The 72,089-nt window shown below is 35.7% G+C and overlaps 1 protein-coding gene across 3 annotated transcripts; it reads right to left on the reverse strand.

Annotated features, from left to right (window-relative positions):
* Positions 1–13,990: 13,990 nt before the first annotated feature.
* LOC127737538 (prostaglandin E2 receptor EP4 subtype-like) lies at positions 13,991–31,761 on the reverse strand. Of its 3 annotated transcripts, none has more exons than XM_052248360.1 (3): positions 31,681–31,761; positions 29,551–30,504; positions 13,991–15,442 (listed from the first exon to the last, which is right to left on the reverse strand). In XM_052248360.1, the coding sequence occupies exons 2-3, from the start codon at positions 30,406–30,408 to the stop codon at positions 14,987–14,989; spliced, it is 1,314 nt and encodes a 437-aa protein (XP_052104320.1). In that variant the 5' UTR covers positions 30,409–30,504; positions 31,681–31,761; the 3' UTR covers positions 13,991–14,986. The 3 variants fall into 3 exon arrangements, with proteins under 3 accessions (XP_052104320.1, XP_052104331.1, XP_052104316.1); XM_052248371.1 differs by lacking the exon at positions 31,681–31,761 and adding an exon at positions 31,366–31,626; XM_052248356.1 differs by lacking the exon at positions 31,681–31,761 and adding an exon at positions 31,234–31,270.
* Between the last annotated feature and the right edge of the window lie 40,328 nt (positions 31,762–72,089).

The raw sequence follows: 72,089 nt of genomic DNA on the forward strand, positions 1-72,089 counted from the left end.
TTAACTATCGAATCGTCTGTACGTCTGACTTTGATTAACTATCGAAGGGTTTATACGTCTGACTTTGATTAACTATCGAAGGGTCCATACGTCTGACGTTGATTAACTATCAAAGGGTCTGTACGTCTGACTATGATTAACTATCGAATCGTCTGTACGACTGACTTTGATTAACTATCGAAGGGTTTATACGTCTGACTTTGATTAACTATCGAAGGGCCTATACGTCTGACGTTGATTAACTATCGAAGGGTCTGTACGTCTGACTTTGATTAACTATCGAATCGTCTGTACGTCTGACGTTGATTAACTATCGAAGGGTTTATACGTCTGACTTTGATTAACTATCGAAGGGTTTATACGTCTGACTTTGATTAACTATCGAAGGGTTTATACGTCTGACTTTCATTAACTATCGAAGGTTCCATACGTTTGACTTTGATTAACTATAGAAGGGTCTTTACGTCTGACTTTGAATAACTATCGAAGGGTCCGTACGTCTGACTTTAATTAAATATCAAAGGGTCTGTACGTCTGACTTTGATTAACTATCAAATGGTCTATACGTCTGACGTTGATTAACGATCGAAGGATCTATACGTCTGACTTTGATTAACGATCGGAGGGTCTGTACGTCTGACTTTGATTAACTATCGAAGGGTCTATACGTCTGACTTTGATTAACTATCGAAGGGTCCATACGTCTGACTTTGACAAACTATCGAAGGGTCTGTACGTCTGAATTTGATTTACTGTCGAAGGGTCTGTACGTCTGACTTTGATTTACTGTCAAAGGGTCTATACGTCTGACTTTGATTGACCATCAAAGGGTCTATACGTCTGACTTTGATTGACCATCGAAGGGTCCATACGTCTAACTTTGACTTACTATCGAATGGTCTGTACGTCTGACTTTGATTTACTGTCGAAGGGTCTGTACGTCTGACTTTGATTAACTATAGAAGGGTCTGTACGTCTGACGTTGATTAACTATCGAAAGGTCTATACCTCTGACTTTGATTTACTATTGGAGGGTCTATACGTCTGACTTTGATTACCTATCGAAGGGTTTATACGTCTGACGTTGATTAACTATCGAAGGGTCTGTACGTCTGACTTTGATTAACTATCGAATCGTCTGTACGTCTGACTTTGATTAACTATCGAAGGGTTTATACGTCTGACTTTGATTAACTATCGAAGGGTCTATACGTCTGACGTTGGTTAACTATCAAAGGGTCTGTACGTCTGACTTTGATTAACTATCGAATCGTCTGTACGTCTGACTTTGATTAACTATCGAAGTGTTTATACGTCTGACGTTGATTAACTATCGAAGGGTCTGGACGTCTGACTTTGATTAACTATCGAATCGTCTGTACGTCTGACGTTGATTAACTATTGAAGGGTTTATACGTCTGACTTTGATTAACTATCGAAGGGTTTATACGTCTGACTTTGATTAACTATCGAAGGTGCCATACGTTTGACTGATTAACTATCGAAGGGTTTGTACGTCTGACTTTGATTAACTATCGAAGGGTCCTTACATCTTACTTTGATTAACTATCGAAGGGTCTGTACGTCTGACTTTGATTAACTATCAAAGGGTCTATACGTCTGACGTTGATTAACGATCGAAGGATCTATACGTCTGACTTTGATTAACGATCGAAGGGTCTGTACGTCTGAATTTGATTAACGATCGAATGATCATTACGTCTGACTTTGTTTAACTATCGAAGGGTCTATACGTCTGACTTTGATTAACTATAGAAGGGTCCATACGTCTGACTTTGACTAACTATTGAAGGGTCTGTACGTCTGAATTTGATTTACTGTCGAAGGGTCTGTACGTCTGACTTTGATTAACTGTCGAAGGGTCTATACGTCTGACTTTGATTAACCATCGAAGGGTCCATACGTCTGACTTTGACTAACTATCGAATGGTCTGTACGTCTGACTTTGATTTACTGTCGAAGGGTCTGTACGTCTGACTTTGATTAACTATCGAAAAGTTTCTACTTCTGACTTTGATTAACTATCGAAGGGTTTATATGTCTGACTTTGATTAACTATCGAAAGGTCCATACGTCTGACTTTGATTAACTATCGAAGGGTCCGTACGTCTGACTTTGATTAACTATCGAAGGGTCCGTACGTCTGACTTTGATTAACTATCGAAGGGTCTATACGTCTGACGTTGATTAACGATCGAATGATCTATACGTCTGACTTTGATTAACGATCGAAGGGTCTGTAGTCTGACTTTGATTAACGATCGAAGGGTCTTTACGTCTGACTTTGATTAACGATCGAAGGGTCATTACGTCTGACTTTGATTAACTATCGAAGGGTCTATACGTCGGACTTTGACTAACTATCGAAGGGTCTGTATGTCTGACTTTGATTTACTGTCGAAGGGTCTGTACGTCTGACTTTGATTTACTGTCGAATGGTCTATAGGTCTGACTTTGATTAACTATCGAAGGGTCTATACGTCTGACGTTGATTTAATGTCGAAGGGTTTATACGTCTGACGTTGTTTAACTATTGACGGATCTATACGTCTGTTGTTGATTAACTATCGAAGGATCTATACGTCTGGCGTTGATTTACTGTCGAAGGGTCTATATGTCTGACTTTGATTAACTATCGAAGGGTCCATACGTCTGACTTTGGTTATTGATTGAAGGGTCTATACGTCTGACTTTGATTAACTATCGAAGGGTCCATACGTCTGACTTTGATTAACTATCGAAAGGTCTGTACGTCTGACTTTGATTTACCGAAAGGTCTGTACGTCTGACTTTGATTAACTATCGAAAGGTCTATACGTCAGACGTTGATTTTCTATCGAAAGGTCTGTACGTCTGATTTTGATTAACTATCGAATGGCCTATACTTCTGACTTTGATTAACTATCGAAGGGTCCGTACGTCTGAATTTGATTTACTGTCGAAGGTTCTGTACGTCTGACTTTGATTTACTGTCGAAGGGTCTATACGTCTGACTTTGATTAACCATCGAAGGGTCCATACGTCTGACTTTGACTAACTATCGAATGGTCTGTACGTCTGACTTTGATTTACTGTCGAAGGGTCTGTACGTTTGACTTTGATTAACTATCGAAGGGTTTATACGTCTGACTTTGATTAACTATCGAAGGGTTTATACGTCTGACTTTGATTAACTATCGAAAGGTCCATACGTCTGACTTTGATTAACTATCGAAGGGTCCGTACGTCTGACTTTGATTAACTATCGAAGGGTCTGTACGTCTGACTTTGATTTACTGTCGAAGGGTCTATATGTCTGACTTTGATTTATTATCGAATGGTCTGTACGTCTGACTTTGATTAAACATCGAATGGTCTATACATCTGATTTTGATTTACTGTCGAAGGGTCTATACGTCTGACTTTGATTTAATATCGAGGGGTCCATACGTCGGACTTTGATTTACTGTCGAAGGGTCTATATGTCTGACTTTGATTAATTATCGATGGGACTGTACGTCTGACTTTGATTTACTGTCGAAGGGTCCATATGTCTGACTTTGATTAATATCTAATAGTCCATACGTCTCACTCTGATCAACGATCGAAGGATCTATACGTCTCACTTAGATTTACTATCGCAGAATCGAAACGTCTAACTTTGATTGATAACCGAAGGGTCTATAAGTCTGATATCGATTTAATATCACGGGATACATTCGTATTACTCTGATTTGCTATCGGCGAGTCGATAGTTTTGGATTTTCACCATCGCTGGGTCTATTTTTGATTCACTATCGCGGGATTGATAGACCCACTTTGATTTTCTATCGGCGAGTCGATACGTTATATTTTGATTTGCTATCATGGAGTCGATGCGTTATACTTTTACTACTATCGCAGGGCAGATAAGTCTCTATTTGATTTGATATCGCAGGGTCTATACGTTTTACTTTCATATACAATCGCGGATTCAATGATGTCTTAAAAGCATATAAGCACATTAACAGACAATCATATAACCTAGAAACAGTTAACTGTTTTGAAAGATTTCGACTTTAGGCCACGGAAAGCGATACCAATGTAATGTATGCGGCTCACTGTGAAATATTAAATTGATTAATTTACAATTTCATGGTTTTGAAGGCATATCGTCTCATAGATCTCAGGATATAACACAAAAAGTTGATCGACAGTAAGCGTTTCGTTTTGAATCAAAAACCACACTGTTCACATGACATGTTAATAATAAGGATTTCAATGAACTGTTTGACAAATATCGAGAAACTTTTTTTTTAATTACAAAAAAAAAAACAAAAAAAAAAACGGTGTCAGAAGATAACTTATCTTGCACAGATTTCAAAAATGTTGAGTTTCTAGCTCTATTCTTTGAAAAAGAACAGCTACTTCTTGTTTCAAAAAGTCAATTCCTTGCCAACTCACAGCTTACTTTTAACTGATTTAGCAAATATAGGGTTTGTATATATTTCCCTTTGAAATAAGGGAGATAAATGATTACTTCCGTTCGTTCAAATGCCATTTACGGTGTCATAATTGTGATAGCTCACATTACACTGATTTGATAAGAAAATATATGGTTTCTATATACTTTTGCTTGAAATAAGGAAGAAAATGTGCTACCTCCAGTCTACAAAACTTCCGGTTCATATGTTTTGTTACTTTCCACTGATTCTTAATTAAATGGTTTCTAGGTACTTTTACATAAGATAAGTGCAAAAATTGCCACTCCCAGTTTACCTACTGTCACTTCCGGTTGACCTTCTCAAGGTCATATATGATCCAACATAAGATAGAAGACCCTTTAGCTTTATCATGTACCAGTATAAAGTTCGAGCAAAGGTCAAAATCTAGAACGCAAAATTTACTTTTGAGCTCCAACTCAAGGTTAAAGGTCAACTTGACGTTCTAGATTTTTACCATGATCTCAATTTCGAGGTCAAATATCAAGGATGTTACATCCAAACCCCCAAATCTCTTCTATGTAAGATAAAGATTAAGAAGATGTCCTACCAAACACTTTATTTTGAATATTTAAGGGGAGAAAACTAAATAATAAAGTCACCAGAGCACTTCGACCCAAATGTATTTGCTTGGCGCCAAGTCATTACCTACAATTTGACTTTCGCCCTCACCGTTCAATGATTTTCGACACTGTCTAAATAATCATGCCAGTTGGGTCAAAGCATAATGACTACAATTAGGTATCTATCACTAACGGTTTATGAGTTACACTGACATATATCGTTTATTTTGAACACACAAAGGAAAATAACTTTTATTACATATAACCGTTTCGCTTCAATCCAAATTGAACAGATCATTCTGAGGAAGTAATGACCATTCTGGAGGAAAAAAATAAGCAATATCTTTTATTGTCTAACGAGAAGCGATATCAAGAAAAACAGTATACGGGGAGAACATTCCCATATGAAAATGTGTTCGGTTAAACAGGGTGAATTTCAAAATCGCAAAAACTGTTCGACATCATATATCTTATCGACAGTTAACAAAACAGATGCGGCGGAAGAACAGAATCAGAATGTCTTTCCAAGGAAATGTGGAAAGTCCTAATTAAAAGTTGTATCAGAAAAAGGTACCTTATTACAGCTGACGTTTAGCTAATGAGTATACGGTGTAAAAAGCGGGTTTGTTTGTCTGTCTGATGAGTATATGATGAGTATATGGTGTAACAAGCTGGTTTGTTTGTCTGTCTGATGAGTATACGCAGTAACATGCTGGTTTGTTTGTCTGTCTGATGAGTATATGGTTTAATTAGCTGGTTTGTGTGTCTGTCTGATGAGTATACGGTGTAACAAGCTGGTTTGTTTGTCTGTCTGATGAGTATATGGTTTAATTAGCTGGTTTGTGTGTCTGTCTGATGAGTATACGGTGTAACAAGCTGGTTTGTTTGTCTGTCTGATGAGTATACGGTTTAACAAGCTGGTTTGTTTGTCTGTCTGATGAGTATATGGTTTAACAAGCTGGTTTGTTTGTCTGTCTGATGAGTATATGGTGTAACAAGCTGGTTTGTTTCCTATCTGATGAGTATACGGTGTAACAAGCTGGTGTGTTTCCTGTCTGTTGAGTAAACGGTGTAACAAGCTGGTTTGTTTGTCTGTCTGTTGAGTATACGGTTAAACAAGCTGGTTTGTTTGTCTGTCTGATGAGTATATGGTGTAACAAGCTGTTTTGTGTGTCTGTCTGATTAGTATATGGTCTAACAAGCTGGTTTGTGTGTCTGTCTGATGAGTTTACGGTGTAACAAGCTAGTTTGTTTGTCTGTCTGATGAGTATACGGTGTTACTAGCTGGTTTGTTTGTCTGTCTGATGAGTATACGGTGTAACAAGCGGGTTTGTGTGTCTGTCTGATGAGTATACGGTGTAACAAGCTAGTTTGTTTGTCTGTCTGCTGAGTATACGGTGTAGTAAGCTAGTTTGTTTGATGTGTGATGAGTATACGGTGTAACAAGCTGGTTTGTTTGTCTGTCTGATGAGTATACGGTGTAACAAGCTGGTTTGTGTGTCTGTCTGATGAGTATACGGTTTAACAAGCTGGTTTGTTTGTCTGTGTGATGAGTATACGGTGTAACAAGCTAGTTTGTTTGTCTCTGTGATGAGTATACGGTGTAACAAGCTGGTATGTATGTCTGTCTGTTTAGTATACGGTGTAACAAGCTAGTACGTGTGTCTGTCTGACGAGTATATGATGTAACAAGCTGGTTTGTTTCCTGTCTGATAAGTATACGATGTAACAAGCTGGTGTGTTTCCTGTCTGATTAGAAAACGGTGTAACAAGCTGGTGTGTTTCCTGTCTGATGAGTAAACGGTGTAACAAGCTGGTTTGTTTGTTTGTCTGATGAGTATACGGTTTAACAAGCTGGTTTGTTTGTCTGTCTGATGAGTATACGGTGTAACAAGCTGGTTTGTGTGTCTGTCTGATGAGTATACGGTGTAACAAGCTAGTTTGTTTGTCTGTCTGATGAGTATACGGTGTAGTAAGCTAGTTTGTTTGTCTGTGTGATGAGTATACGGTGTAACAAGCTGGTTTGTTTGTCTGTCTGATGAGTATACGGTGTAACAAGCTGGTTTGTGTGTCTGTCTGATGAGTATACGGTGTAACAAGCTGGTTTGTTTGTCTGTGTGATGAGTATACGGTGTAACAAGCTAGTTTGTTTGTCTTTGTGATGAGTATACGGTGTAACAAGCTGGTATGTATGTCTGTCTGATTAGTATACGGTGTATCAAGCTAGTTTGTGTGTCTGTCTGACGAGTATATGATGTAACAAGCTGGTTTGTTTCCTGTCTGATGAGTATACGATGTAACAAGCTGGTGTGTTTCCTGTCTGATGAGTATACGGTGTAACAAGCTGGTGTGTTTCCTGTCTGATGAGTAAACGGTGTAACAAGCTGGTTTGTTTGTTTGTATGATGAGTATACGGTTTAACAAGCTGGTTTGTTTGTCTGTCTGATGAGTATATGGTGTAACAAGCTGGTTTGTGTGTCTGTCTGATTAGTATATGGTCTAACAAGCTGGTTTGTGTGTCTGTCTGATGAGTATACGGTGTAACAAGCTGGTTTGTTTGTCTGTGTGATGAGTATACGGTGTAACAAGCTAGTTTGTTTGTCTTTGTGATGAGTATACGGTGTAACAAGCTGGTATGTGTGTCTGTCTGATGAGTATACGGTGTAACAAGCTAGTTTGTTTGTCTGTCTGATGAGTATACGGTGTAACAAGCTAGTTTGTTTGTCTGTCTGATTAGTATATGGTGTAACAAGCGGGTTTGTTTGTCTGTCTGACTAGTATACGGTGCACAAGCGGGTTTGTGAGTCTGTTTGATGATAATACGGTGTAACAAGCGGGTGTGTTTTTCTGACGAGTATATGGTGTAACAAACTGGTTTGTGGGTCTGTCTGTTGAGTATACGGTGTAGTAAGCTGGTTTGTTTGTCTGTCTGATGAGTATACGGTGTAACAAGCTAGTTTGCCTGTCTGTCTGATGAGTATACGGTGTAACAAGCTGGTTTGTTTGTCTGTCTGATGAGTATACGGTGTAACAAGCGGGTAACAAGCTGGTTTGTTTGTCTGTTTGATGAGTATATGGTGTAACAAGCTGGTTTGTGTGTCTGTCTGACGAGTAGATGATGTAATAAGCGGGTTTGTTTGTCTGTCTGATGAGTATACGGTGTAACAAGCTAGTTTGTTTGTCTGTTTGATGAGTATACGGTGTAACAAGCGGGTTTGTTTCCTGTCTGATGAGTATACGGTGTAACAGGCTAGTTTGTTTGTCTGTGTGATGAGTATACGGTGTAACAAGCTAGTTTGTTTGTCTGTTTGATGAGTATATGGTGTAACAAGCTGGTTTGTGTGTCTGTCTGACGAGTAGATGATGTAACAAGCTGGTTTGTGTGTCTGTCTGATGAGTATATGGTGTAACAAGCTGGTTTGGTTGTCTGTGTGATGAGTATACGGTGTAACAAGCTTGTTTGTTTGCCTGAATGATGAGTATACGGTGTAACAAGCTAGTCTGTTTGTCTGTCTGATGAGTATACGGTGTAACAAGCTGGTTTGTGTGTCTGTCTGATGAGTATACGGTGTAACAAGCTAGTTTGTTTGTCTGTTTGATGAGTATATGGTGTAACAAGCTGGTTTGTGTGTCTGTCTGACGAGTAGATGATGTAATAAGCGGGTTTGTTTGTCTGTCTGATGAGTATACGGTGTAACAAGCTAGTCTGTTTGTCTGTCTGATGAGTATACGGTGTAATAAGCGGGTTTGTTTGTCTGTCTGATGAGTATACGGTGTAACAAGCTAGTCTGTTTGTCTGTCTGATGAGTATACGGTGTAACAAGCTGGTTTGTGTGTCTGTCTGATGAGTATACGGTGTAACAAGCTAGTTTGTGTGTCTGTCTGATGAGAATACGGTGTAACAAGCTAGTTTGTTTGTCTGTCTGATGAGAATACGGTGTAACAAGCTGGTTTGTTGGTCTGTTTGATGAGTATACTGTGTAGCAAGCTGGTTTGTTTGTCTGTCTGATTAGTATACGGTGTAACACGCTAGTTTGTGTGTCTGTCTGATTAGTATACGGTGTAAAAAGCTGGTTTGTGTGTTTGTCTGATGAGTATATGGTGTAACAAGCTAATTTGTTTGTCTGTTTGTTGAGTATATTGTGTAACAAGCTAGTTTGTTTGTCTGTCTTATGAGTATACGGTGTAACAAGCTGGTTTGTTTTTCTGTCTGATGAGTATACGGTGTAACAAGCTGGTTTGTGTGTCCTTTGATGAGAATACGGTGTAAGAAGCTGTTTGTTTGTCTGTTTAAGTAGACTACAGTGTAAAAAGCTGGTTTGTGTGTCTGTCTGATGTGTATACGGTGTAAAAAGCTGTTTTATGTGTTTGTCTGACGAGTATATGGTGTAACAAGCTGGTTTGTGTGTCTGTCTGATGAGTATACGTTGAAACAAGCTAGTTTGTTTGTCTGTCTGATGAGTATACGTTGTAACAAGCTAGTTTGTTTGTCTGTGTGATGAGTATACGGTGTAACAAGCTGGTTTGTGTGTCTGTCTGATGAGTATACGGTGTAACAAGCTGGTTTGTGTGTCTGTCTGATGAGTATGCGGTGTAACAAGCTAGTTTGTTTGTCTGTCTGATGAGTATACGGTGTAACAAGCTAGTTTATTTGTCTGTATGATTAGTTTATGGCGTAACAAGCGGGTTTGTTTGTCTGTCTGATTAGTATACGGTGTAACAAGCGGGTTTGTGAGTCTTTTTGATGAGAATACGGTGTAACAAGCGGGTGTGTTTTTCTGACGAGTATATGGTGTAACAAGCTGGTATATGTGTGTCTGGTGAGTATACGGTGTAGCAAGCTGGTTTGTTTGTCTGTCTGATGAGTATATAGTGTAACAAGCTAGTTTGTGTGTCTGTTTGTTGAGTATACAGTGTAACAAGCTAGTTTGTTTGACTGTCTGATTAGTATACGGTGTAACAAGCTGGTTTGTGTGTCTGTCTGAGGAAATACGGTGTAACAAGCTGGTTTGTGTGTCCTCTGATGAGAACACGGTGTAACAAGCTAGTTTGTGTGTCTGTCTGATGTGTATACGGTGTAAAAAGCTGGTTTGTGTTTGTCTGATGAGTATATGGTGTAACAAGCTAGTTTGTTTGTCTGTTTGATGAGTATATGGTGTAACAAGCTGGTTTGTGTGTCCTCTGATGAGAACACGGTGTAACAAGCTAGTTTGTGTGTCTGTCTGATGTGTATACGGTGTAAAAAGCTGGTTTGTGTTGGTCTGATGAGTATATGGTGTAACAAGCTAGTTTGTTTGTCTGTCTGATGAGTATACGGTGTAACAAGCTGGTTTGTGTGTCTGTCTGATGAGTATATGGTGTAACAAGCTGGTTTGTTTGTCTGTCTGATGAGTATACGGTGTAACAAGCTGGTTTGTGTGTCTGTTCTGATGAGTATACGGTGTAACAAGCTAGTTTGTTTGTCTGTCTGATGAGTATACGGTGTAACAAGCTAGTTTGTTTGTCTGTTTGGTGAGTATATGGTGTAACAAGCTGGTTTGTGTGTCTGTCTGACGAGTAGATGATGTAATAAGCGGGTTTGTTTGTCTGTCTGATGAGTATACGGTGTAACAAGCTAGTTTGTTTGTCTGTCTGATGAATATACAGTGTAACAAGCTGGTTTGTGTGTCTGTCTGATTAGTATACGGAGAAACAAGCGGGTTTGTGATTCTGTTTAATAAGAATACGGTATAACAAGCGGGTGTGATTGTCTGACGAGTATATGGTGTTACAAGCTGGTTTGTGTGTCTGTCTGATGAGTATACGGTGTAACAAGCTGGTTTGTTTGTCTGTCTGATGAGTATACGGTGTAACAAGCTAGTTTGTTTGTCTGTCTGATGAGTATACGGTGTAACAAGCTGGTTTGTGTGTCTGTCTGATGAGTATATGGTGTAACAAGCTGGTTTGTTTGTCTGTCTGATGAGTATACGGTGTAACAAGCTGGTTTATGTGTCTGTCTGATGAGTATACGGTGTAACAAGCTAGTTTGTTTGTCTGTGTGATGAGTATACGGTGAAACAAGCGGGTTTGTTTCCTGCCTGATGAGTATACGGTGTAACAAGCTGGTCTGTTTGTCCTCTGATGAGTAAACGGTTTAACAAGCTGGTTTGTTTGTCCTCTGATGAGAATACGGTGTAACAAGCGGGTGTGTTTGTCTGACGATTATATGGTGTAACAAGCTGGTTTGTGTGTCTGTCTGATGAGTATATGGTGTAACAAGCTGGTTTGTGTGTCTGTCTGTTGAGTATAAGGTGTAACAAGCTGGTGTGTGTGTCTGTCTGATGAGTATACGGTGTAACAAGCTAGTTTATTTGTCTGTGTGATGAGTATACGGTGAAACAATCGGGTTTGTTTCCTGTCTGATGAGTATACGGTGTAACAAGCTGGTCTGTTTGTCCTCTGATGAGTAAACGGTTTAAAAAGCTGGTTTGTTTGTCCTCTGATGAGAATACGGTGTAACAAGTGGGTGTGTTTGTCTGACGAATATATGGTGTAACAAGCTGGTTTGTGTGTCTGTCTGATGAGTATGCGGTGTAACAAGCTAGTTTGTTTGTCTGTCTGATGAGTATACGGTGTAACAAGCTAGTTTATTTGTCTGTCTGATTAGTTTATGGCGGAACAAGCGGGTTTGTTTGTCTGTCTGATTAGTATACGGTGTAACAAGCGGGTTTGTGAGTCTTTTTGATGAGAATACGGTGTAACAAGCGGGTGTGTTTTTCTGACGAGTTTATGGTGTAACAAGCTGGTTTATGTGTGTCTGGTGAGTATACGGTGTAGCAAGCTGGTTTGTTTGTCTGTCTGATGAGTATATGGTGTAACAAGCTAGTTTGTGTGTCTGTTTGTTGAGTATACGGTGTAACAAGCTAGTTTGTTTGACTGTCTGATTAGTATACGGTGTAACAAGCTGGTTTGTGTGTCTGTCTGATGAATATACGGTGTAACATGCTGGTTTGTGTGTCCTCTGATGAGAACACGGTGTAACAAGCTAGTTTGTGTGTCTGTCTGATGTGTATACGGTGTAAAAAGCTGGTTTGTGTTTGTCTGATGAGTATATGGTGTAACAAGCTAGTTTGTTTGTCTGTTTGATGAGTATATGGTGTAACAAGCTGGTTTGTGTGTCCTCTGATGAGAACACGGTGTAACAGGCTGGTTTGTTTGTCTGTCTGATGAGTATACGGTGTAACAAGCTGGTTTGTGTGTCCTCTGATGAGAACACGGTGTAACAAGCTGGTTTGTTTGTCTGTCTGATGTGTATACGGTGTAACAAGCTTGTTTGTGTGTCTGTCTGACGAGTATATGGTGTAACAAGCTGGTTTGTGTGTCTGTCTGATGAGTATATGATGTAATTAGCGGGTTTGTTTGTCTGTCTGATGAGTATATGGTGTAACCAGCTGGTTTGTTTGTCTGTTTGATGAGTTTACGGTGTAACAAGCTGACTTGTTTGTTTAGTATATATGATGTACTATGGTGGTATGTTCGTCTGTAGTTATTTTCATTATAGAAGATTTGGTATGATTGCCAATGAGACAACTCTCCACCAGAGATCAAATAACGTAGAAACCTTCTGAGCAACACATAATATAATTCATTAGTTTTATAATAAATTTGTTCTTTCTTCAAAGATATATTTAATGGATGAAAAACTGAAATTGGTCTTGATGTTTTATTGGATTGTCTTATGTGCATACACCAAAAACCCATTTTATTCTAATGGTAAAAGAACCACAAATTATTCTGTATAGTTCAAGCCATAAACAGTACACGGGACCCACAAGAAGAACAGGAACATTTTACCATCCGAAAGCAAGTTCACTTCAGGTTTTTAGTTTGGCTTGTGTCACTAAATCTTTAGTTTTCGGTATAACGTTTTTAAACTAGACTAAGTATTTAATGTTCACTCTTTTTAGTTTAGAACTGCGTTCTTTATTCAGTGAATTTTCGATTGCGACCTTGGCATCTTTTTGTGTTCGTTACATATTAAAGAGGTAAGCCATTTTTCTTTGTATTCTTTTATGCAAATATGGGCACATTTTAAAAGGTTTCGAATCGTAACTAAAACTCAAAGTATCATATATATATATAGTTTCATGCGTATATAAGTTATAAATATTGTACCTGTATGACAACTCAAAATATCTTGTTTAAGAGACTTTGACCAATTTGATGAAACCAAAAGTTTCGTTTTCAGATCTTCTTTAATACACAAAAAAACATTGTAAATCTTCTTTCTTCAATGACAATGGCAGTGAGCAATACATTACATGTTTAATGAGTGATCATGTCTAATACTGTTGAAAGTTCTTCAAAGAACATAATTAAGATAGAATAGAGAATGGAAACGGGGAATGTGACAAAGAGACAACAACCGGACCAAAGACCAGAAAACAGCCCATGGCCACCAATGGGTCTTCAACGCAGCGAGAAAATCTCGAACCCGGAGGCGGGCTTCTGCTGGCCCTTAAACAACTAAATAATAATGTATACTAGTTCAGACTCTATCCAGGGGGGTCTCAATATATAAATTTGGGTACAGAAGTCCGGCTGGAGTTTACAAAACACCCCCATTCATATGTTGATTCATGCTAGAAACCCTACCCATTCATATATTTCATAGGAAAATCACAACCCATTTATATATATTTCCCAGCTATTGTGACACCTTATTCAGACGTTAACCACAAAGGATCATTCATTTCATTAGATAAAAATATCAGAACACAGTTTTTGCAGACTTCTTAACAGAAGATTAACATTTGTGACCCATTGACATATAAAACATTTCTACCCATTGTTATATTATCTACGTGAAATTGCACCCAATTGATATATTGGACGTTCCAAAAAATTGTATTATGTGTACCTTTATATAGGAAGAGACCCCCCACCCGTGAATATATTGTGACCAAGCAAAAATATGCTTCTTTTATTCAAAATTCACAATTCTGACATTTTGGACTTAAATTCATTATGTTTAATAATTTATTTTATATTTTGGTTTCTATTTACATTTCATATCCATAACTTTTAATCAACATGTTTTGATGTGTGAAATTCTCAGTTTGGATTATTCATCGCGTGTTCCAGAGTCTCAAGTATTAGTTTGCACCAGAGTTTCAGATCCAGAGTTGTCATTGTCATTTTAAAGAATAACCGTTCGTTGTGTGATCAGGTGAATCACACAGTTTCAATAACAAGAGGTCATTCAGTCAGGCTCTTGTTACACAATTCTACAGGTCAATCATTTTCCTCTCGTGACACTATCCTTTATTAATGTTCCGGTGTTGAAACTATATGTGAAGCAGTTACATGGGAAATGACTACACCTCTTTTTGTTTTTGTTGATAATTTTGTTTATAAGAAAAATTTCTTTTTATGAACATGAACAAATCACTGCGATAAGTATGTCATGTATAATTTAACTTGTAAATTCCCCAAATAAGTAGTTATAGTATATTGGAGTGAAATATCCAGGCTAATCCTGCAATTTGATTGGTTACCTTGACAGATATCCAGGCTAATCCTGCAATTTGATTGGTTACCTTGACAGGGTTCTTAATCCATATCCCCATTTAACAAAAACGAAGATACGAATGGTAAATAATGTTAAAATCAGGACACTCCAGTATAATATAATATAACTGTTAATCGGGCTTCACAGGGGATATGGGCCCATATTCCCTGTGAAGAACCCGAATAACATATAGTAGTCTACAAATTAAAGACCATAGCTAAAAATTAATAAAAAAAAAATTAAATAAATACAAAACATTCTTGTTTCTTATAAAGAAAACATGTGTGCATGTTCTAAACTTCCTGGCAAAACTTGACGACTGAGCAGTAGGATGTACTCGTCACGAGACTCGTCATGGCGTCGTTATTAAATGTTCGATACGTTGTTTCGGGTTAGGATGGTGATTTGTTATTAACCCTGCTGTATGGAGGTTGGTTCACCAGTAGACAAAGGTTTCTATTCGTTTCGCTTAATGAGCCCCTTCGAATGCCATTTGGGGTCGATGGCGTCAGAGTTGAGCGGCGATGCTCTGATTCATATGTTGAAAAATACGTAGATTCTGCTCTTGGACGTTTCACTGGGGGGTCACACAAACAATGATAACAAAATATACAACACGTATCATTATCTATGTCAAAGTTAGGTCTCTGTGGAATAATGTCGGGTTCGTTTTGTTTAATACGACACAACATTTTAAAGCCTGATATCACTTTCCATAACAATTCTCTCCGCAATAGAATATAAACCCACGGGTCTAATATTTGATTGAGTGACGCGAATCTAATCATGATTAAATCCAATCGAACATTTCGTGGTAACAGTTCTGTTTGGTTTATAATGACTCGTGCCTGAAAGTATAAATAATTAAGATTACAATAAAAAGTCATCAACATTTGATAAATATTTGTACAATTAAATCGTTATAAACTTTATGAAACGCTGAATGAATTTTATGACAATTCTCAGTTTGAAAACCCATTGAGATCGGGAATTGTTTATAAAAACTGTTTGATATCTATACAGAAACCGTAATTTTTCTTTCGTTATTTGTTGAATTTGGTGTTTGATATTCTCCGAGATTTTATTTTGGATACTGGGGCGATTGAGAGGTTAGCATATAATATAGACACCTTTTCATTGTTGAACACTGCATGTTGACATCTAAAGTAGATGCTACTTTTTCTTAATATAAATGAAATAAGTCAAAATAAGTTCTAACCATTAACACATATGACTAACCAAAACAAAAAAATATAGAAAAAGTAACATCTAACATCTAGACTAGAACAGAATAGAATTCATGACAAAAATCTCTTTTTTTGCTGATTATTGATCATTTTTTCTGTTTACAATTTCTCTCTATCTTCTTTTGTTTTGCCCAAAACACAAAAAAAAAAACGATAAACAAATCGCCAATTAAGGGCAATAACTCATATGAAGTGTCTAGTAACGATTTCGGCAAACTTTAACTTATTTATAGATATTGTCTTGCTATGTCATTTTTATATTAAAAGTGTCTATCTATCTTTTATAGTTTTCAAGGTAAAAACGCACAAATTGGTAAAAATCGTTATTAAGGAGCAATAATGAGTCAATTGACAATTTCGGCCATGTTGACATACTTGTAGATCTTGTCTTGTTGATCATTTTTGCTTTTTTTAAATTTCTATTTATTTATTATAGGTTTTGAGATATTTGGCAAAACGCCAAAAAACGGTAAAGATCGTCAAGGGCAATAACTCCAATAAGAAGTCGTCTGATTTCGACCAGTTGATTCATTTGTAGATCCAAATCGATTTTTGCAGGTCCATAGGGTATGTTAGTCCTTCAGCGGGGGTATTGACTAATGAGATTAATTTGACTGTCAGTCCATAAGCAGGGGTACTGGCCAATAAGACAAATGGGACTGTCAGGTCAAGTCTATTCGTGTAAGTACGGATATTGTAAGTATGAGACCAAAGGGAAAATCAGTCCATGATTATTGGTATAGAATAATGGGACCAATGGAACTGTCAGCCCATTAGCAATTGTATTAACCAACGAGACCTACGGGACTGACTGTTCACTAGCAATGGTATCAACCAACGAGACCCACGGAACTTACTGTCCACCACCAGTGGTAATGACAAATGAGACTAATGGGACAGCGAGTTCATTAGCAAGAGTAATGGCAAATGAGACCAATGGGACAGTCAGTTCATCAGCAGTGGTAATGACAAATGAGACAAATGGGACAGCCAGTCCAATAGCAAGGGTAATGACAAATGAGACCAATGGGACAGTCATTTCATTAGCAAGGGTAATGGCAAATGAGACCAATGGGACAGTCAGTTCATTAGCAGTGGTAATTACAAATGAGACCAATGGGACAGTCAGTTCATTAGCAAGGGTAATGACAAATGAGACAAATGGGACAGCCAGTTCATTAGCAGTGGTTATGACAAATGTGACCAATGGGACAGTCAGTTCATTAGCAGTGGTAATTACAAATGAGACCAATGGGACAGTCAGTTCATTAGCAAGGGTAATGACAAATGAGACAAATGGGACAGCCAGTTCATTAGCAGTGGTTATGACAAATGTGACCAATGGGACAGTCAGTTCATTAGTTAGGGTAATGGCAAATGAGACCAATGGGACAGCCAGTTCATTATCAAGGGTAATGACAAATGTGACCAATCAGACAGTCAGTTCTTCAGCAAGGGTAATGGAAAATGAGACCAATTGGACAGTCAGTTCATTAGCAAGGGTAATGGCAAATGAGACTAATGGGACAGTCAGTCCAATAGTAAGGGATATTGACCAATGAGACAGATGGTACTGTCGGTCCACTAGCAGCGGTAATGACCATTGAGACCAAAGGGACTGTCAGTCCACTAGCAATGGTAATGACCAGTGAAACCAACGGGACAGTCAGTCCATTAGAAGGGGTATTGACAATGAGACCCTCGGGACTTTCATTCGCTAGCAGTGGTATCGATCTTTGAGACCATCGGGACTGATTATCAACAGTCGCAATGAAAAAATAAAGAGCTGCGCCATGAGCGCATGATACGCCCGTCGATTTTCAACGAATAAACTTCCATAGTTCCTCAATGTCATATCAGAAATTTATATAAAAAAAATAAAAGGAGCTTATATTAATAGATACAAACCAGTCACCAAAGTTTCATGAAAACTGCTGAAAGGATTTTTGAGTTATTGTCCGAAAACTGAAACCCCCCCCGCCCTTTTTATGCCCCCGCAACTGAAAGTTGGGGGGCATATTGTTTTTACTTTATTTAAAAAATCCCCCCTTTTTTTAATAAAGTCCCAATACTCAAAAATGTAAAATTAGGAAATTAAAAAAAATCGAAAATATGTCAATATATATAAACGGAAACGTAAAATCTAAAATTTATAAAAATCGAAAGGGAATTTACGTCAATAGATATAAACAATTCATCAAAGTTTCACGAAAATTGGTAAAAGCGTTTTTGAGTTATTGTCCGACATGTTAACGACGGACGGACGGACGGAAAACGGTAGTCCATAATAAATCCTGTAAACGGGCGTATAAAAACGTGTCAGTTTTATTGTTGTTCATTTACTTAATATATCAGTCATTTTATGCATTGAACTGAACACTTAAATTATACACAAAACATTATACAATGAGATAAGTATGGCAGTAGAGCTCCGGTTATTACATATTTTGTACGAATTATAAGTAAAGACATCAAAGGTCTCAGACACAAATTGTCTTCCGTAATTGGACTTGCACATATTCCTTTGTGACATATGTTATCTATTAAATCTTTGAAATTTAAGAAGAGAACTACCCTTTCTGTACGAGTTTATTGTTTATTTTAAATGTTTTTTTTATAGAAACATATACGAAATTGCCAAATATATGTAAGAGAAAAATGTAAATGGGGTTTTAATATCTCGTGACAAGACATCGTTGTCTACTCGTGATCAGCTGCAAGTATATCATGTGAATTAAGAATAAACATAATTGAAAAACATGATACGACCTCAAAAAGATTTTGTGTTTAACAGAAAAGCGATCGATGACACAAACATACATGAAGGATCAGGTATTGTATAAATCTGCATGTTGTTTGTAATAAGTCATCACATTCACAGGTTACAGAAATTCTCGGAAACTTATCTTGGAGTTAAACTAGTACGTAGCTGTTATATAACATTATATTTGTTTAGGAGATATGTAGTATATTTTAAGATCCGTTCTAAAGTTCAATGAGACAGCATATCCTAAATCATTTGAAATTTCTACCAACGTTTCTTTATAATATTTGTTACAAAGAACAAATAAAGATTAAAACACAGACTAAACTTACATGAACGTCTTAATATAAATAAAATAGGTCATTAAGATATCAAATTATAATTAAATCATAATTAACATGAAGATTGCCAGAGGCACGTTTCGTTTAAAAGCAAGACTTTACAGATGTACTAAAGTCAAAAGATTGGAAGGTCAACAGCTCTGGACTGCTGTTTTAAAGGAATATAAGTCAAAGGATTGGAAGGTCAACAGCTCTGGACCGCTGTTTTAAAGGAAGATAAGTCAAAAGATTGGAAGGTCAACAGCTCTGGACCGCTGTTTTAAAAGAAGATAAGTCAAAAGATTGGAAGGTCAACAGCTCTGGACTGCTGTTTTAAAGGAAGATAAGTCAAAAGACTAGAAGGTCAACAGCTCTGGACTGCTGTTTTAAAGGAAGATAAGTCAAAAGATTGGAAGGTCAACAGCTCTGAACTGCTGTTTTAAAGTAAAATAAGTCAAAAGATTGGAAGGTCAACAGCTCTGGACCGCTGTTTTAAAGGAAGATAAGTCAAAAGATTGGAAGATCAACAGCTCTGGACCGCTGTTTTAAAGGAAGATAAGTCAAAAGATTGGAAGGTCAACAGCTCTGGACTGCTGTTTTAAAGGAAGATAAGTCAAAAGACTGGAAGGTCAACAGCTCTGGACTGCTGTTTCAAAGGAAGATAAGTCAAAAGATTGGAAGGTCAACAGCTCTGGACCGTTGTTTTAAAGGAAGATAAGTCAAAAGATTGGAAGGTCAACAGCTCTGAACTGCTGTTTTAAAAGAAGATAAGTCAAAAGATTGGAAGGTCAACAGCTCTGGACCGTTGTTTTAAAGGAAGATAAGTCAAAAGATTGGAAGGTCAATAGCTCTGGACTGCTGTGTTAAGGGAATATAAGTCAAAAGATTGGAAGGTCAACAGCTCTGGACTGCTGTTTTAAAGGAAGATAAGTCAAACGATTGGAAGGGCAACAGCTCTGTACCGCTGTTTTAAAGGAAGATAAGTCAAAAGATTGGAAGGTCAACAGCTCTGGACGGCTGTTTTAACGGAAGATATGTAGGAAAGAATTCCACAACATTATCCTAAAAAGTCAGCCGGAATAAGGGTCATTTACCAAACAATGGAAATAAATGTAAAATAAACAGACATGTCTTTCTATGTTGTGATGTTACACTATTGTTTCAGATAAGGGTGAAGGTTTGGTACCATTAAAACGTTTAAACCCGCTGCAATTGTTTGCACCTGTCCTAAGTCAGAAATCTGATGTTCAGTAGTTGTCGTTTGTTGATGTGGTTCATAAGTGTTTCTCGTTTCTCGTTTTTTATAGATTAGACCGTTGGTTTTCCCGTTTGAATGGTTTTACACTAGTAATTTTGGGGGCCCTTTATAGCTTGCTGTTCGGTGTGAGCCAAGGCTCCGTGTTGAAGACCGTACTTTGACCTATATTGGTTTATTTAATAAATTTTGACTTGGATGGAGAGTTGACTCATTGGCACTCATACCACATCTTCTTATATCTATGATAACGTTAAAATTTGAATAAGAGAATAGCTTGAGTATGCATCAATGAAAAAGTAACCTAACGAACAACAAAAGACATCAATAGATTAACGGAATTATTCCGAAAAGGGAAAACGTTTAGATAGAACTAAAACTTTCTAACTTATGACAGGCATATGACCATGTCGTGGGGATGTTTTAGATAAATTACGTGCTTTTGATGGTCCTTTTGATTCGGTTGACAGTTTTGACTTTTCCACTCTTTATACTGGACTTCCGCACAATCTTATCAAACAAAAGTTTTCCTATCTAAATGGTCGTTTGATAATCTGATTGCAAATGTACTTGCTGCAACTCATATAAAGCCTTTTTCTCCAATGAGAAAGGTAAATATGCTAGATATACTTACTGGAGGTATGATGAGATGATTAAAGCCCTAAATTTTCTCCTTGGCAACATTTATGTACGCTTCGGCAATAAAGTTTATCGACATGTTGTGGGTATTCCTATGGGGACCAATTGTGCCCCTTAAATAGCAGACTTGTTCCTTTACTGTTATAAATCACAGTTTATGGCCAAAATCGGTAAAACACCGTCAAAATTCCATTTAATTGATAAATTCAGCAACACTTACCGTTATCTTGATGATATTTTTTCGTTAAATAACCCAGAATTCTCTAAATATACTGCTGAAATTTACTCAAAGGAACTTACTTTAAATAATTCAAATATTAACAGCAATTACTGTCCTTTCCTAGATTTATATATTTCAGTATTACACCAGAAACTCTACACAAAAATTTACGACAAAAGAGATGATTTTTCTTTCCCTATTGTTAATTTTCCTTTTTTGGACGGTGATGTTCCTGTGACACCGTCTTACGATGTTTATATATCCCAACTCGTTCGCTATGCTCGTGTCTGTAGTGACGTTTTGGATTTCAATGAGCGTAATCTATGTATTACTAGTAAATCGTTAAGTCAGGGATTTCGTTACCACAAATTACTTAAAACCTTTACTAAATTCTTCCATAGATACAAAGATTTGGTTTGGAATTTTGGCTGTACCTGTAGAAAACTTATTTCAAACGGAATAGCACATCCTTTATTTTACGGTGACGTTGTTAACCGAACCCGGAAATTTAGATACGGTCAGAGTTAACTTATTAATTCTTTAAATAAACTTATTATAAAAGGTTACCTATTCAACACTGTAATTAAATCTTTGAATATTGTTTTTATTGGTACATGTATAAATATTGATTTTAGTATCAGTAAATTAAAACCATACTAAATATTACACATATGTACTTTCACGGTACTGCAATCTGTCGATACCTATATTTTGGCATTGCTCTGCTCAAGTTCATTTTTTTCTCTGACTGTTAATGACGTCTTTACACAAAATCCATTGGATGTTGGATGTGTACTGATTGATATTTTAGTCTTAGATACATGATTTTTTTTAAAAAAGTTGTTATTGGCTTTGAACTAGCTGTCAGTAACTGCGAGTATTCTCAGATCTGTACTTAGTGATTTTGTTGTTGTTAGGGATGAGGGATAGATATATACCCTGCAACGTCCTGTCTGTGTTTTTGTTTGATGTTTTTCTTTGTATCGATCTGATGAGTTAAGCCTTTTTCAACTGATTTTTATAGTTTGTTCTTATGTTGTGCTGTTACACCACTTTCCCAGGTTAGGGGAGGGTTGAGCGCTCACAAACATGTTTAACCCCGCCACATTCTTTATGTGCCTGTCCCAAGTCAGGAGCCTGTAGTTCAGTGGTTGTCGTTGGTTCATGTCCGTCATATTTGTTTTTCGTAAACTGTTTTGTTATAAATTAGGCCGTTAGTTTTCTCAATTGATTTTTTTCATATTTTTATGTAGGGGCCTTTTATAGCCGACTATACGGTATGGGTTTTTCTCATTGCTGAAGGCCGTACGGTTGCCTGTAATTGTTTACTTCCATTTCATTTGACTCCACTCTAGACATCCATTTCATTTGAACTTTGGTGGATAGTTATCTCATTGGCAATCATACCACATCTCCTTATTTCTATATAGCTCTAGATTTTGTGTTTATTTTTTTAGCAATCAACAATTCCCCGTGTAATTTTATCGGTAGAATAAAATAACAAAAAGTACATGAACATATACAATAAAACAAGGTGTCACAAAGTCCGATATATAAGTGAAACAATACTTAATGATACCATATCAAAGACAGTTTGGTGTTAATAAACGTAATACTATATCTATATTACTTTTATAGAAATCGTGCTGTCCTACCGGGATGAAGTTCAAAATAACTTTCATACATGCAAGCAACATCATGAAGTGTAAGAAGATATGCTATTGTGCAATGCTGTACATGTGTTTGTAAGAAGATATGATATTGTGCAATGATGTACAGAATTACAATATAGAAGGAAAAATAATAAAAGAGACATTCAAGTAAAACTGTAAATAAGCGAATTGATATTAATCCCCGCAATGGTTTAATTATAGCAATATTATCATAACCATTTTGGATAGGTCAGATTAATCGTGCTGAAAAGAACCTTTAGTGAGCCAGATCACATAACCAACTCCCCTACGTAATGTAACATGGTAGATTTTTACAAAACCCCCTTCCCAAGAAAATAGTATTCTATTTCAGATTATCGGTCTCGACCCAATTTTTGTTGAGTGGAAGCCTAAATTCACATTTGAAAAGGATCCGACAAAAACGAAGGTGTTATCATAGCAACAATAAAGTGGTGACGTACAAACTAAGACACGAACTGCCGGATGGACCCGTCAAAACATTGTACGAAGTTGGGTGGGGTATAAAATTTTCGTGAGACATACATTTTTTTTAAATTCTGCAAGAGCAACCATACTTTCACAATGAAACCTGTATTGGTGACGAATTAAGTAAGCGTTATAACCCATTTTATATTACATGTATTAATAGTACTTTTGTCAATGTATTTTAGTATGAAAATATAACATTATTTTTTTCAGTTACTGGAAACACGTACATGATGGAGCAAACAATGCATCGGCTTAAAAGAAACGAAAATTACCAATAGGAAAAGAAATTCGTGCCGTCTTTTGGTATGAAGAATATATATTCTGATATCAAGGTCAAAACAGCCAACGGTCAAATATGATGCTAGGTTGGGTTCAGTGCCTGTAAGTTTATGCAGATAAATTTCTAAAAATAAACCACTAAAATTTTTACTTTAAATTTTCCGATAAAAATAACGATACACTTCGAACTTCGTCCTTAAAAAGAAAACAAAACTCCCGATAATCTCCGTTTAATACAATGAAATGCCTTTACAATGTTTGTTTATAATATTTTTTTGCAAAATATCAATAACAAAAAAATGACATTGACACAAAAAATGTGATATTGGAGAAGAAATAATACAAATTTAAAGCAGATGTATCGAATGACGTGAGGCACCAGATGGAGATAATAGGATCAAAGAATGCTTCTTTAAAAAGCGCTAACAATCTCGTTCAATATCTCATTACAGTTTAAATGGTCGCGAGTTTTAAACTTGAGAACATCTATTGTTGTTTCATACATTGTTTTTTTAGTCGGACATCTTTGGGCATATTATTTTTTTTTTTGTAAAGGACGAAAATACGTTCAACAGCAGATGTTTTTTGTGTCCACGTAGGGCCATTTTTTATGTTATGGGTATTTTAAACTATCGGAGCCCAAAATACCTCCAGATGTACTTACAAAAATTCCTTTCAGTTGTTTCTTAGTTTAACTGACACTTGGTTAACCTTTGTGTTATTTATATGTTAATTAAGGAATTGTTTTTTGTTCTTAGAGCAAGTAAATCGTCTTCTATTCAACATATAAATAGAGGGGTAATTATTGCTTATTGGAAAACAATTATCACTGAGGATTTTGGCTGTCAATGAGAGCTATTGTGATTCGGAGAATAATTTACAAATAATAGCATAACTTTTTAGCAAATGGCGAAGCGATATTGACAGTATATGCCAAAAATAACAAAAACGGGCCAGGAGTGTGTATCGACACACAATATATGTATGTATAGATATGAATAATGAAAAAATACCAAGGTTGTTGCCTTCAAACCGTTTTCTTTGTTAATTCTCAATAATTCAGGATTGTAAAGATTAAGAGTCCCTAATTAAATCAACAATATAAAAAAGAAGATGTGGTATGATTGCCAATGAGACAACTCTCCACAACAGACCAAATGACACAGAAATTAACAACTATAGGTCACCGTACGGCCTTCAACAATGAGCAAAGCCCATACCGCTCAGTCAGCTATAAAAGGCCCCGAAATGACAATGTAAAACAATTCAAACGTGAAAACTAACGGCCTAATTTATGTACAAAAAAAGAACGAAAAACAAATATGTAACACATAAACAAACGACAACCACTGAATTACATGCTCCTGACTTGGGACAGGCACATACATACAGAATGTGGCGGGGTTAAAAATATAAGCGGGATCCCAACCCTCCCCCTAGCCTGGGACAGCGAAATCTGTTTTTTTTAATTTGTTTAAACTAAATAAATAAATAAAATAGTTAAACAAAAATATCCTTTTTTGTGTTTTCTCTTTTTGTAACAATTTATTTGTGTAGTCTTTAACTGGATTTTATGAACCATTTAGACAACTATCCACCAAAGACCAAATGACGTGGATGTAAGCAATTACAGGTCACAATACGGCTTTCAACAATGAGGAAACCCCGTACTGTATAGTAAGCTAAACAAAAAGGCCCCGACATGATCAAATGTAAAACAATTCAATAAAGAAAACAAACAGCCTGTTTTATGACAAAATAACAAACGAAAACAGATATGACAGACGGCAAACAACGACAACCACCGAATTATAAGCTTCTGACATATGACTTGCACGTACAGAATGTGGCGGAGCTAGACATGTTTGCAAGCGCTTAAGCCTCCCCTAACAAGGACAGTTGTGTCAGCACAACTTAAGAACACACTGTAATAAACTGTTGGCACAGAGATACGAGCAGAGATATAACTTGCCTGTGTGAAATTTTGATAGTAAAATGCAAATTATGATATTAAAATGGCAATACTTTAACATGTTAACTATGCAAAACATCCAAAGTCAATTAACCATAACTGAAGGTTCAGGGCCAAATAATCTCCGAGGAAATGAGATATGTCAATGCTAATACAACTGAATACCAAATATTATTGACTTATCATAAGTGGTGCCCCTCTAACTTACCGTTCAAAAATTCCAAAGCAAAGGAATCATGACTGAAGGAGAATGGCTATAAATAAACTCTCCATGGAAATGAGATGTGATAATGCTGATACAACTACAAACCAAATATCATTGATATACCATTAGTGATTCCCCTCAAAATTGGTAAAAAATATCATTTAAGGGTAACCGTTCTAATACGGAGTCCTTTGAAAACTTTCTATCGTATCGCTTATATGTAGATTTTGTCTGGCTGATCATTTTCAATTTTATAGTTTTCAAGATGATTGTTGAAAGAGAAAATGTGTTTAATTGCAATTCAATCGAAGTTAAACTTATTAGGAGTCAAATGATGATTTTGGTCGTGTAACTTATTGGCAGATACTGCATTGATGATCATGTTGGCTCTTCATTAACAAAAATTATCCTTTAAAGTCTTCAACATAATAGTCCAAACTCGAAAAACGAGGAAAATATTCGTCATTTAAGGGAAATAACTCCTACAAATGTAGTTGATTGTCAATATCGGTTATATTGACTTATTTGTAGATCTTATTTTGCTCGTTGGCGTTTCTATCGAACTATTTGACCTATTAAGAAATTTTGTCTCGCTAGTCATTTTAATTTTCTATGGATCTATAATCGTTTCAAGGTTAGATGAAAAAAAAAAGGTCAAAATCGTCATTGAATGAGAACAACTCCTTTAAGGAGTCTACTGACGATTTCGGTCATTTGACTTATTTGTACATGTAGATTTTATTTTGCTGTTTAAAATTTCTTTCCAACTATAATAGTTTTCAAAATTAAAAGTTGAACCGCAAAAGAAAGGTGAACATGGTCGTTTAAGAGCAATAAGTCATAAAAGGAGTCAAGTGAAGATTTCTTCCTTGTTTACTTATTTGTAGATCTTGTCTTTCTGATAACTTTTTTTTGTATTTTTCAGTTTCTCTCTATCTTAAAGTTTTGAAAATAATAGCTCAAAACACAAAAAAATGGTAAAAATCGTAATTTGTTTTCTGACAATTTTGGTAAAAAAAACATTTTGTAGATCTTGAAATTCTATTGCATTTTACCCCCATTCCATATTTTTAACCATTCAGAGGATGTTGGTTGATTGGCAGCGAAAATCACAATCCTTAAACTAGATACCAAAAAGAACATTAAGGTGGTACCCAACACCTTGACTAATATTAATTTGGCTCGTTCAATTTTCATAAAATTTTGACAAAATGTTTACTTTGACCCTTTGACAAAAATATAAAAAATTCAAAAAATTTGAACCAACCACTTTATCAGAAAAATTTCGTTGGTTATATAGCAGTTTGACAAACACTAATTTTGATCATTGAGAAGCTTAATATTTCCTTAACAATACAACGTAATTAAAACGTTTAGTTGATTTTTACAGAGTTATCTCCCTGTAGTGTTAGGTACCACCTTAAGTCAAATTGGTACAGTGGTTTCAGAGGAGGTTTTGAAGGTACGTCGACGGCCGACTACGCCACCAAAGTGATGGCAACAGCTAATGTTGTCATAGACCAGGCGAAATGGAGTTCTAGTAAATGTCATTTTGCTAATTTGATTTTATTTCTACATAAAAAGGAACAAGTCAGTGTTGAAGACTTTGTAAATAGGAGAATGAACTATGACTATTCCGTTCGTGTCGTATGTATGTTGGGTCATACCACATCTCCTTATTTTATTTTGACAGGGGAGAGATGAATAGATGAAATCATCGTACAGGCACTTGTCTCTTTTTCCCCCTATAAATCTTTATATAACACATTAAATAAAGGTGTATCAGTACAAAGAAAATTCAGAGACAAGTGCATGTAAACTATCAACAGTAAACTATCAACAGAAGTTAACGTAACTAACAAACGATAAGAGTTGCATAACATACTTCAAACTTTCCATACATTTTCCATTTACACCAAGATGTCGTTCGTTAAATGAAATTGGATACCAGGCATTTATCATGCTTTTCAATAACATATGGTCAAATCGCTGAATACCCTCCCTCCTAAATTATTGAAAACTATTATTTTGCATTGGCAATACTATCTTGGAGTAAATTAGATACACCCATTCGGGCTTACACCTTCAAGGTGCAACTAATACAAAGATTTTATATTATATTATGTAAGATAGTCAACAATTTTTATGACAGTGATTTATTTAAAACTGTAATACGATATGTCATGGAATGCACATCATATTCAGAAATTATATTTTGTTTATGAATCTGATATCTAAATGTAACAAACTTTCTTAAAATTGAATTCGTACTAGTATGACTTGCAAATAGCCATGAAATTTAACATGCAATGAATTTAATAAACAACTGTCATAAAGTGTGCGGTTTAGCTAGCCATCATTGCCTGTTCTCAGTCAGGAATTTTGAAATTTGTTTTCCATTCGTTCCGTAGATTGATATATTAGAGCTTTAAGTTTTGTAAGGTTGTATGGTGTTCTCCCTTTTTATTAGTTGACCTTGGAGTGCGGTATTTTTGTTTATATTTGTTAAAGCAGTCGACAGATAATGCATATGATAATTACATTCATTTTTCAGTTGTGTACTTTAAATAGGAAACTATAAAAAATGTAGTTAACAAACATGTTTTCCGTAACTTGATGTAAATTAACCATCCTTAAAAGCAAATTAATTTGTGTTTGTTTAATGAATATGTATGGCAAAAAAAAAACACCAATAATATAGTAAGTAACCTGACGACACAAGTTCATTTAACAAAAGACCTGTGATAATATTACATAATAGTTTTATCAATACTTTATAATTAAGAAATTTACCATTTTTTTTAATAATGATAGCAATACAATTTGAGCTCGGAGTTGGAATAGGTTAGGTCCAGTTATGAATCATGTCTTTTCGCGAGTTATTCAGTTTACTTTGTGAGCTTATATGTTGAAAAATCATTAAAGCAAGAGTCGGTATAGTACAAAGCCGGATATATTCAAAAGTACATTAACAGCAACGTTTATGTAAAACACCTATCGATAAATCATTCTCTTCAAATTTCACGATGAAAATCCTATCCTTCATTGCGTCTAGTATTATATATATATATATAGATAAAAAAAAAAGTTTCTTTACAAAAAAAAAACCAAACTATCCGTTAATAAAATACCGTTCAGTCAGAAAAATACTGCTCGGAAATTTGCCGATGCAGGATTTGTTACCTAGTTAACTAGTTTCAGCTATAACCAGCAGATTTTAAATGTCAGAAAACAAACTCATTGCCAAAAATGCTAAATGACGAAACTGGCCGTCCTAAATTAGAGTCCTTGTTTGGCGAATAAAGTATAGATCTATATATTTTATGTAATATTTTCTTTTACAACTACAACTGAAATCTTGATTGTTGTAAGAAGCTTGTTAGTGTCCAGATAGATATAATCCCCCTGTCTTTGTATTTGTGTGTTTTTTCTTTTTAGAAAGTTTTGGTGTCTTTACCTTTTAAATGGTGATTGTGTCCAAGAACAGTTCTTTTTTTTGGGTGTTTTATTCTTATAACCACTAGAAAAGATTTATTCTGTTATCTTTTATTTTTTTAAGGTTAATGGTCGGATTAAATAGCATAAAGATTATGATTGCATTTATTATTTCCATTTTGGTGTCATATGTTCCAAAGGTATAAATATATAATCAGAATATTTTCTACAATTGAACTTTTGGGCTTTAATCATTTAGAAGGTAGCAATATGATAAATATCTAATATGACTTGATTCTCAAATGGTTTTGGATAACAAAAACCCCGATAAATAGACCTATAACGGTTTTTTTTTGCTATTTAAACAATTTAGAAAACCAAGTAAAGTTGAATCATTCCATTTCAAATAATAGTATAAATAAAAAAGTATTTTCTAAAAAGACTTAGTGTATACTCACCATAAGAGGCATATAACAAGTACTAAACACTATAGTTATGCCTACTAATTGTACTAACATCTGACATTCAGTGAATCGTTTAGAGTGACTAAAATATCTTCTTCTGCCGTTTCCTGCGGCGAGTAGATACTGGCGACGGCGACTTTTTATTAGAGTACACATCACAGTTAAATTACAACAAGCAGTCACAAAAATAATCACAGTTGCTAATATCGCAAATAAATAATTGAATGCCTTGTCAACCGGTTCTTTCGTATAATAGTCGAAAAAACACCACGTCTTAGGGTACTGAAGCACTACATTGCCAAAACCCATAAACGGTAGCGCGGCCATGAAAGCTGCTAAGGCCCAACAAAATATTAAAATCATTGTAGCATGTTTTGTAGATGACCTGGCATTGTATATAAGTGGATGTTTTATACAAACGACCCGTTCTATAGACATGCTACATACAATCAACATTGTGGCATACCCTGCCATGATCATCACATATCCGAAATAATTACACATAGCTGTTCCGCCCATCCATCGGAAATTATTCACATAAACAGCTATCACAACGGGTGATGTCAATGTTGTTCCTAATAAGTCTGTGACACAAAGACCAGCTACTAATCTGTAAAATATAGTCCTTTTTTGTTCTGGTCCGGATCGAATTAAAACAATAAGCGCTAAAATATTTCCAAAAACCCCTGCCCCAAACATTATTCCAGAATTAATAACCGTATTATTTTTCTTTGAAGAAAAGTCTGTTATATTGGGTAGAAAAGCTGACGTCTGCGGACTAGCACTTGTATTCCCCATGATAATCTGCAGTGACTGATTGTTACTACTCTCGTTCACAGATGTGTACTGCATACCGTTAACCGTATTAATTTATTTAAATCACTTCAGTAGCTCCAATGAGAATATATTACCATCAGTTCTAGGAGAAAGTGCCACCTCTCTTTTCACCTGAAATCGTAATTAAAGAAATTGTAATAAAATATTCAGTTTATTATTTAATTATTGTCAAGATAATACATAATTCACCGGACAACAATTACAGTTAATTCCTATCAAATAGAATTCCGACTGAAAACCTGTAAACCACACAACTGTGGTCCGTAATCTATAGATACGAAACCGATTTCACCTAGGAAAATCATTATTTCGCTTTGTTAATCTGTTGCGACAATTTAACTGGTAAGCAATCAACACTATACCTTAATTAACTATTGGATCAATACTGATTCTAATGATGTGGAAATAATGATAAAAAAACTGTTTGGTAAACAATCATTGTTTATTTCTATATTGTTCTGGTTATCTTTATTTAATGAAAAAAAAAAGAAAAAGAAAAAAATCAGTCGCAATGAATTTGACTGGATTGAGATAATCAATCAAATTAATAAGTGACCATATCGTGCATGTATATTTAATTATTTAAAAAAAAGAGTTCGTATTATATATTAAAGTTTTTATACATTCGCAGACACAAAGCTATACTATATGTATTAAGATTACTCAAATAAATCAGAAGATTAATCTTAATCTTGATTTACACAGTTTACACAGATCAGATCCCCTTGTAAGTGAATTTTACCAATTAATAAAGCCTAATATAAAGAACGTCAAAAAAGATAACAATGTCATTATTATCATAGTCAAATAAATATGTGTTAATTAAAATAACGTACGTACTATTTTGTACACCTCACAAGTACATGTGTTAACTATCTATCATTGTTAAATACATTCATACAAATAGAAATTTATATATGGCTGGTGTACCGTGAAATTTTGTTTCCGTATTTTTAAAGTATTGGGTTTTACCTTTTGTTTTTTATTCATTTTCAGAGGAAATGACATTATTATATTCGACAAGACTTCCTTTTGACCATTTCTTCGTTTCTGTCTATGCTCGCTGTGATAACTGGAGAGAAAAAGGGGGATGGCTTCAAAAGAAAATAGACACGACTTTCAATGGATTCATGCGATTAGTCAAAATGATTTTTACATCCTGTAACATATGCTTACGACCTCCACAATGTTGACAAAACAATAACAAAATGTTTTCTACAATAAAATCCTATGGAAATAAATCAGTGTGTGTCTCAACAAGGGATAATCTTATTAATGACGACTTACCTCTTCCATTAGGTAAGGTGGTCCAATATAAAGGAAGTATTTACGTTAAGTAAATCTTTAAAAAAAATCTTTAAAGATATAATCGATTGGTTGACTAAATAAAAGAATAAGTGCCCGCTTGGTTACGTAACTGAAATAATGGTACACCAGGAATATAAAGTAATTTGGTTAAAGAAAATAGTATAGCTACTATCGTTACTCATTGTTACGGTCTCGGGGCACGTGTCAAAATATTTTACATACCATCAAATATTTATTAAACTACAAAAGAAGGTATTTCATGGTTGCATTGAATGAAAAATCTTATATTTTTATATACCACTGAATATCAATAAAGAGTTTGATATTTACATCATTATTCACTAAATACATATTTACCAGGTAATATATCGACAATAACCACGCACATGTCAACTTGTTTAAATCAAAATCCATAAAATTAGTTTTAAGCATAGATTACCTCACCCATTCTCAAACATTGCATATACACTACAATAACCATATCTTTTTAACGAGTTCTTTTTTGCATAACTTGTAATGTGTTTCTCTACTTGGCCCAGCAGTTTAGCCATGCTGAAGGATTTGATACTTTCCCCTAGATATGAATTTGAAACGAATGACGAATGATGGGTTCAAAGCTGACACGCTTATCCTGTCCACACTCCTGGCCTCACTCTGATTTACCCTCTCTACATTTCTGATATTACTCTGATTAACCTTGTCCACACTCCTGGTCTCACTCTAATTTACACTGTCCACACTCCTGGTCTCTCTAATTTACACTGTCCACACTCCTGGTATCATTCTAATTTACACTGTCCACACTCCTGGTCTCACTCTAATTAACACTGTCCACACTCCTGGTCTCACTCTAATTTACACTGTCCATACTCCTGGTCTCACTCTAATTAACACTCTCTACATTTCTGATATTACTCTGATTAACCTTGTCCACACTCCTGGTGTCACTCTAATTTACACTGTCCACACTCCTGGCCTCACTCCTGGTCTCACTCTAATTTACACTGTCCAAACTCCTGGTCTCACTCTAATTAACACTCTCTACATTTCTGATATTACTCTGAATAACCTTGTCCACACTCCTGGTGTCACTCTAATTAACACTGTCCACACTCCTGGTCTCACTCTAATTAACACTGTCCATACTCCTGGTCTCATTCTAATTTACCCTCTCTACATTTCTGATATTACTCTGATTAACCTTGTCCACACTCCTGGTGTCACTCTAATTTACACTGTCCACACTCCTGGTCTCACTCTAATTAACACTGTCCACACTCCTGGTCTCACTCTAATTAACACTGTCCACACTCCTGGTCTCACTCTAATTTACACTGTCCATACTCCTGGTCTCACTCTAATTAACACTGTCCACACTCCTGGTTTCTCTCCAATTTACACTGTCCACACTCCTGGTCTCACTCTAATTTACACTGTCCACACTCCTGGTCTCACTCTAATTTACACTGTCCACACTGCTGGTGTCACTCTAATTTACACTGTCCACACTCCTGTTCTCTCCAATTTACACTGTCCACACTCCTGGTTTCACTCTAATTTACACTGTCCACACTCCTGGTCTCACTCTAATTTACACTGTCCACACTGCTGGTGTCACTCTAATTGACACTGTCCACACTCCTGGTCTCACTCTAATTAACACTGTCCACACTCCTGGTCTCACTCTAATTAACACTGTCCACACTCCTGGTCTCACTCTAATTGACACTGTCCATACTCCTGGTCTCACTCTAATTGACACTGTCCATACTCCTGGTCTCACTCTAATTGACACTGTCCATACTCCTGGTCGCACTCTAATTTACCCTCTCTACATTTCTGATATTACTCTGATTAACCTTATCCACACTCCTGGTTTCACTCTAATTAACACTGTCCACACTCCTGGTCTCACTCTAATTGACACTGTCCACACTCCTGGTCTCACTCTAATTAACACTGTCCACACTCCTGGTCTCACTCTAATTTACACTGTCCATACTCCTGGTCTCACTCTAATTAACACTGTCCACACTCCTGGTCTCACTCTAATTAACACTGTCCACACTCCTGGTCTCACTTTAATTTACACTGTCCACACTGCTGGTGTCACTCTAATTTACACTGTCCACACTCCTGGTCTCTCCAATTTACACTGTCCACACTCCTGGTGTCACTCTAATTTACACTGTCCACACTCCTGGTCTCACTCTAATTTACACTGTCCATACTCCTGGTCTCACTCTAATTAACACTGTCCATACTCCTGGTCTCACTCTAATTGACACTGTCCATACTCCTGGTCTCACTCTAATTTACCCTCTCTACATTTCTGATATTACTCTGATTAACCTTGTCCACACTCCTGGTTTCACTCTAATTAACACTGTCCACACTCCTGGTCTCACTCTAATTGACACTGTCCACACTCCTGGTCTCACTCTAATTAACACTGTCCACACTCCTGGTCTCACTCTAATTTACACTGTCCATACTCCTGGTCTCACTCTAATTAACACTGTCCACACTCCTGGTTTCTCTCCAACTTACACTGTCCACACTCCTGGTCTCACTCTAATTTACACTGTCCATACTCCTGGTCTCACTCTAATTAACACTGTCCACACTCCTGGTTTCTCTCCAATTTACACTGTCCACAATCCTGGTCTCACTCTAATTTACACTGTCCATACTCCTGGTCTCACTCTAATTTACTCTCTCTACATTTCTGATATACTCTGATTAACCTTGTCCACACTCCTGGTTTCACTCTAATTAACACTGTCCACACTCCTGGTCTCACTCTAATTGACACTGTCCACACTCCTGGTCTCACTCTAATTGACACTGTCCACACTCCTGGTCTCACTCTAATTTACACTGTCCATACTCCTGGTCTCACTCTAATTAACACTGTCCACACTCCTGGTTTCTCTCCAATTTACACTGTCCACACTCCTGGTCTCACTCTAATTTACACTGTCCACACTGCTGGTGTCACTCTAATTGACACTGTCCACACTCCTGGTCTCTCCAATTTACACTGTCCACACTCCTGGTTTCTCTCCAATTTACACTGTCCACACTCCTGGTCTCACTCTAATTGACACTGTCCACACTCCTGGTCTCACTCTAATTGACACTGTCCACACTACTGGTCTCACTCTAATTGACACTGTCCACACTCCTGGTCTCACTCTAATTTACACTGTCCATACTCCTGGTCTCACTCTAATTGACACTGTCCACACTCCTGGTCTCACTCTAATTTACACTGTCCATACTCCTGGTCTCACTCTAATTAACACTGTCCACACTCCTGGTTTCTCTCCAATTTACACTGTCCACACTCCTGGTCTCACTCTAATTTACACTGTCCACACTGCTGGTGTCACTCTAATTGACACTGTCCACACTCCTGGTCTCTCCAATTTACACTGTCCACACTCCTGGTTTCTCTCCAATTTACACTGTCCACACTCCTGGTCTCACTCTAATTGACACTGTCCACACTCCTGGTCTCACTCTAATTGACACTGTCCACACTACTGGTCTCACTCTAATTTACACTGTCCATACTCCTGGTCTCACTCTAATTAACACTGTCCACACTCCTGGTTTCTCTCCAATTTACACTGTCCACACTCCTGGTCTCACTCTAATTTACACTGTCCACACTGCTGGTGTCACTCTAATTTACACTGTCCACACTCCTGGTCTCTCCAATTTACACTGTCCACACTCCTGGTTTCTCTCCAATTTACACTGTCCACACTCCTGGTCTCACTCTAATTTACACTGTCCACACTGCTGGTGTCACTCTAATTTACACTGTCCACACTCCTGGTCTCTCCAATTTACAATGTCCACACTCCTGGTGTCACTCTAATTTACACTGTCCACACTCCTGGTCTCACTCTAATTTACACTGTCCATACTCCTGGTCTCACTCTAATTAACACTGTCCATACTCCTGGTCTCACTCTAATTGATACTGTCCACACTCCTGGTTTCTCTCCAACTTACACTGTCCACACTCCTGGTCTCACTCTAATTTACACTGTCCATACTCCTGGTCTCAATCTAATTAACACTGTCCACACTCCTGGTTTCTCTCCAATTTACACTGTCCACAGTCCTGGTCTCACTCTAATTTACACTGTCCATACTCATAGTCTCACTCTAATTTACTCTCTCTACATTTCTGATATACTCTGATTAACCTTGTCCACACTCCTGGTTTCACTCTAATTTACACTGTCCACACTCCTGGTCTCACTCTAATTAACACTGTCCACACTCCTGGTCTCACTCTAATTGACACTGTCCACACTCCTGGTCTCACTCTAATTGACACTGTCCACACTCCTGGTCTCACTCTAATTTACACTGTCCATACTCCTGGTCTCACTCTAATTAACACTGTCCACACTCCTGGTTTCTCTCCAATTTACAATGTCCACACTCCTGGTCTCACTCTAATTTACACTGTCCACACTGCTGGTGTCACTCTAATTTACACTGTCCACAATCCTGGTCTCTCCAATTTACACTGTCCACACTCCTGGTTTCTCTCCAATTTACACTGTCCACACTCCTGGTCTCACTTTAATTTACACTGTCCACACTGCTGATGTCACTCTAATTTACACTGTCCACACTCCTGATCTCTCCAATTTACACTGTCCACACTTCTGGTTTCTCTCCAATTTACACTGTCCACACTCCTTGTCTCACTCTAATTTACACTGTCCACACTGCTGGTGTCACTCTTATTTACACTGTCCACACTCCTGGTCTCTCCAATTTACACTGTCCACACTCCTGGTTTCACTCTAATTTACACTGTCCACACTCCTGGTCTCACTTTAATTAACACTGTCCACACTCCTGGTCTCACTCTAATTTACACTGTCCACACTCCTGGTCTCACTCTAATTAACACTGTTCACACTCCTGGTTTCACTCTAATTTACACTGTCCACACTCCTGGTCTCACTCTAATTTACCCTCTCTACATTTCTGATATTACTCTGATTAACCTTGTCCACACTCCTGGTTTCAGTCTAATTTACACTGTCCACACTGCTGGTGTCACTTTTATTTACCCTCTTTACATTTCTGATATTACTCTGATTAACCTTGTCCACACTCCTGGTTTCACTCTAATACACACTGTCCACACTCCTGGTTTAACTCTAATTAACACTGTCCACACTCCTGGTTTCACTCTAATTTACACTGTCCACGCTCCTGGTCTCACTCTAATTTATCCTATAAACTCTCCTGGTCTCACTCTGATTTACCCTGTCTACGCAACTGGTATCACTCTAATTTACCCTATCTATCTTCCTGGTGTCACTCTGATTTACCCTATCCACGCTCCTGGTCTTCCTCTAATTTATCCTATAAACTCTCCTGATCTCACTCTGATTTACACTGCCTACGCAATTGGTCTCACTCTAATTTACCCTTTCCTCGCTCCTGGGTCTCACTCTGATTTACCCTTTCCACACTCCTGGTCTCATTCTAATTTACACTGTCCACACTCCTGGTCTCACTCTAATTTACCCTATCCACGCTTCTGGTCTCACTCTGATTTACCCTATCCACGCTCTTGGTCTCCCTCTAATTTATCCTATAAACTCTCCTGGTCTCACTCTGATTTACACTGTCTACGCAACTGGTCTCACACTTATTCATCCTTTTCACGCTCCTGGTTTCACTCTGATTTACCCTATCCACGCTCCTGGTCTCACTCTAATTTATCTTATAAACTTTTGTGGTCTCACTCTGATTTACACTGTTTACGCAACTGGTTTCACTCTAATTTACCCTTTCCAAGCTCCTAGTTTCACTTTGATTTACCCTTTCCACGCTCCTGGTCTCACTCTGATTTATCCTTTCCACGCTCCAGGTCTTACTCTAATTTATCCTATAAACTCTCCTGGTCTCACTCTGATTTACCTTGTTCATGTCCTGATCTATCTCTAATCTAACCTGTCTACGCTCCTGGTCTCACTCTTATTCACCCTGTCCACGCTCCTGGTCTCACTCTAGTTTATCTTATCAACTTTCCTGGTCTCACTCTGATTTATTACGTCAACTCTCCTGGTCTTACTCCGGTTTACATTGTTCACGTCCTGGTCTCACTCTAATTCAACCTATCCACGTCTCACTCTAATTTAACCTGTCCACGCTCCTGGTCTCAGTCTAATTTACCCTGTCAACTCTCCTGGTCTCACTCCGATTTACACTGTCCACGCTCCTGGTCTCACTCTGGTTTACCTTGTTCACGTCCTGGTCTAGCTCTTATTTAACCTGTTCAAGCTTCTGGTCTCACTCTTATTTAGCCTGTCCACGCTCCTATCCTCACTCTATTTTGACCTTGGTCACGGTCCTTGTTTCACTCTTATTAATCCTGTCTACTCATTTGTGGTAAGATTGTCAATGAGACAACTATCCACCAGAGATCAGGGTGATAAAATATGAAACAATTAAAAAGAGACACCCAAAGCCTAATTTATGCCAAAAACAATAAACTAAAAACAAATATGACAGACAGCAAACAACGGCAACCACTGAATTGCAGACTTCTGACTTAAAGAATGTGGCGGGGTTAAGCATGTATGTTAGCGCTCTCCTTTTTGTCTAATATGGAAAAGTCGAACAAACAATTGAACAAACTGTAAAACTTAAGCGACAAGGATTAGACTCATCGAATCAATACCAACCCCCCCCCCCCCCCCCCCCCCAAAAAAATGATAAAAGACCCAAAGTTCCGACCTAAGATATCTTTATGCTTCGTAAATTAAGCAAGAACTAATTTATAGTGCCATTCTGGTACAACAGTTTTTAGTGTAGTTATAATTTAGAATAAAGAAAAGTAGATGTGATATGATTGCCAATGAGACAACTATCCACTCAAGTTCAAATGAAGTGGATGTTAGCAATTATAGGCAACCGTACGGCCTACAACAATGAGCAAAACCCATACCGTATTGTCGGCTTTAAAAGACTCCGACCTGAAAAATATGAAGCAATTCAATTGAGAAACTACCGGCCTAATTTATAACAACACAATTTACGAAAAACAAATATGATTGACATGGAACAGTGGTGTAACAGTACAACTGTACAACATAAGAACAAACTATAAAAATCAGTTGAAAAAGGCTTAACTCTTCAGATCGATACAAAGCACAAAAACATTTACCAAAAACACAGACAGGACGTGGCAGGGAATTTATACATCCCTCACAACAAAAAAGACACAAAGTACAGATCTGAAATTCTCAGTTACTGACAGCTAGTTCAAAGCCAATAACAACTAATAAAAAATCATGTATCTAAGACTGAAATATCAACCAGTACACATCCAAGATCCAATAGATTCAGTGTAAAGACGTCATTTAAAGTTAGAGAAAAACATGACCTTGTGCAATGCCACAATATAGGTATCGACAGATTGTAGTACCGTGAATGTGCATATGTGTAAAACGATAATATTTAGTGTGGTTTTAATTTACTGATAACAAAATCAATATTTATGCCAATGTTGAATGGGTAATCTTTATGGAAAAAGTTTATTTAAAGATTGATAAAATTGTCAACTCGTATCTCAATTTTCGGGCTTGGTAACCAACATCACCGTAAAATTTAGGATGTACTTTTCCGTTTGAAATAAGTTTTCAGGTACAGCCAAAGTTTCAAACCAAATCTTTGTATCTATGGAAGAATTTAGTAAAGGTTTTAAGTAATTTGTGGTAACAAAATCCCTGACTTAATAATTTATCAGTAATACATAGATTACGCTCATTGAAATCCAAAACTACAGACACGGGCATAGCGAACGAGTTGGGATATATAAACACCGTAAGATGATGCCAAAATAAAACCACCGTCCAAAAAAGAAAAGTTAACAATAGGGACAGAAAAATCGTCACTTTTGTCGTAAATTTTTTGGTACATTTTCTCGTGTAAAACTGAAATATCTAAATCTAGGAAAGGACAGTTATTGCTGTTAATATTCGATTTATTTAAAGTTAGTTCCTTTGGTTAAATATCGGCAGTATATTTAGAGAATTCTTGATTATTTAACGAAAACATTTCATCAAGATTACGGTAAGGGTTGTCGAATTTATCAATTAAATGGAATTTAGACGGTGTTTTACTGAGTATGGCAATAAACTGTGGTTCATAACAGCACAGGAACAAGTCTGCTATTAAAGAGACATAATTGGTGCTGTTAGGACTACCTACAACCTGTCGATAAACTGTACTGCCGAAACGTTAATAAATGTTGTCAAGGAGAAAATGTACAGCCTTATTCATCTCATCATACATGCAGTAAGTATACCTTTCTCATTAGAAAGAAAAGCTTTATATGAGTTACAGCAAATAGATTAAATTTGCAATTAGATTTTCAAAGGACCATTTAATTAAGTAGGAAAACTTTTGTTTGATAAGACTGTGAAAGTGTAGTATAAAGAGCGAAAAAGTCAAAACTGTCAACCGTACCAAAAGGATCATCAAAAGCACGTAATTGATCTAAAACATCCAAAGATTTTTTTAAAATCCAAAAATAGCTAATTCCACTATTTTCATATGTTTTATAATAATATAAAATGTAATGATATGTTCTTTGAAAGTAGTTAAAAAAAACCTAGTTAAAAGCACAGAGCTTGGTAATAGAACACTAACATGATAGCATGTGTCAAGTTTTTAATGATCGATTTGGAACATAACATTTCTCTGATTGCCGTTAGATATCAGTAAGAAAGTTAATAATTTATATAATCAAAAATATAGTTTAATATATAATTACTTAGTTGTTGATACATAAGTATAAATATCTCAGTTAATGTTTAAAGAAATCAATGCATATTTTAAAAGGATTAATATGTGCAGAGGACGCTGTGAGGTATATCTAAAGCATAATGGAAGTCATGTATATTGAATAAAACCCTGGTAAGTTTAAGTGCATATGTTTACAATAGTACAGCAACTTTGAACTTTTAACAATACATTTTGTAGTTTACAAAGTAAAACAGTCTATCGTCAGTTTTAAGTAAATGCGCAGTTTGCAAAGTTCATCTTCATTTTCCAATTAGTTTATCATCCGTACACACGTTTTGTACATTAATTTACAAATCAAAGAATCCTAAAGTACTTTTTTACCCACAAAATGTCTTCTACAGCTATACTGATCGAGTGTCCTGTATTACAACGAAGATCAATACACCTCTACAAGAATCTTATTTTCAAAATGAGTCATTGTAGAAATAGCTGTACAATGAAAGAGGATATGCACTTTACAAATAAAAAAGTTTTAAAAACTGTTCGCAATAATTAAACACTTATAAATATCTTGTATCTTGTATCTTATATATTGTTACCAGATAACTCCATTTTTTTCTTATGCTAAAAATTAAATAAGTCTTGTAAAACCATCGAAGAAACAGCTCTTCAAAAAATAAAACCGCGAGGAGCATACCAAAGAGGTGTGGGTATATAAGATATTTTTAGTATGAATGAGATGTGGAATATCAATGAGAAAACAAGCAATACAAATAACAAGAGTATCCATCTGATGAGTTAAGCCTTTTTCAACTCATTTTTATGGTTTGTTCTGCTACACCACTGTCCGAGGCCAGGGGGAGGGTTGAGCGCTCACAAACATGTTTAAACCCGCCACCTTCTTTATGTGCCTGTCCCAAGTCAGTAGCCTGTAGTTATGTGGTTGTCGTTGGTTCGTGTCTGTCGTATTTGTTTTTCGTAAATTGTTTTGTTATAAATTAGGCCGTTATTTTTCTCAATTGAATTGTTTCATAATTTTCATGTCGGGGCCTTTTATAGCCGACTATACGGTATGATTTTTTTCATTGTTGAAGGCCGTACGGTTGCCTATAATTGCTTACATCCACTTTATTTGAACTTTGGTGGATAGTTGTCTGATTGACAATCATACCACATCTCCTTATTTTTATAAACATAAGACAGTAGATAAACTATTACGGGTTTTAAGATTAAAAAATAGGTGTACTATATGACACTAAATCTAGAAATGATGATAATAGGTGGATTGATAAGATAAAATTTATCAACACTAAATCTCCGCGAGAAATGATGATAATAGGTGGATTGATAAGATAGAATTTATCAACACTAAATCTCCACGAGAAATGATGATAATAGGTGGATTGATAAGATAGAATTTATCAACACTAAATCTCCACGAGAAATGATGATAATAGGTGGATTGATAAGATAGAATTTATCAACACTAAATCTCCACGAGAAATGATGATAATAGGTGGATTGATAAGATAGAATTTATCAACACTAAATCTCCGCGAGAAATGATGATAATAGGTGGATTGATAAGATAGAATTTATCAACACTAAATCTCCACGAGAAATGATGATAATAGGTGGATTGATAAGATAGAATTTATCAACACTAAATCTCCACGAGAAATGATGATAATAGGTGGATTTATAAGATAAAACTTATCAACACTAGATAATAGGTGGATTGATAAGATAGAATTTATCAACACTAAATCTCCACTAGAAATGATGATAATAGGTGGATTGATAAAACAGAATTTATCAACACTAAATCTCCGCAAGAAATGATGACAATAGGTGGATTGATAAGATAGAATTTATCAACACTAAATCTCCGCGAGAAATGATGATAATAGGTGGATTGATAAGATAGAATTCATCAACACTAAATCTCCGCGAGAAATGATGATAATAGGTGGATTGACAAGATAGAATTTATCAACACTAAATATCCACGAGAAATGATGATAATAGGTGGATTGATAAGATAGAATTTATCAACACTAAATCTCCGCGAGAAATGATGATAATAGGTGGATTGATAAGATAGAATTTATCAACACTAAATCTCCGCGAGAAATGATGATATATAGGTGGATTGATAAGATAGAATTTATCAACACTAAATCTCCGCGAGAAATGATGATATATAGGTGGATTGATAAGACAGAATGTATCAACACTAAATCTCCGGGAGAAATGATGATAATAGGTGGATTGATAAGACAGAATGTATCAACACTAAATCTCCGGGAGAAATGATAATAGGTGGATTGATAAGACAGAATTTATCAACACTAAATATATTAAAAACAGGAAACATAACTTAAGACAACCAAAGACCAACTTTGTTTTTTAAAAGGATAAAAACTTAGTTTTATACAAAATTTACGAAATTTATGATAATGATACAGGTAAATCGCTTCCAGTGTCGAATATTGACTATTTAGTAGATGGTAACCTTCTAGGACTAACAGTCCATCAGAAGCGGTATCAACCAAATGGTCACTCGGTGACAAATAGTCCATCAATAGCGGTATCAACCCAATGGTCATTCGGGGGACTAACAGTCCATCAGTAGCGGTATCAACCAAATGGTCATCCGGGGACAAACAGTCAATCAGTAGCGGTATCAACCAAATGGTCATTCGGGGACAAACAGTCTTGATTAGCTTTAATCATCAGTATAGACAGGTCATTAGCAGCAACAATACCCAGTAGTTCATATATGATTAATATTTCATTATCAGCGGTATTGACCTATAAGTCACTTGGGAACAGTTCATTAGCTTCCTTTATAAGCAGTATTGATCCATTGGCCATTCGAGAACAAACAGTTAAGCAGAGATATAGACACATCGGTCCCTTGAGGACTTACATTTTTTACCAACGGTATCGGTCTGTGGTCCTGTGAGAATAACATTTATTTTATCAGTGTAATTGGCTCATTGATAGCAAATCAAGATAAAACGCCCTTTGAAAAAAGATGGAATATAACATAAAAAACTGCACAAGTGGTAAATAAGTGTAAGAAATCGACCATCTCATTAGAGAGACATTATACGCTAGGTTAAATAGTATACAGACAAAGACAGACGCCTTTAATATCGCATGTGCCCGGTGACAGTTATTCCTGAAACACATTGTTCTACTATTACAAGACGTTAAATACTTTTGAGAAATATTTTGTGTTTGTATCAGCTAACAAAGCTGCACACAATGTTGCCATTTTTAGACATAAATAACATACTGATTTACTCAAAATCTCAAAATTCATTCAAAAAATCATTTGAATGTCTGTCAAATTCAAATATTGTGAATATAAAACTTCCATGGTCAAACATATGCAGCATTACAATGCATAACAATCGAAAGGCTCTAAACAGAACACACATCAACATTTTAGGTCATTAAAGAGGAATTGAATAAATACATTAATTCTTTTTAATCATGTCAGTACCATAGAAATGCCTAGAACTAGGTTACGCCAAATTCAAATGTTCAGGGAAGTATAAAAGATATGAGATCGCAACAACCAAAGGGGCCTAAACATTAGCCAAAACCGTTAAATAGCCAACTTTGCCTGAAGGATATGCATAGGAGACCTGTAGGAGTATGATAAAATCAGGTATTTCGCTTTGATGTTTTATTGTAATTTCATTTAAAAAGCTTACAAGTTTTAGAACTTTCATTTAAATCTTATTTCATTTATTTTTTTACTTTACAATTGTTTATAAAGGTTAAAACTAAGTTAGTTAATCGTTGTGTCAGGCTCTGTTTTTGTAAACATCAATTTACTAATCTATAGTTTGAAGCAAAGCTAAAATGTTTCTTTATTTTTTTCGGTAAAACAAATTTAGGACTTTGCAGAAGCTTTAGATATCTTCCTGTGTCATTTTTTACGTTTCTGTCTAAAATTTAATCAGAAGTACAGCTATCGATATTTAGACCGCACAATTTCACGTCTTAAATATAAAAAAAGAAGATGTGGTATGATTGCCAATGAGACAACTCTCCACAAGAGACCAAATAACACAGAAATTAACAGCTATAGGTCACCGTACGGCTTTCAACAATGAGCAAAGCCCATACCACATAGTCAGCTATAAAAGGCCCCGAAATCACAAATGTAAAACAATTCAAACGAGAAAACTAACGGCCTAATTAATGTACAAAAAAATCAACGAAAAACAAATAAGTAACACAGCAACAAACGACAACCACTGAATTACAGGCTCCTGACTTGGGACAGGCACATACATACAGAATGTGGCGGGGTTAAACATGTTAGCGGGACCCCAACCCTCCACCTAACCTGGGACAGTGGTGTAACAGTATAACATAAGAACGAACTATAATCAAAGTACTGAAGTACTGAACATCGGATGACCGCAAGTTCTTGCAAGTCACTTGTCACAGAAAAAAATCAAATCTCTATACCTGAAACTGAGGTTAATGTACAGAGATATTTTTTTTCTGAGACAAGTTCGTGCGTGGATGATGAATAAATGACAGGAAATTCAACCTCACCGTAATAACTATTATATTGTAGTGATACAAATCAGTATACACTGGCTTGTTGTTTTATATTATGACATCCCAACAATAAAAAGACATTAAAGCTTTCAGAAACTCACAGAATTTATTTACGATATTGTTTATTAAGGTTTTATTGTCTATTTAACAGTATTATACAGTTTCTTTCTAGCCCTAGATAACTCTGCCGTCTGACGGCCGTTTTTTGACTTGGTCGGGCCGTGACCGCCAGAAGTCAGAGCTATGCCGTCTGGCGGCCTTATTTTGGACTTGATCGGGCCGTGGCCGTCAGAAGTCAGAGCTCTGCTGTCTGACGGCCTTTTTTTTTACTTGGTAGGGCCGTGGCCGTCAGAAGTCAGAGCTCTGCTGTCTGACGGCCTTTTTTGGACTTGGTCGGGCCGTGGCCGTCTGACGGGTTTTTTTTTTACTTGGTCGGGCCGTGGTCGTCAGAAGTCAGAGCAATCTCGGACTAAGTGCTTTTCCTGATTTTTAATGTAGTATAAAAACGTGACCAACATTTATATGTAAACAAATAACATGAATATGTAAACATATCACACGTGATAGTATCCCTTGGGAAAACATGAAATGTAATGACATACTCATTAAACATCTGCAAACTGGAAGTTGTAACGCCAAAATGAGGAAACAACCCGAAAGTCACTATAAAGAATTTTAAAGGAGAAAAATGCCGATAAATCGCACGAACTTCAAGTATAAAAAATTATGACATCTTCAGGGAAAGGAAATTTACGACTATAACGGATCGCAATATATATAATGGAATTAAGGGAGAAATACTCATGGGACTTTACAGTATTGTATAGGATGTAATGACGGACTCTCGTTACTCCTAAGGGGGATAAACTGTGTCACGACTAGGACAAATCTAGCACTTTAATTAATCCTACAGTCTTTACTCGGCGATTATTTGTCCAATAATATTATCAAATAGCTACGCAATCAATATACTACTTTGTACGGACACCCACTCGGGAATGAACTTTAACTGCAAAACCTATTTTGCCAAATTATGAAACCCATAGAATGGAGAAATTTACATAGTGTATTGATTGACCTTTCTCCCAATAGGGAATCAATATTTAGCAGTAACTAGTAAAGTGATTAAATAAACAAGGTGTAATTGAAATATCAGTCAAAAGTCATCACCAATATTTACACATGATTAATACTAGTACTTGGTCATATTGTCAACCACGGATGTCATTCGGTATATCGAGAAAAAGGATCGTGAAAGAATTACGAACGGTGGTCAAGCATTGCGATCGGATCGTGAAAGATCTGGTTTCGGATGGTGAATGCAATTAAGTGTTATTCTACTTCAAAATCTGTGAAAAATCTGCTATATTTTTAAAAGGTGGAACAAATTAGAAAAAAGAAATATGTCTGTCAAAATGGTTCATCTTTCTTAATGAAACTGTGCACTACGTTAAAGAAAAAATGCAGTACTTTTTTTTAGAAAACACAAAAGGCGACACACGATCCAATGAGAATCTTTAAGAAAAAAAAATCACGTTTTGTACCTATAATGGTCACATTCCAATATATCATGTAATATTTGAAAGTTTATCTTTAGTGTGTCAAATAGTCCAGTAAAATAAAAGTATGTTATTACTTCAAAAAGGTCATATTATTTTTTCAAAAGTACAATTTCGTTGATTTTTAATCAAAATTGATCGTAAAAGATCAGGCAACGCATTATTCTAGGCTTATGATCAGAAAACAACATTTATTTTACCAATTGATATACTTGTTATTGGTTGAAGCGTGTAATTACTTAATAACTCAGGCAAAGTTGACCTTAGATGGATTTGGCAATATTTTTAGGTCCTTTTTGGTTATATAGCTCTTTAATTGTTTCGGTTCTTTTACATCCTTGGCTTTCAAATATTCGGATCTGGGCGTTCCTGATGAAAATAAATCCAGAAAAGCGCTTCGGACGCATGAAATTTATAACCTGTTCTTTTCATTTGTTTAATTAGAACGTAAATTAATGCTTTCATTTTTTTTGGTAATATATATTTATATACATATAAACCCATATGTATACCTGTTTTCATTTAACAAGGCGTCAGAGATAATAACACCTCATGGAGCGTAAATTGTAGAAAAGTAAATATGTTTGTATTATTAATGCTAATTGCATCCACGAATAAGTGAAGCGAGAGGGGTTCTGGTGGTCTTCCTCTGGAAATATCTGAATGTGTACATTTTTGTTTTCGTAAGGGTCAGACAAAAGAAGCTATTTCATTTAATTTTACATACAGGTATATTGGAGATGTTATTTTCATTAACAATACAAACTTTTCTGATTGGGTCCCAGTAGTAGTCCTGAACTAGAGATTACAGACACCAAATATACAGCTTCCTCAGCCTAATGTTTAGACATATATACCCCGTAATGACTACAGAGGTCTTCTCAATACCCGAGTCTATAACAAACGAGATGATTTCAATTTTGAAAATATAAATTTTCCTAACCTTAGCATCAGTTTACCAACTTCTTCCTCGTATGAAGTATACATTTCTCAATGCATACGATATTCATAAGCTTGCATCTGCTACTCAGAACTTGTAAAACGTCATCAGTGTCTGAACAAAAAATTAATGAGCTACGGTTTTGTGAAAAAAAAGCGCCGCGTCCTTTTTCTCAAGAATTTCATTGGAAAGTACCAAAAAACTTATATTTGCATTTTATCGGGAAAGTATGGTGGCCGGTTAAGGCCATTACGCGTTTTCGCCTTTCATATTCTATTGTTCGAAAACGCATACTTTAAAAATCAGTTGAAAAGGGCTCAACTCATTGTAAGAGTATTTGAATGCAGACACAGTTTTTAATTTTTGTGAATTTTACTGGATAGTGAATTACACACTTTTTGACCACTAAAAGAAAATGTTGATTTGTATAATTTTGTTTTTGATTTAGGAACAACAAAATTTTCTGATGATGAAAGTCGAGTATTGTTTGATTTTTTACTTTTTGTAGGCACATTTAGATTTGATAAATATTTGGGTGCCAGTTTATATTTTGATTTATACATTGATAATGTCTTGTGTTATAGTACTATTCTCTTAGTGAAGGGAATAATTTTAGATTCCTTAAATAGTTCAATAAATGGTTTTCGAATATCGCGTTCGTTTAAAATAATTCTAGCTGACCTTTTTTTTCAATTTTAGTAAACTGTCAATTAAAAACTTGTTACAGTTTCCCCATACTGAACAACAGTAATCAAAATGTGGAAGAGGATAAGCATTGTAAAATAAAATTCGAATCATAATGCACGAATTGTATTCATTAATTCATGGAAGAATTATATTCAATATAATACTTCCATGATCTATTGAACTATTTAAGTAATCTAAAATTATTCCCGTTACTAAGAGAAAACTCAGTGGTCCAAAAAAAGTGTTAAATTTACTATCCAGTAAAATCAAAAAACCAAAAACTGTATCTGCATTCAAATACTCTTACAAGTCATCATACTTTTAACAAGGTGTTGAATTGTAAGTTTAACAACAATGTATGCCATGGTTGTTTTATTTTTCTTATGTATGAATAAATTGAATATAAATTGTTTATCTTTGCATATTGGTAGATTAATTATGTTTAATTCGTGGATTTTTGCATTAACGAATAAGCGACATCATATCTTTCACGATCCTTTTCACGATCATCAAAAAGTGGTACCCGATCTTTCACGATTCGAAATATCAAAATTTCACAAATATTCCCATTTTTGCAAAGTTTCTGATTATTCTAAATCAAAATAACTTTAAGAACCATTTTAAACAGTAATATGAAACTACATTTTTAAGAGAAAAGTATATTTAGTTTACGCATTAAAAATATGAAAAAAATCATGTTTGTTTACGTCTTTATTTCTGAAACTTCGACGAGCAATTTTCATTTTGTAGTTTCGTAAAAATGGTGTACTTTTAAACCTTGATTTTTCTCGGATACTGATCATAATGTTGAACCATTTTGACGGACAGTTTTATTTTTCCAATATTTGTCATTATAATCCATCAAACTGGATTATTTACTGACGTTGGATGTGTCTTCTCGGTCATATTTCCTTCACGATCCTATACCAGATGGATTATTTACTGACGTTGCATGTGTCTTCTCGATAATATTTCCCTCACGATCATATACCTGATGGATTATTTACTGACGTTGCATGTGTCTTCTCGATAATATTTCCCTCACGATCCTATACCAGATGGATTATTTACTGACGTTGCATGTGTCTTCTCGATCATATTTCCTTCACGATCCTATACCAGATGGATTATTTACGGACGTTGCATGTGTCTTCTCGATCATATTTCCTTCACGATCATATACCAGATGGATTATTTACTGACGTTGCATGCGTCTTCTCGGTCATATTTTCTTCACGATCCTATACCAGATGGATTATTTACTGACGTTGCAATGCGTCTTCTCGGTCATATTTTTTTCACGATCCTATACCAGATGGATTATTTATTGACGTTGCAATGCGTCTTCTCGGTCATATTCTCTTCACGATCCTATACCAGATGGATTATTTACTGACGTTGCATGTCTCCTCTCGATCATATTTCCTTCACGATCATATACCAGATGGATTATTTACTGACGTTGCATGCGTCTTCTCGGTCATATTTTTCTTCACGATCCTATACCAGATGGATTATTTACTGACGTTGCATGTGTCTTCTCGATAATATTTCCCTCACGATCATATACCAGATGGATTATTTACTGACGTTGCATGTGTGCTCTCGATCATATTTCCTTCACGATCCTATACCAGATGGATTATTTACTGACGTTGCAATGCGTCTTCTCGGTCATATTTTTCTTCACGATCCTATACCAGATGGATTATTTACTGACGTTGCATGTGTCTTCTCGATCATTTTTCCTTCACGATCCTATACCAGATCTTTCACGATCCAATCGCAATACTTGACCACCGTTACTTATTCTTTCACGATCATTTTTCTATACCGAATGACAGCCGTGTCAACTGTATACCGAATGACAGCCGTGTCAACTGTATACCGAATGACAGCCGTGTCAACTGTGTACCGAATGACAGCCGTGTCAACTGTGTACCGAATGACAGCCGTGTCAACTGTGTCAAATGAAAATAACACGTTATAAATATAGAAGAAATACGAAAAAAATTGAAAACATTGATTAACAAAATTTTAGTTTGCTAATCGAGTCCCTGTGTCCAAAACCCAAAAAAATGAAATACAAAAATGTATACTTCAATACTTGAGGAGCTAAAAGATAAAAATAATTACCTTAAAAGAGTAGCCAATGTCATCAAAGAGCAACTTTATCTGAGAGAGTTGGAACCTAAGTTTCTTGATAATTTCTAGATGTAATAAGAACTGTGAATTTAACAAAGGTATAGTATTAATCATGTCAGTACCGAAGCACTGACTGCTGATCTTATAATAAACTCTGGACTAGTAGCTCATTAGCAAGTTAGAAACAATCATAACACTTTATAAATTTGGTGCATCCAAAGCGCCTTTCTGGATTCATCCCCATTAGGATCGCTAAAAAAATAACAATTTATTGTGTAGCCCTTTTGATATAACTATAAATATATATATTATATTGAAAATGACACCAACGAATCATTTGAACATCATAATCATATCGAAGCAAGACAATCAAGTTTCTCTAAAAGTCATTCTGGAGACTTATTAAATGGAATGAATTGAACACAGTTATGACCATCCAATTTAGATAAGCGACTCGATGGTCTCGTCGAAGCGGGTTTGTCTCGAGTAGAGAGTGGAAAACTCCAGAGATTATCCGCATATGTCCATCCGATACAAATCTTTTATAGGCCAAGGGTTAATCCAAGTAAAAGACCGCGAATCCAGACCAGCGACAATAATAACATAAACTAAAGGTTGCAACCCCCTCGGGCAAAATTGACCTTTGACAATTTCGGTTATTCATTTCAGACACCCATTACCCAGTGCTAGCATAATTTTAATGATTCCTTATTTAGAAAATTTCCACTTCATATAATTATCTAATTGTGCTAAAAATCGCTTTATCAAGAATACAAGTGGAGCACATGGAAATCACATGATAGTTTTTATACCAGTTATGTAGCACTCATGTCGTGACAACAAAACCATGAAATAATGTTACAAAATGTTGATGCTTAAGATTAAGTTCTATTTGCTTTATCGCGAACTTTTTTGCACCTATATTTTTGAAAATAACAACGAAACATTCATTATATAGTTAAAAGTTGTTTGTAAATTGTCTTATCATTCCTACACACCTATCATGCGTGCGCGCATTTCATGTATTACTCAAGAAATGAAGAAGAAGATACGCACGTTTTGTCTACTGCAATGCATTCAACAGGAAAAAATATGTTTAAGCAATTGTTGTAAATGACAGAAGGTCTTGTAAGTCTGGATAAACAAATGCACAAAAAGAATTTTTTTCAAAATGAATTTTGTAGAAGATACAGAAACAATGACACCACGATGCAAATCATCAAACAGTGTTAATTATAAAACATCTTCATGATATTTAAACCAGATGGGCACATTATACACAAATCCCATTTAAATCGATTGCAATTTTGTTCTTTTTCTCGAAGAGAACTTACTTTTTTCATCAAACCGTATATCACGTAGATATATATCTTGCATTAGGATTCAGAACAAATAAATGGTCGGTTTGGAGTCTTGATGATTTGTCCGGAGAGGGTGACATGTCTTCCTGTAGAAATGTTATCTTATGAACTAGCATATGAAAATCTTACTTGGTATAGTAAAAAGTTGGATTAACTTTAAATTAAATCACACAAAGATGTGTTCGTTCCTGATATGCATAAGACCGTACTTTGACATATGATGGTTTACTTTTACAAATTGTGACTTGGATGGAGAGTTTCACTCATACCACATCTTCTTATATCTATGTAATATTTTTGCAACTGGTATAAATTACAGAAGATTACATAAATTACATATGTTAACAACTGCATGGGCGGATCCAAGATTTTTGAAAGGAGGCGTAATTCCCGATAATTGAAGATATACCGAACAACTTTGGACGAGTTTACACTAAATATTCATATCTATCTTGAAAAAACAGGTGATCAGAAGGGAGGGGCGTAGTTTCGGTTAATAGCTATGAAGCTATGAAGCGGTATATATTAAATGCACGGGTCAGGTGTCAAATGTTTCTGCAGTTTCGGTTAATAGCTATAAAGCGTTATATATCAAATGCATGTGTCAGGTATCAAATGTTTCAGCAGTTTCGGTTAATAGCTATAAAGCGGTATATATTAAATGCACGTGTCAGAGGTTAACTTTTTTGGAAGTTATGATTAATAGCAATATTTATTTGTTGTTAACATGTTTCGTAAGTTTCAGTTAATCGTGATATTTATTAAACGCACTTGTCAGGTGTTTAAATGTTTCGAAAGTTTCGGTTAAAAACGGTATATATTAAGTGCACGTGTCAGCTGTTAAATGCTTCGGAAGTTTCGGTTGATAGCGGTATTTATTAAGCGCACTTGTCAGGTATTAAAATGTTTCGAAAGTTTCGGTTAAAAGCGGTATATATAAAGTGCATGTGTTAGCTGTTAAATGCTTCGGAAGTTTCGGTAAATAGCGGTATTTATTAAGCGCACTTGTCAGGTATTAAAATGTTTCTCCAGTTATGGATAATAGCGATATTTATTAAGTGGCAACATGTTTCGAGAAATTTTCGGTTAATAGCGGTATTTATTAAGCGCCCCTGTCAGGTGTTAAAATGTTTCTCCAGTTTTGGTTAATAGCGGTATTTATTAAGCGCCCTCGTCAGGTGTTAAAATGTTTCTGCAGTTTTTGTTAATAGCTGTATTTATGGAGTATTAACATGTTTCGAAAGTTTCAATTTATAGTGGTATTTATTAAGTGTTAACATGTTTCGAAAGTTTTGGTTAATATCGCTATTTATTAAGTGCACGTGTCAGGTGTTAAAATATTACGGAAGTTTCGGTTAATAGCGGTTTTTGATAAGAGCACGTGTGAAGTGGAAGTCTTTTGGTAGTTGGATAGTGTTAAGTGCACGTGTCAGGTATGTAAGATTAATGGCTGCGTTCAATTAAAGGGTACATATTTACCATTGATAGTTGTAATTTCTCTACTCTGTACACGTCACAGACACATTTGACTGTTAAGTCAGTAGTCTATTGAATTCATTTTGTAAATGAGAAATTGCAAGAAATTTATTAATGGAAAATATACAGAATATGGAATAAAAATACGCTAAACTTTTAGGCTAAATTAAGAAAACCAGTATTCAGGGTTACTGACAAGTTTTGGAAAATACCATTTTAAACGATATATAATCAGTCGAACCATGGGCAGCTGACGATCCCGTCATACAAAACCGTTTTCATTCATTAATGTAATAAAAACACTGAAAATGATAAAGAAATAATTTGTAATCAGTAAAAAGTTGAATGTACAATATCCATCTTTTTTCAAATAAATGTCAGTTTCCAACCTTGCATTGGCTATTTAGTGTTTATGCATATTTGATGCAGATAAAGTGATGTATAAATGCAATTACCTGATTATGTTTGAACATCGTTAAACAGTGCAGACAGATAAATTAAGGTTTTTATCAAGTAATAAGTTTAAACAAGCATGGGCGAGTTCCTCTAAATAATCTAGTACTTATAATTATAAATATTAAGTAATGTTATATATTTCTAATGAAGCGTTCACTCAAGTTTCACGAAGTCAATATAAATTAACTTGCAGCTGGCTTTGTAGTATATTTCGACTGCATCTCGGTCTAGTACATGTCGTCCTGATTATACATGTCACTGATCTTTATACAGCCACCAATCTATCGGGTGTGTATGTGTGTGTTGTTTGGGAAAGGGGGGGGGGGCGGTAAAAAAATTAAAGGATTTGTTTCCGTAGTTTCATGATAAGTGGGTGGTTTTAAAAGCGAATTTAATATATCTTTACATCTTAAAAATTAGAAGATGTGGTATGATTTCCAATAAGACAACTTTCAACCAAACACCAAAATGACGTCTATGTTAACTACTATAGTTCACCATACGGCCTTCAACAATGAGCAAAACCTATATAGTATGGCAAATTTTAAAAGGTTCCGACATAACAACTGTAAAATAATTCAAACGAGAAAACTGAGAAAAACAGCCTGATAAATGTAAAAACCAATAAACGAAAAACAAATATGATATACAGCAGCAGACGACAGCCACCGAATTAAAAGCTCCTATTAGGACAAGCACTTACAGAATGCGGCGGGGTTAAACATGTTTTTTACGGGCATGTTCAATACTTGGTTGCATAGATTTTAATAGGCAAACAATATATAATAGCCATACCTCCCCACTTAGGACAAAACCCCACACACAAGTCGAACCCCTCCCCCTCCAACACCCCACCCCACCCAAGCCCCCCAAAACAAACAATGACACTTATTCTTTCTGATCTATCATCTATAAATTCTGTCTATAATACTCTCATTGTTGATTTGATTGTTTTTATCATCAAGTACTGAACTTTTAACGATAACGTGTATTTAATATGTAAATATTTACCATATTTCTACAGGAACTTTATTAATTGAATCTTCGTTGCCATAATAATGTTACAAATTATCTAACGAATCATATAACATGTATTGGTTGAGATTGAAATATTAAAGTCAGGTAGTAAATAGATTTTTAGAAGTCTATCTTCCCTTTAATTCCATGAAAATGAAAGAATCCTTTATTCTGTGTGAAATATTTACTAGTTAGAGTACTAGTTTGTAAGTCAGAAGTACTAGTTTGTAAGTACGAAGTGAGAACTAGTTTGTAAGTCCTAGGTACCAGTTTGTAAGTCCGAAGTACTAGTTTGTAAGTCCGAAGTACTTTTTTAAGTCCGAAGTGTGTACTAGTTTGTAAGTCCGAAGTACTAGTTTGTAAGTCCGAAGTACTAGTTTGTAAGTCCGAAGTACTTTTTTGGTCCGAAGTGTGTACTAGTTTGTAATTCCGAAGTGTGTACTAGTTTGTAAGCCCGAAGTACTAGTTTGTAAGTCCGAAGTGTGTGCTAGTTTGTAAGTCCGAAGTGTGTACTAGTTTGTAAGTCCAAAGTACTAGTTTGTAAGTCCGAAGTAGTAGTCCGAAGTACTAGTTTGTAAGTCCGAAGTGTGTACTAGTTTGTAAGTCCGAAGTGTGTACTAGTTTGTAAAAGTCCGAAGTACTAGTTTTTAAGTCCGAAGTACTAGTTTGTAAGTCCGAAGTACTAGTTTGTAAGTCCGAAGTACTAGTTTGTAAGTCCGAAGTGTGTACTAGTTTGTAAGTCCGAAGTATTAGTTTGTAAGTCCGAAGTGTGTACTAGTTTGTAAGTCCGAAGTGTGTACTAGTTTGTAAGTCCGAAGTACTAGTTTGTTAGTCCGAAGTACTAGTTGGTAAGTCAGAAGTACTAGTTTGTAAGTCAGAAGTACTAGTTTGTAAGTCAGAAGTACTAGTTTGTAAGTCCGAAGTACTAGTTTGTAAGTCCGAACTATTTTTTGAGGTTTACCTTCACCAGGAACGCACAAAGCCAAAATAATGGAAAGTTACTGTTGTATGAGAAACAAATCTTTCTCTCTCCCTTGTTCATAATTGTCTATTGTTATATCTGATGCATTTTTTATTTTGGAAAAGGGGGGGGGGGGGGTCGATGCCGATGGACGATCTTTGATATTTCTTATAATTTGTTTTTAGACTTTCGAGTTGATTTAAAACTTGACATACATGTATTGTATTGATACCTATCTGTTATCGAAGACCGTCTGTATACGCTAGGAGCCGTCTTGACCTTGTTGTAGGGTATGAATGATTCGTTCATTGTTGAAGACCCTACATCAACTGTCAAGATGAAGAACAGGAATAAAAGCCCTGTTAATTGATAATTTTCTATGTTTTCTATGTACTGTGTGCGATTTTGTCCCATTGTACATTTACTCCATATCCTTTCATTTTCTCTATGTCTTTTATTGATACCTATCTGTTATCGAAGACCGTATGTATACCTCTATGTATTGTACTGATACCTATCTATTATCGATGACCGTATGTATACCTCTATGTATTGTATTGATATCTATCTGTTATCGAAGACCGTATGTATACCTCTATGTATTGTATTGATACCTATATGTTATCGAAGACCGTATGTATACCTCTATGTATTGTATTGATACCTATCTGTTATCGAAGACCGTCTGTATACCTCTATGTATTGTATTGATACCTATCTGTTATCGAAGACCGTCTGTATACCTCTATGTATTGTATTGATACCTATCTGTTATCGAAGACCGTCTGTATACCTCTATGTATCGTATTGATACCTATCTGTTATCGAAGACCGTCTGTATACCTCTATGTATTGTATTGATACCTATCTGTTATCGAAGACCGTCTGTATAACTCTATGTATTGTATTGATACCTATCTGTTATCGAAGACCGTCTGTATACCTCTATGTATTGTATTGATATCTATCTGTTATCGAAGTCCGTCTGTATACCTCTATGTATTGTATTGATACCTATCTGTTATCGAAGACCGTCTGTATACCTCTATGTATTGTATTAATACCTATCTGTTATCGAAGTCCGTCTGTATACCTCTGTGTATTGTACTGATACCTATCTGTTATCGAAGACCATACCTCTATGTATTGTACTGATACCTATCTGTTATCGAAGACCATACCTCTATGTATTGTACTGATACCTATCTGTTATCGAAGACCGTCTGTATACCTCTATGTATTGTATTGATACCTATCTGTTATCGAAGACCGTCTGTATACCTCTATGTATTGTATTGATACCTATCTGTTATCGAAAACCGTCTGTATACCTCTATGTATTGTATTGATACCTATCTGTTATCGATGAACGTATGTATACCTCTATGTATTGTATTGATACCTATCTGTTATCGAAGACCGTCTGTATACCTCTATGTATTGTATTGATACCTATCTGTTATCGAAGACCGTCTGTATACCTCTATGTATTGTATTGATACCTATCTGTTATCGATGAACGTATGTATACCTCTATGTATTGTACTGATACCTATCTGTTATCGAAGACCGTCTGTATACCTCTATGTATTGTATTGATACCTATCTGTTATCGAAGACCGTCTGTATACCTCTATGTATTGTATTGATACCTATCTGTTATCGAAGACCGTCTGTATACCTCTATGTATTGTATTGATACCTATCTATTATCGATGACCGTATGTATACCTCTATGTATTGTTGAGTTGCTGTTTCTTTGACTTTTAACCGACATATTCTTTATATAATGCATATTATAGTATTGGAAAACAAATATAGTTTTGCATTTACGACAGTAAGGATGGTAACGTTGAAAACCATATATCATGACTAGCATGATTGTTATGTCTATTTTATTGACACCAATATAAAACATAAGGAGATGTGGTATTATTGCCAATGAGTCAAATATCGATCAAAGTCAAATGCAGTGGATGTAAGTTATTATAGTTCTCGGGTGACCCTACTTGACCCGACCGTGCATATAAAATGATATATACCGATTTGATTGACCAATATCTGGTTTAGCTAAATGGTTATATTATTTAGAGAATTGCGTTTTAATGGCAGATCTTTGATTGTTTCTGTTAAATTATTCACAATATATGAGTTCGTGACATTTTAGAACTAAACATATTGTGTAGACACCTGTCTACTCTTGAAACTATATGCAGCCCTCTAGATGTCCTTAGCGTGTTTTTGTCGTTTGATTGCTGTCTTATTGAAGTATAATCCACATCTTCTACAGTTTTAGTTCCGTTTGATGTACTTTTAAATAGGTTTATGACAGATCATAACTGAAATGGTTATTGAGTATAGATTATACAATTTTTAGTATCGTTTGAACAAATGTGTTAATTGATCAACTATGTCGTAATTGCAAGGCCAGTGGCTGATTCAGGGGACAAAGATGGCGTACGCCCCCCCCCTTTTTTGCTTGGAAATTATGCACCTCTTTTGAAAAGTCCTATAGATCCACCCCTATAGGTAAATAAAGTCTTCATATATACCAGGACTTAAACTTTGTACGTCAGACGCGTGTTTCGTCTACAAAAGACCAATGTCATGTGTTACGCAATTATAGGCAACCGTACGGTCTTCGACAATGAGAAAAAACCTATACCGTATATAGTGGCTATAAAAGACCCCGACATGAAAAATATGAACCAATCAATTGAGAAAACTTACGGCCAAATTCATAACAATAAAAATTACGAAAAACAAATATGACAGACATGAATGTTAGGTGCCTTAGCTTTGATTGGGTATCTGCCTTCAAACACAGTCATTAAACGAACAATAGTCGGTCTCTTTGTATCGAAAATGTAAAGTAACATAATAAACACATATTAACCATCGTGTTTAATCAATTCATCAATTAAATAAACACGTAGCTAATGAGATGTCAGCGGAAAAGTCATTAACAACATTGTTATATGTTTAACATGTGACAAGTACTAATGGTCCTAGGTTTAAAAAAAATAATATTCAGAAGGATTTTGTCCTTTTCAAATGAAAATATTGCTACTATCAATCAATTTTGTATAATTAAGCAGTTTTTGCATTGAATGCAAATATCATATCAAATTTGGTTTTAAAGGTCTTGTTAAAAATGATGACAAAATTAAAGCGTTTTTAGTGCTTGTTACCAATGAACCAGCAGTAACGATTTTATGTAATGTAACCAGATACTAGGAGTTGTCGTTTTTCACGTATTCCACATCCGAACTTGTAATCTGATCTGTATATACATGTATTGCTTATGGAAGTTTCCGTTTACGGCCTATAAGGCATAGTAAAGCCGCACAAACCATTAACAGGTAATCGTACGACTACAAAGCATAGCAAAACCGGTTACAGTAAAAACATTCACATTAACAGGTAACCGTACGACCTCCATGCATAGCAAAACCGGTTACAGTAAAAACATTCACGTTAACAGGTAACCGTATGACCTACAAGGCATAGCAAAACCGGTTACAGTAAAAACATTCACATTAAAAGGTAACCGTACGACGTACAAGGCATAGCAAAACCGGTTACAGTAAAGCATTCAAATCAACAGGTAACCGTATGACCTATAAGACATAGCAAAACCGGTTACTGTAAAAACATTCACATTAACAGGTAACCGTACGACCAACAAGGCATAGCAACACCGGTTACAGTAAAAACAATCATATTTACAGGTAGCATTACCATTTTCAAAGCAGCTTATCGTGACAACTTAAGCTTACGACCCGCAATGCATAGAAAAGTAATGTAAATTGAAAATATACACAGACAGGTTACCGTACGGCATTTGAGGAATCCTCTTACCGTGAATATAAAAATAAGAAAATGTGGTATAATTGCCAATGAGACAACTCTCCACCAGAGACTAAATGTCATCGAAGTTAACAACTATAGGTCACCTTACAGTCTTCAACAATGAGCAAAACCCATGCGGCATAGTCAGCTATAAGAGGCCCCGAAATAAAAAAAGTAAAACAATTCAAATGAAAAAACCAACGGCCGGATTTATGTACAAAATAATGAACGAAAAACAAATATGATATACGGGAACAAACAACAGGGACTTGGGACAGGTACATACAGAATGTGGAGGTGTTAAACTAGTTTGAAGGCGCCAACAGCTACTTCAAAGCCAATAGCAATGCACATGTTTAGGAATGTTAATACATACGTCGTATAAGTGAAGCCACCTACTGTGTATATATACATGCACTTGTTACGGTACCGTCTTCAAGGCAAAGCAAATACCAAAAAAAAAATAACAAAAATACTGTACTCCAAGGTACATTCAAAAAGGTCCATACAAACTGACAAAATCAAACGTTTAACTTTATCAACCAACGAAACAAATATAAAACAACTGTCATATTCCTGATTTGGTACAGGCATTTTCCAATGAAAATGGATGGTTAAACCTGGTTTTATAGCTAAACCTCCCACTTGTTTATAGTTCCTTTATATTGACAAAATTGGGTGAGCAACCAAAAACAGACATAATAGGTTAATGTGACAATAATTGGGATCCAGCAGCCAAACTGTGTATACCATGAATATGCATTTCTTTGTTACTGTACTGCTTTAGAGGATTTGTTCATCTGTGTAATTCATTCTTAACTTTAGTTGCGATCAAGTACTTGGCATACACGTATCGATTTTTCTTTTGTCGAAGACCGGTTGTTGACGTATGGATATCTTTTGTTTATGTGTGTTTTTGAGTTACTGACGTATTGTTGCAGTGGGAAAATGGAAAACATTATTTTGAAACTTTTCGGACATTATATAAAAACATTGAAGGTTACCACACAGCCCTTTAACTCATATTTAACTGTCACATTGAAGGTTACCACACAGTCCTTTAACTCATATTCAACTGTCATATTGAAGGTTACCACACAGCCATTTAACTCATATTCAACTGCCACATTGAAGGTTACCACACAGCCATTTAACTCATATTCAATTGTCACATTGAAGGTTACCACACAGCCATTAAACTCATATTCAACTGCCACATTCAAGGTTACCACACAGCCATTTAACTCATATTCAACTGTCATATTGAAGGTTACCACACAGCCATTTAACTCATATTCAACTGCCACATTGAAGGATACCACACAGCCATTTAACTCATATTCAACTGCCACATTGAAGGTTACCACACAGCCATTTAACTCATATTCAACTGTCACATTGAAGGTTACCACACAGCCATTTAACTCATATTTAACTGCCACATTGAAGGTTACCACACAGCCATTTAACTCATATTCAACTGCCACATAGAAGGTTACCACATAGTCCTTTAACTCATATTCAACTGCCACATTGAAGGTTACCACACAGCCATTTAACTCATATTCAACTGTCACATTGAAGGTTACCACACAGTCCTTTAACTCATATTCAACTGCCACATTGAAGGTTACCACACAGTCCTTTAACTCATATTCAACTGCCACATTGAAGGTTACCACACAGCCATTTAACTCATATTCAACTGTCACATTGAAGGTTACCCCACAGCCATTTAACTCATATTCAAATGTCACACTGAAGGTTACCACACAGTCCTTTAACTCATATTCAACTGCCACATTGAAGGTTACCACACAGCCATTTAACTCATATTCAATTGTCACATTGAAGGTTATCACACAGTCCTTTAACTCATATTCAGCTGCCACATTGAAGGTTACCAAACAGTCCTTTAACTCATATTCAACTGTCACATTGAAGGTTACCTCACAGCCTTTTAACTCATATTCAACTGCCACATTGAAGGTTACCACACAGTCCTTTAACTCATATTCAACTGCCACATTGAAGGTTACCCCACAGTCCTTTAACTCATATTCAACTGTCACATTGAAGGTTACCCCACAGCCATTTAACTCATATTCAAATGTCACACTGAAGGTTACCACACAGTCCTTTAACTCATATTCAACTGCCACATTGAAGGTTACCACACAGCCATTTAACTCATATTCAATTGTCACATTGAAGGTTACCCCACAGCCATTTAACTCATATTCAATTGTCACATTGAAGGTTACCCCACAGCCATTCAACTCATATTCAACTGCCACATTGAAGGTTACCACACAGTCCTTTAACTCATATTCAACTGCCACATTGAAGGTTACCACACAGCCATTTAACTCATATTCAATTGTCACATTGAAGGTTACCCCACAGCCATTTAACTCATATTCAATTGTCACATTGAAGGTTACCACACAGCCATTTAACTCATATTCAACTGTCACATTGAAGGTTACCACACAGCCATTTAACTCATATTCGACTGTCACATTGAAGGTTACCACACAGCCTTTTAACTCATATTCGACTGCCACATTGAAGGTTACCACACAGCCATTTAACTCATATTCAACTGTCACATTGAAGGTTACCACACAGCCATTTAACTCATATTCAACTGTCACATTGAAGGTTACCACACAGCCATTTAACTCATATTCAACTGTCACATTGAAGGTTACCACACAGCCATTTAACTCATATTCAACTGTCACATTGAAGGTTACCACACAGCCTTTTAACTCATATTCAACTGCCACATTGAAGGTTACCACACAGCCTTTTAACTCATATTCGACTACCACATTGAAGGTTACCACACAGCCATTTAACTCATATTCGACTGCCACATTGAAGGTTACCACACATCCATTTAACTCATATTCAACTGTCACATTGAAGGTTACCACACAGTCCTTTAACTCATATTTAACTGTCACATTGAAGGTTACCACACAGCCATTTAACTCATATTCAACTGCCACATTGAAGGTTACCCCACAGCCATTTAACTCATATTCAACTGTCACATTGAAGGTTACCACACAGCCATTTAACTCATATTCAACTGTCACATTGAAGGTTACCCCACAGCCATTTAACTCATATTCAACTGCCACATTGAAGGTTACCACACAGTCATTTAACTCATATTCAACTGTCACATTAAAGGTTACCACACAGCCTTTTAACTCATATTCAACTGCCACATTGAAGGTTACCACACAGTCCTTTAAATCATATTCAATTGTCACATTGAAGGTTACCACACAGTCCTTTAACTCATATTCAACTGTCATATTGAAGGTTACCACACAGCCTTTTAACTCATATTCAACTGCCACATTGAAGGTTACCACACAGCCATTTAACTCATATTCAACTGCCACATTGAAGGTTACCACACAGCCTTTTAACTCATATTCAACTGTCACATTGAAGGTTACCACACAGCCTTTTAACTCATATTCAACTGCCACATTGAAGGTTACCACACAGCCTTTTAACTCATATTCGACTACCACATTGAAGGTTACCACACAGCCATTTAACTCATATTCGACTGCCACATTGAAGGTTACCACACATCCATTTAACTCATATTCAACTGTCACATTGAAGGTTACCACACAGTCCTTTAACTCATATTTAACTGTCACATTGAAGGTTACCACACAGCCATTTAACTCATATTCAACTGCCACATTGAAGGTTACCCCACAGCCATTTAACTCATATTCAACTGTCACATTGAAGGTTACCACACAGTCCTTTAAATCATATTCAATTGTCACATTGAAGGTTACCACACAGCCATTTAACTCATATTCAACTGTCACATTGAAGGTAACCCCACAGCCATTTAACTCATATTCAAATGTCACACTGAAGGTTACCACACAGTCCTTTAACTCATATTCAACTGTCACATTGAAGGTTACCACACAGTCCTTTAACTCATATTCAATTGTCACATTGAAGGTTACCACACAGCCTTTTAACTCATATTCAATTGTCACATTGAAGGTTACCCCACAGCCATTTAACTCATATTCAACTGTCATATTGAAGGTTTAACTCCCATGCAATTGTTCGATTAAACGAAAGATACACATTCAATGGAAATAGTGAAGATATTGAAATGGATGATTTTGCAATTTAAGAACTAAAATTAGTGTCATGAGATATGAGGATAACGATCCATATGATTTACATTAGAATATAAACTGTCTTATGGCTTTAATATACTAGTCAACTAAAGAAACGATACAAGGCAATGCATTTTCCATATATAATGAAATTGGATACACTATACCAAGGTAAATAATTGCCCAATTGGTCTAATATTTACAGTGTTATTTTCTTATTAAAACCATTGATTTCAAAAATCGATATTAGAACTTAAAACTTTGAACTTAAACATGGTCTGCTTAAAATTTTGCATGCCTTTGCAGATATTTTAATACTGAATTCTCATGTTCGAAATTAAGTGCCGACTTTTGTCATCATTTTCCGCAAAATAAATTTGACCCCTGTGTTCAATAACACGGTATTTTCTCACTTTCCAATTTGGTCAGATTCTTTTAATCATATGCATTTGCTTTGAATGTTTTTCATTGGATAATTTAACAGTTTTTCCTATTTATTATATTTAAAGATGAATTGGAGTTCAAACTTGTGTATCGTTACTTTTGTTGACTAGTATATATTAAAACGATGCACTTTAAAGTAAAGAGAAGTCTTCATATGCAGATTCTTTAAATACGTCTAGCGTTGTCTGAAAATGACTTTTACTTAATGCAGAAAAAATAAATACATTGCATAGTGAATATGACAAAACTATGTACTTTAAAAGGGTAAGGGATATGTACTGCTAAAATGCTTATTAGGACTATGAATTACATAACTGAGGACCATTATTTCTATTAAATTACCATTTTATATTACGTTTATTACCCAAAACCCGCCATGTTTAGTGCTTGTATTTAAGGAGAACAACGAAGTCATTAAAGGCTGCATTGCTAATACATTTTTGAAATTTATTCGGTTGTATTCTCAGACTTCTCTATTATTTCAAATGATAATGAATGAAGAAAAAGGATAACAAATTTCATTCTGAGTCATTTCTCCATGTAATAAAAAACTAAAATTCAGTGCAAAACACACTAGAGAAAAAAAATCGGGTATGTTTGTTAAAATGCTTTTATAGATTTAGTCCTATGGAACATTATCCGCACAGTAGCATATACTTGGATGAAATGTGAAGAATGGCAAATAGAACATTATCTGCCCAGTAGTATATATATGGATGAAATATCGAAGAATGCCCAATTGATTTTGGGGGAAGGGGCAATTTGTCACATAGAACATTGTTTGCCCAGTAGTATATACATGGATGAAATATCGAAGAATGCCCAATTGATTTTGGGGGAGGGGGCAATTTGTCACAAAGAACATTGTTTTCCCAGTAGTATATACATGGATGAAATATCGAAGAATGCCAAATAGGTTTTGGGGGAGGGGGCAATTTGTCACAAAGAACATTGTTTGCCAAGTAGAGTATACATGTAGAAATATCGAAGAATACCTAATAGGTTTTGGGGGAGGGAGCAATTTGTCACATAGAACATTGTTTGGCCAGTAGTATATACATGGATGAAATATCAAAGAATGCCCAATAGGTTGGGGGCCGGGAGGCGGGGGGGGGGGGGGGGAACTTATCACACCGAACATCGTTTGTCCATGCAGTAATATATACATGGATGAAAAAAAACTAGGGGTTATCTCATGTGTTCGTGAAGAGTAAGCAGATCCTACTCCACTTGTGACAAATGACATGCTGCTAAAGGTTAGTAAAGATTCACTTATATATAAGCATTAATTTAACAATTAGAGACGCAAACCCTTTCGGTGCGTTCGACTGACGGACGCCAAAGGGAAAAGTAAAATAACAAAAATACCGAAGTCCAACGAAAATTCAAAATAAAAGTCCCTTATAAAAGAGCAAAATCAAAAGCTCAAACACATCAAACGACTGGAAAACAGTTGTCATATTCCTGACTTGGTACAGGCATTTCCTTATGTACAATATGATCTATAATACATCTTTTGACAGGTAAATAAATTTGCTATATATATTTCGACACTCGTTATTTTGTTCCGATTAATCCCTTGAAAATTTTCAATGAAAGATATTTTCTTATAGTATTTGAGGTATTAATGCTTCAATTGTAGATTTTCAAACCTAATATAAAATCAAGATTGTTTTCATTTTAAAGATGAGGTTTTCCGTCCGTTAATTAGTATATTTTTATGTAGCGTGCGCATATCTTTTTCAGTGGCGATCTGAATGTTAACGTTTTTTGAAACCCCGTGAAAGTCCAGCATGGATAGAAGCGTTAGTTTGTATTGAGAATCTGTTTGTTTGATTATTTCTGATAATTAGTACAAGTAAGTAAATCGAGTGAATAACTGATGTAGACTACAATATATATTGATATAAAATTATTATCGTTATTGAGTTTCCTGTTTCAATTTTACAATGATCGAAAAGGGGAACAAAAATAAAGGCTAACTTTGATTTTCACAAACACAAATACCAATAAAAAGAGACAAACACCAATAAAAAGAGATACACATCAGGTACGTTACAATAGTAAGTAGTTTGCATCCTTTTTGCAAGCATTTCGGCAACGGTAACACATTTAACCATATTCCAATATTATTATTTTTATGGGGGAGGTGGGGGGGGATAGATATTACCATTTGTTTTTAAGTTTCTCACTTATTATGAAATAAATAGAGAATGTGTTTATGGGCCACATATGCCCCCGCTTGTAAATATGCATGAGTCAACTTATACATACAGATGCACGATTCATGTAGTTAAGACCGTTTTGTGATTATAAGCATTGTGTATAAGTTTCATAATATTTGGTTGAGGCAAACTAAAGTTAGAGAACGGAAACGACAGATGTAGCAATTTTTCCATTTATAAAGGGGCATGACTCAAGAATGGTAAAAGTGACGCCACCAAATTTCAAACTTGATCTGTGTTTTGTGGTAATAAGCATCATGTATAAGTTTTAAAAACATTTGGTTGAGGCAAACTAAAGTTAGAGAACGGAAACGAAAAATTCAGCAATTTTTATGTTTATAAAGGGACATAACTCATGAAAGGTAAAAGTGACGCCGCCTATTTTCGAATTTGATCTATGTTTTGTGGTAATAAGCATTGTGTATAAGTTTCATAATATTTGGTTGAGGCAAACTAAAGTTAGAGAACGGAAACGACAGATGTAGCAATTTTTCCATTTATAAAGGGGCATGACTCAAGAATGGTAAAAGTGACGCCACCAAATTTCAAACTTGATCTGTGTTTTGTGGTAATAAGCATCATGTATAAGTTTTAAAAACATTTGGTTGAGGCAAACTAAAGTTAGAGAACGGAAACGAAAAATTCAGCAATTTTTATGTTTATAAAGGGACATAACTCATGAACGGTAAAAGTGACGCCGCCTATTTTCGAATTTGATCTATGTTTTGTGGTAATAAGCATTGTGTATAAGTTTCATAATATTTGGTTGAGGCAAACTAAAGTTAGAGAACGGAAACGACAGATGTAGCAATTTTTCCATTTATAAAGGGGCATGACTCAAGAATGGTAAAAGTGACGCCACCAAATTTCAAACTTGATCTGTGTTTTGTGGTAATAAGCATCATGTATAAGTTTTAAAAACATTTGGTTGAGGCAAACTAAAGTTAGAGAACGGAAACGAAAAATTCAGCAATTTTTATGTTTATAAAGAGGCATAACTCATGAACGGTAAAAGTGACGCTACCCATTTTCGAACTTGATCTGTATTCTGTAATAATAAGCATTGTGTATATGTTTTATAACATTTAGTTGAGGCAAACTAAAGTTAGAGAACGGAAACCAATTTTCGGGACGGACAAACGGGACGGACAGACAAGAGTAACACTTAATGCCCCCTCCGCTATGGCGGGGTCATAAAAAAGATGTGGTAATATTGCCAATGAATAAAACTTTCATATGTATATTACAGTCAAAACGACTAATATGTAGGAAATAGATAATACTTAGTATCTTAAATAAAGGCAACAGTAGTATATCGCTGTTCGAAATTCATAAATCGATTGAGAAAAAACCAAATCCGGGTTACAAACTAAAACTGAAGGACACACATCAAATATAAGAGAACTACGACGAAACAGAAACACAACATTTAAATGTAACAAACACCGAAACGAACTATAATATTGCAATGGCCATTTTCCTGACTTGGTACAGGACATTTTAAGAAAAAAATGGTGGGTTGAGCCAAATCTCAATATAAGGTATAAAAGGTGGTGGATGGATCATGTATTAACCTGAGGATATAAGGTATAAAAGGTGGTGGATGGATCATGTATCAACCTGAGGATATAAGGCATAAAAGGTGGTGGATGGATCATGTATTAACCAGAGAATATAAAGTGTAAAAGGTGGTGGATGGATCATGTATTAACCTGGGGATATAAGGTATAAAAGTTGGTGGTTGGATCATGTATTAACCTGAGGATATAAGACATAAAAGGTGGTGGATGGATCATGTATTAACCTGAGGATATAAGGTATAAAAGATGGTAAATGGATCATGTATTAACCTGAGGATATAAGGTATAAAAGGTGGTGGATGGATCATGTATCAACCTGAGGATATAAGGTATAAAAGGTGGAGGATGGATCATGTATTAACCTGAGGATATAAGGTATAAAAGGTGGTGAATGGATCATGTATCAACCTGAGGATATAAGGTATAAAAGGTGGTGGATGTATCATGTATTGCCCTGAGGATATAAGGTATAAAAGGTGGTGAATGGATCATGTTTTAACCTGAGGATATAAGGCATAAAAGGTGGTAAATGGATCATGTTTTAACCTAAGGATATAAGGTATAAAAGATGGTAAATGGATCATGTATCAACCTGAGGATATAAGGTATAAAAGGTGGTGGATGGATCATGTATAAACCTGAGGATATAAGGCATAAAAGGTGGTGGATGGATCATGTATTTACCAGAGGATATAAGGTAAAAAAGGTGGTGAATGGATCATGTATTAACCAGAGGATATAAGGTATGAAAGATGGTGGATGGAACATGTATTAACCTAAGGATATAAGGCATAAAAGATGGTGAATGGATCATGTATTAACCAGAGGATATAAGGTATAAAAGGTGGTGGATGGATCATGTATTAACCTGAGGATATAAGATATAAAAGGTGGTGGATTGATCATGTATTAACCTGAGGATATAAGGTAAAAAAGGTGGTGGATGGATCATGTATTAACCTAAGGATATCAGGCATAAAAGATGGTGAATGGATCATGTATTAACCAGAGGATATAAGGTATAAAAGGTGGTGGATGGTATTAACCTGAGGATATAAGGTATAAAAGGTGGTGAATGGATCATGTATTAACCTGAGGATATAAGATATAAAAGGTGGTGGATTGATCATGTATTAACCTGAGGATATAAGGTAAAAAAGGTGGTGCATGGATCATGTATTTACCTAAGGATATCAGGCATAAAAGATGGTGAATGGATCATGTATTAACCTGAGGATATAAGGTAAAAAAGGTGGTGGATGGATCATGTATTAACCTGAGGATATAAGGTATAAAAGGTGGTGGATGGATCATGTATTAACCTGAGGATATACGGTATAAAAGGTGGTGGATGGATCATGTATTAACCAGAGGATATAAGGTATAAAAGGTGGTGGATGGATCATGTATTAACCTGAGGATATAAGGTATAAAAGATGGTGGATGGAAGATGTATTAACCTAAGGATATAAGGCATAAAAGATGGTGAATGGATCATGTATTAACCAGAGGATATAAGGTATAAATGGTGGTGGATGGATCATGTATTAATCTGAGGATATAAGGTATAGAAGGTGGTGGATGGATCATGTATTAACCTGAGGATATAAGGTAAAAAAGGTGGTGGATGGATCATGTATTAACCTGAGGATTTAAGGTATAGAAGGTGGTTGATTGATCATGTATTAACCTGAGGATATAAGGTATAAAAGGTGGTGGATGGGTCATGTATTAACCTGAGGATATAAGATATAAAAGGTGGTGGATTGATCATGTATTAACCTGAGGATATAAGGTAAAAAAGGTGGTGCATGGATCATGTATTAACCTAAGGATATCAGGCATAAAAGATGGTGAATGGATCATGTATTAACCAGAGGATATAAGGTATAAATGGTGGTGGATGGATCATGTATTAATCTGAGGATATAAGGTATAGAAGGTGGTGGATGGATCATGTATTAACCTGAGGATATAAGGTAAAAAAGGTGGTGGATGGATCATGTATTAACCTGAGGATTTAAGGTATAGAAGGTGGTTGATTGATCATGTATTAACCTGAGGATATAAGGTATAAAAGGTGGTGGATGGGTCATGTATTAACCTGAGGATATAAGGTATAGAAGGTGGTGGATAGATCATGTATTAACCTGAGGATATAAGGTATAGAAGGTGGTGGATGGATCATGTATTAACCTGAGGATATAAGGTATAAAAGGTGGCTGATGGATCATGTATTAACCTGCGGATACAAGGTATAAAAGGTGGTTGATGGATCATATATCAACCTGAGGATGTATTAACCTAGGATATAAGGTATAAAGGTGGTTGATGGATCATATATTAACCTGAGGATAAAAGGTATAAAAGGTGGTTGATGGATCATGTATCAACCTGAGGATGTATTAACCTAGGATATAAGGTATAAAGGTGGTGGATGGATCATGTATTAACCTGAGGATATAAGGTATAAAAGGTGGTGGATGGATCATGTATTAACCTGAGGATATAAGGTGTAAAAGGTGGTGGATGGATCATGTATTAACCTGAGGATATAAGGTATAAAAGGTGGTGGATGGATCATGTATCAACCTGAGGATATAAGGCATAAAAGGTGGTGGATGGATCATGTATTAACCAGAGAATATAAAGTGTAAAAGGTGGTGGATGGATCATGTATTAACCTGGGGATATAAGGTATAAAAGTTGGTGGTTGGATCATGTATTAACCTGAGGATATAAGACATAAAAGGTGGTGGATGGATCATGTATTAACCTGAGGATATAAGGTATAAAAGATGGTAAATGGATCATGTATTAACCTAAGGATATAAGGTATAAAAGGTGGTGGATGGATCATGTATCAACCTGAGGATATAAGGTATAAAAGGTGGAGGATGGATCATGTATTAACCTGAGGATATAAGGTATAAAAGGTGGTGAATGGATCATGTATCAACCTGAGGATATAAGGTATAAAAGGTGGTGGATGTATCATGTATTGCCCTGAGGATATAAGGTATAAAAGGTGGTGAATGGATCATGTTTTAACCTGAGGATATAAGGCATAAAAGGTGGTAAATGGATCATGTTTTAACCTAAGGATATAAGGTATAAAAGATGGTAAATGGATCATGTATCAACCTGAGGATATAAGGTATAAAAGGTGGTGGATGGATCATGTATAAACCTGAGGATATAAGGCATAAAAGGTGGTGGATGGATCATGTATTTACCAGAGGATATAAGGTATAAAAGGTGGTGAATGGATCATGTATTAACCAGAGGATATAAGGTATGAAAGATGGTGGATGGAACATGTATTAACCTAAGGATATAAGGCATAAAAGATGGTGAATGGATCATGTATTAACCAGAGGATATAAGGTATAAAAGGTGGTGGATGGATCATGTATTAACCTGAGGATATAAGATATAAAAGGTGGTGGATTGATCATGTATTAACCTGAGGATATAAGGTAAAAAAGGTGGTGGATGGATCATGTATTAACCTAAGGATATCAGGCATAAAAGATGGTGAATGGATCATGTATTAACCAGAGGATATAAGGTATAAAAGGTGGTGGATGGTATTAACCTGAGGATATAAGGTATAAAAGGTGGTGAATGGATCATGTATTAACCTGAGGATTTAAGATATAAAAGGTGGTGGATTGATCATGTATTAACCTGAGGATATAAGGTAAAAAAGGTGGTGCATGGATCATGTATTTACCTAAGGATATCAGGCATAAAAGATGGTGAATGGATCATGTATTAACCTGAGGATATAAGGTAAAAAAGGTGGTGGATGGATCATGTATTAACCTGAGGATATAAGGTATAAAAGGTGGTGGATGGATCATGTATTAACCTGAGGATATACGGTATAAAAGGTGGTGGATGGATCATGTATTAACCAGAGGATATAAGGTATAAAAGGTGGTGGATGGATCATGTATTAACCAGAGGATATAAGGTATAAAAGGTGGTGGATGGATCATGTATTAACCTGAGGATATAAGGTATAAAAGATGGTGGATGGAAGATGTATTAACCTAAGGATATAAGGCATAAAAGATGGTGAATGGATCATGTATTAACCAGAGGATATA

Source organism: Mytilus californianus, unplaced genomic scaffold (genome assembly GCF_021869535.1).
Source record: "Mytilus californianus isolate M0D057914Y unplaced genomic scaffold, xbMytCali1.0.p SCAF_1, whole genome shotgun sequence".
Lineage (NCBI taxonomy): Eukaryota > Metazoa > Mollusca > Bivalvia > Mytilida > Mytilidae > Mytilus > Mytilus californianus.

Bases quoted from the DNA above. Each gene is read 5' to 3' on its own strand.
- LOC127737538 (XM_052248360.1), bottom strand. From the start codon at position 30,408: ATGCAGTACACATCTGTGAACGAGAGTAGTAACAATCAGTCACTGCAG. The intron at 15,443-29,550 runs GTGAGTATACAC...TTATACTTTCAG, and splicing joins CTTGTTATATGCCTCTTATG to GCACGAGTCATTATAAACCA.